The sequence below is a fragment of the Zeugodacus cucurbitae genome, chromosome 2, assembly GCF_028554725.1.
Source record: "Zeugodacus cucurbitae isolate PBARC_wt_2022May chromosome 2, idZeuCucr1.2, whole genome shotgun sequence".
NCBI lineage: Eukaryota > Metazoa > Arthropoda > Insecta > Diptera > Tephritidae > Zeugodacus > Zeugodacus cucurbitae.
The window spans coordinates 82860004-82932092 of record NC_071667.1 but is presented as its reverse complement, the minus strand read 5'-3'; the positions used below and the strand labels follow the sequence as shown (position 1 = coordinate 82932092).

At 35.3% G+C, this 72089-nt stretch overlaps 2 protein-coding genes and 2 long non-coding RNA genes across 6 annotated transcripts; 1 reads left to right on the top strand and 3 right to left on the bottom strand.

The window, feature by feature from the left end:
* The first annotated feature begins 11455 nt into the window (after window positions 1-11455).
* On the top strand, window positions 11456-70082 carry LOC105220733 (mucin-5AC). Of its 3 annotated transcripts, none has more exons than XR_003753184.2 (12): window positions 11456-13839; window positions 36521-36681; window positions 47315-47534; window positions 47606-48321; window positions 53974-54092; window positions 54233-54435; window positions 54506-54966; window positions 55221-55595; window positions 55675-58779; window positions 58843-59001; window positions 61044-61241; window positions 64137-64277. XR_003753184.2 is itself a non-coding variant. In XM_029045567.2 (12 exons), exons 2-12 carry the CDS (start codon window positions 36664-36666, stop codon window positions 64384-64386), a joined length of 5958 nt encoding a protein of 1985 aa, XP_028901400.2. In that variant the 5' UTR covers window positions 11456-13839; window positions 36521-36663; the 3' UTR covers window positions 64387-70082. The 3 variants fall into 3 exon arrangements, 2 of the variants coding, with proteins under 2 accessions (XP_028901400.2, XP_028901416.2); XM_029045567.2 differs by lacking the exon at window positions 61044-61241 and adding an exon at window positions 59294-59625 and having other exon boundaries at window positions 64137-70082; XM_029045583.2 differs by lacking the exon at window positions 61044-61241 and having other exon boundaries at window positions 64137-64279.
* On the bottom strand, window positions 24386-33411 carry LOC128922355 (uncharacterized). Its single transcript, XR_008471594.1, has 3 exons — window positions 32344-33411; window positions 25686-25854; window positions 24386-25385 (listed from the first exon to the last, which is right to left on the bottom strand). It is a non-coding gene; the product is annotated as an uncharacterized LOC128922355 (long non-coding RNA).
* On the bottom strand, window positions 38440-41399 carry Far2_1 (fatty acyl-CoA reductase wat). The gene is made up of 8 exons (XM_011195627.3): window positions 41047-41399; window positions 40334-40446; window positions 40018-40266; window positions 39693-39954; window positions 39406-39619; window positions 38979-39212; window positions 38664-38921; window positions 38440-38596 (listed from the first exon to the last, which is right to left on the bottom strand). Exons 1-8 carry the CDS (start codon window positions 41108-41110, stop codon window positions 38455-38457), a joined length of 1536 nt encoding a protein of 511 aa, XP_011193929.2. The 5' UTR covers window positions 41111-41399; the 3' UTR covers window positions 38440-38454.
* LOC128922356 (uncharacterized) lies at window positions 49785-50635 on the bottom strand. Its single transcript, XR_008471595.1, has 3 exons — window positions 50469-50635; window positions 50242-50365; window positions 49785-50138 (listed from the first exon to the last, which is right to left on the bottom strand). It is a non-coding gene; the product is annotated as an uncharacterized LOC128922356 (long non-coding RNA).
* Window positions 70083-72089: the final 2007 nt, after the last annotated feature.

Sequence of the window (72089 nt, the reverse complement as noted above, 5' to 3'; positions counted from 1 at the left end):
CGCCGGCACCGTTTTCTAACACTTGTGAAAATGAAAACTCGAGAAAACGCGCTTTAAATTCTGCCTGAGCATTCGCACCTGCTCGACGCTCGGCCACTAAAACTGCTCTAGCTTTGGAAATATGTCGAATTGGCCTCTGGAATTTTAAAGACACATTCTTGGTTAGTTTTGGAAGAGATTTAAAACAAAACAAAAAAGTCGATTTTTTGAAACCTGTAAAGCAGACTACTGATTTACATATTGTAAATCCTGATTTCCTGATTTACATATTGTAATGTGAACGAATCAAAATGAATTCAAAATTGAGTTATATGAGAATTAGGCGTGGTTGTGAACCGATTTTCACCATTTTTAGCTCGTAACCTCAAGGTATTATGTACAAAATTTCATTCAAATTTGTCGAGTAGTTCCTGATATAAGATTTTTAACCGAAAAATTGGCGACGCCAACCCCATTTTTAATTTTTCATACCTATCAAAGTGTAACCCTTCTATCTATACTACTGTTATAAAGAGGAAAGATTTGTATGTATGTTTGTATTGAATAAACTCGAAAACTACTGTGCCGATTTCAAAACTTCTTTCACCATTGGAAAGCTACATTCACCCCGAGTAACATAGGCTGTATTTATTGCTAGAAACTCAACTTTCTGGAAATAGGTGAGGGTATCGAAAAGACTTCGTGATGGAGAATCTTAATCTGAAACTGAAAACCGTCTTGCAAGTCATTCTCTTCGCATCGCAATCGCGTGCCAGAGAGTCTAGTAACGAGTGTTAGCAGCTGCTGGCGTTTTTCACTAGTGAATTAACACACTTTTAGTAGATCCAACATGATCTTTATATGAGTGATGGTCGTGGTTATTATTCGATTTTACCCATTTTCTGTGTAAAACTGAAGTCCTTTCATAAATACTTGCCTCGCAGTTGCGGTTAAGTGAGTGCATTACTAAAATTAAATTAATTCAGATAGGTGGCAACCCTTGGCTTTAATTACCACTTTGCAGAATTTGTAATGTAATGAATCCACAATCAATCCGCAGCGAAAGTGCCATCTCTGTCGTGCGACTAATTACTTAATTAAACGAAATATACTTTTGATAACGAAGTGAAAATGTACAACAACTAAATAAAGCTTTTGTTGCGATATACGAGCAAAAGCGAGTGCAACAAAAACTGTGTACAGTGAGTGCATCTCGTAAATAAGGGACTTAGGCTGAACATATGTATATGTAAATATGTATGCATTGAAATGTGCGCGCGTGTGTAAATTAGAAAACAAAAATTATTTCCGAGCGCTGCCATCAATTAGAGGAAAATGGCGTCGACGTCGCTTTTGCAAATTTCTGTGAAAAATGTTGCAAATTTTCCTAAAAGCGACATATGCTCGTGATGACAAGCACAACAACAACAACAACAATAAACTAGCATAAAACGCAAAAGCAATGAATGGAAATTGCTGGGCTTGACTCGAAATTCGTGATGTTTATCAGCCACTATTCAATTAATAGTTGTTGCGCTGTTATTGCTGTTGTTGGCGACTGCACTCAACGCAATTTGCATGAATATTTTAGCGGAAATTGGGTCACTTAGCGCAGCTTACAGCTTTCAGCCTCGATGCGATTATTTATAGCCAAATGACGTTTAAATCCCCAGCGCAAGTGCACACATCGCTCAGATTGCGTGGTGTGGAGGGGGGGGGGGGGGGGAGAAGCTGACACACTGTTGTGCCTCCAGCTATTTAATTGCCTTCCTTGGCACGGCTTGCTCGCGGCGCACAAAACCATCCATTGATAACGAAAAATCCGACAAGAGTAACTACAACTATTCATATGCAATTTGTTTCGGCGCTGCGCCCTTCGCGGCAAAATTTGTTCCTCCTCATCTCAAACTCGTCGCGAACGACATTGCATGAGTGCATTACATTGTTTAGGCCTTTAGATATGCAACTGTGTATGTATGTTGCGTAGTTAGCTGAATGAGCTGGTACACATCCAGTAGGAACTCTGAAGCTTTATTCATATTTCTAAGTGTACGTAAAAATAAATATCGTTCCCCATTCGCCATTAACTAAACCAGCTCTATATATGACCTTTTAACCTAATAACATAATAAGAAATAAACTGAGATGCTTGAATTTCCTACTCTTAAGTATCACATTTCCTCGAAGGAAGTTTAACGCTTTTGCAACTGTAACTAGATACATCGGTACATGTATGTATGTTTGTGTTCTTGGAAATTTGTTTGAGCAGAAATTTTCTCCAATGCCAGCATTAGTAGGCAATTAGTAAAAAGTTGAAAGAGTTTACGTAATCCTTCTTTGTTGGAAATCAATTTAGTCAAATAGCTGCTGATTTCAAGGAATTTTTATTTACAGACAGATTTATTTCGTTGTAATAGTTTTGTGGAAAACTATTAAAATGGTTTTGATCTAACTGCGGTTACATCTCTGCATAAAGCTCGCAAGTCTTCTTGAAAACACCTGCAATTGTATTATATTTCATACTGCTTCGTAATTACAGTTAATTGCAAATATAGCGGTTTAATTTTAAAATCTTTATATATAAAATTCTTCAGTACGTGTGTATGTCACTGAATTCTTCTTAAACGGTTGGACCGATTTGAATGAAATTTTGTGTCTGTTTTCAGCAGAGAGAGGTTTTTTGTAACCATTCGGTCCAATTTAAATAGTGGATTTCTAACTAAATTAACTAATTAACTAAAGTCTATAAATGGTTGAAATCAGATTATAACCACGCGTACCTCTCATGCAAAGCTTATGTTGAAAACCAATAAAAGTTCTTTAACTCAAAAACCATATCTCAAGAAATACTCGTCCAATTTCAACGAAATTCGGTTCATAACATATTTTTGACATCCCAATAGTACAGTTTCAGTATTGGCGTAATCGGTTAACAACCACGCCTACTTCCCATATAACACAATTTTGAATTCCAATTGTTTAGTTCGCTTTATAATGTATACATCAAGAACCAGTGAAGATATCGGAACAAAACTTTGTACAAATATTGCATTTGAGGTGTGGTATGGTTTTATTGTCGAAATTGAGCCTTCAGATATCGAACATGAAGGCCTCAATGATTTTGGCTGATTTTTCACCAAAAAAGGCCGGTAAATCTCTCTATTCTACGATACAAAAATACCAGCTGATACAAAGATACATTCTACGATACAAAGAGATGGAGATAAAATGATCGATTACTTCCGAACTTAACCTTTTTTCAGTAAAAAGTCCAAAAAAATGAGGAATTCGGCAGAGTTGGCAATTCTTAGTCGGGTGTAAGTCTGGGTTGTTGTACCCGACCGATAGACCCGTCGGCTTACCAGAAATATAATCGTCCTCACGGGTGTCTGGTGTAAGTAGGACCCTACACTGAGATTCTTAACAATACAGTTAATGAAGAGTCTTCACATGCTATTTATGAACTATTTTCTCATGATTGAGGTTTATAAATAGCAAATTATATCACCTTCAATCTTCAAGGTAATCGATTTGTTTAGTTTTTAACGGAAATTGGTCCTCAATAAATAAATGAAAAATTTGTCTATGCCACATAAATCACATACAAAGTAATGTGTAATTTGCTTGAAATTCTATGGGTCACCCATTGTCGATAAAACAAAAACATACTTACATAAATATCGTTCGAGACTTTCATCAATTTATCGATGTTCGTAGGTGATGAAAAATCAGATTATTTACATTTAGCTAATCTTTATTGGTGCTCAACAATATATTCTGATAATTAAGTTTTCATCAAAATTCACACGCCATTATTTTCGGCCTACACATCGCCTGCAGACATTTCCCGTACTACAAATATTTACTAAATTTATTCTACGCATTTGTTTATAGTAATAGCATACAATGTACTACTAGCTATTGTATGTAATAGAGATTTGCTCTGCACACCATATGCTCGGCAAGCCGCACAAATTTATTAATGATCGAATAAATTCCAATTTGATCGTTTAAGAATACTTCATTGATTTGGATTACAAGTACATACTGCCGCCATAAATATGGTTAAAAATAAGAGCAGATCAATATATGTGTAAGATTATAGAATAATACAAGTATAATATTTTTCATACGCAACCGACGTTACTCATACGCACTGGTGCACCTGCTGTTCCACGCCTAAAGCAGCAATGCTTAATATTCAGTGTTGTTGCTAATCTTAAAAATTTGATATTAATATACATACTACATACACTTTCGATTGATATGAGGCAATAAATTGCTGCAAACATTTCTAATATGAATTTGTACAAATTAATTATTTCCTTTGAACTTTTAATTCCTATGAAAGGTCGACGCAAAAATTTTGAAGTCCCGCTGTTTTATGATAAATATATTTACTTTCTTTCTTAATATTATTAATTTTTATTAAATTAAAATTAGATATCGTTTTTTTTTTTAATATATTTTTATAAGTCAACCAATGAAGAGTTGAAATCCTGATGTATGCCCGTCTGGGATGGGCAAAACCGGAGCATTACAAAATGGCATTCATCGAAAAGAATATAACTAAGCCAGAACTAAAGCTATGTGAAATTTGGTACAGAAGATCAGTACAAGGAGGTGCATATTTGTGCGAAAGTATTTTGTGAAAATGGGCATAGTCCCGCCTAAAAATATTTTGTATATACATATCTCGCTAACTACTAAAGCTATATAAGCCAAAAGTCCCACATACATTTCTCTTTAGTATCAAATTATACACAAAGAAAATGAGTGAAATAGAATAAAAACCACGCCCACCTCCCATACAAAGTTTATTTTGAATAATAACAAAAGTATGTTAACTCACTAAGGAAATCGTTGCAAACACTAAATTTTACAGAAATGATGGTATATAAAAATTTTCGAAATCGGACTACAACTTTTCAAGACTAAGGTCGCACATGAAGACTACAGTGTCAATGTATAATTATACTCTCGCAACAAAGTTGCTACGAGAGTATTATAGTTTTGTCCACATAACGGTTGGTTGTAAGTCCTAAAACTTCATATTATATATATCAAAATGATCAGGGGGATGAGTAAAGTTTAAATCCGTCCGTCTGTCCGTCCGTCCGTGCAAGCTGTAACTTAAGTAAAAATTGAGATATCTTGATGAAACTTGGAAGACATATTTCTTGGCACCATAAGAAGGTTAAGTTCGTAATCGCACCACTGCCACGGATTATAACCACGCCCATAAATTCGGTTCATAATATCTTCCTACCTTCCCAATGATATGTTGTGAAAATAGGCCAAATCAGATCACAACCACGCCTACTTCTTATATACCAGACCTTTGAAGTCCATCTGAATAGTTTACTTTACAATATATAAAGTTAGTACTAGTGAAGATATCGGAACAGAACTTTGCTGAAATACTGTATTTAAAGGGTGCCATTACCCTTCGTCGAAATCGATCAAAAAGTTTTCAAGACCCTATATATCGAATATGAGGACCTTAGTACTTTTAAAAAATTTTTTACCAAAATTATAGTTAAGTCTTTCAGATATTTTGAAGAAATTCATCATCTATCTCCTATATACCTAATACTAGGGTTTTCAAACTTTCAATGGACTTTATACCATATATATGCCGAATACGTGAGTCAAATTGTTTGTTATATTAATAAATTTAAATAAAAAAATTGCGAGAGTATAAAATGTTCGGTGACACCCGAACTTAGCCCTTCCTTACTTGTTTTTTATAGAAAATATTGGTAAATTTCTCAGATATTTAATGGAAATTCAGAGGGAATCGTTTTCTTCTAATGATATGCTTCTTATGCTTAAAATGGGTAAAATCGTTTCACAACTCCTACTAGGATTTTAAAAGTTCCGTTGGATTTTATACCGTATATATCGATTACTATGTGAAATATAGTAAAAATAAGCGAACGTAAAATCTTGGATATAATGTAGCACGGTGACTAAAACTGTTGAAATCGATCCAGTAATTACACAGCTTCCATATACTATATACTTGGTCTACAGATTCGCCAGATATGACTTTGGGTGATTTTTGCTATTTATAAAAATTAAGAGAACCTTATAGAGCCGTCGTTCTACAAGCATGCCTACGAGAAATCGCTTAAAGAGCCAAATGATATCCCAAATGGTTTCGACGATTGGAAGAAGCGCTGAAGTAAGCGCATAATATCGAATGGAAACTGTTTTGAAGGCGAGAGTATTAATGTAGACGAATGAATAAATATTGTTTCGAAAAACAAAAAATTCCCGTTATTTTTTGAACATACCTCGCATTGTGTTTCAATGCGCATTTGAGGTTATGTTAACCCATAAGAAATGATTTTCATAATATCAGCATAAGCAATAACCTTCTGCACAACACTCTAAACAAATAAACAACTACAATGCTACAATTTTCGACAACACGCCGTGAAATTTGCTTGAATACAGAATTATTTCGAAAGTTGTGCAAATTCGTTTACGACATAAAATTGTGCAACGCGTTAAGAAACGCCGTTTTGTGAATAGTCTAGCTTACAAGAAATACCGCTGCTATAACACTGCTGCTATCATTACCACAGCACAGCTTGGCGGGAGCGATGCTGCCTTGTTGGAAGCTAACTTTTTAATTGCTTTTTCCCTAAAAACCCAAAAATGCGTGAGATTGCCAGTGTGGGAGAGGGGTGTGTGTGTGTGTGCTTGTGCGATGTTTAGTGGAAAAATTAAATTTACTTAAATGATTTAATGAACGAAAATTGTAGAAAGCAAGTGGAGTAACAGCAGCAGCAGTCGAAATAAAATACGTTTTTTTCGCAACTGAAAAACTGCTGAGCAATAGCAAATGTAATACGAAGGATAAGCAAACTCAACTTACAAATAATTCTATATGTATACACACACACGCACACTAGCGCGCAAAAGATAAGCATGCAGAGCGCTTACATTGCGTATCTTTGTAGTTTTGTGCCTTTACTTGTACTCATACATACACAGACACACATACATACAAACGCTCATAAACGAACGAAAGTTGTGTGCGCTCGAGTGCCTATCGGCGCACAGTTATAACGGCAACACACAGCGCCTGTGATATTGGAGTTTCACGCAAAGCTGGCGGTGGTTGGGGAGGCGGAGTAGGCCTTAAGCACATGATTGTGTGTTGAGTGAGTGTTCGGCGCGTGCGTGTGTGTGTGAGTGTGCGATATAATAGCTGTTCTTGTTGTTTTCATTTGTTAAGCTGTGCTTTGGGAGTAATTTGAGCAGAGGCGGGCGCTGTTGTGTCTAGGCCATTTGGGTTGGGGCAGCTGCTACACACATACATAGACACACACACACAAGCAAGCAAGCACTTGCGCATACATATAAATAATATAAGTGAAATGTTAGCATACATTTGTGCGTTTGTATGTATGTGTGTGTGTGTGTTGGTGTGTGTGATATAGTATATTTTATCGATTGCTTTGCTAGCCTTCGGCTTTTAGCGCAATTAAATGTGTACGCTGTAAACGCGTTGAAGTACAGTTTTTTGCGCTGAGCTGAGGGATGCTGTGAACACACGCGCACACACACACACACACACACACAAATCAATATACATACATATATATATATATTTAGAGCTGAAATTGCGTGCGTTTGCACAAACAAAAACCAGCTGCCACAGTTAGAAATTCTTTGGCAACAATGAAACTTCAAGTACGAACAACTGGTAACGAAAAACAAAAAAAAACGGTAGTTAGTAACAACAAAAACAATAAACAAGAATCATGTGGAAATCAAATGTAAACATATACACACGCAAGAAAGTTTTTTTAAGCTCTTTCGAAGCCAGGCAGCTGTTACAACAGCCGTAGCTTTTGTTGTTGTACATGTGTTGTTGTTTTCGCAGTAAAAAAATATGTGTAAAATTGTGCTGTTAATTGAAGAACAGTTGATGAGGAGAAACCATAAATAGTTGATTGGATTAAAAACGTTTCCGACAAACGCGAAAATATTATGTTGAAAGCTGTAAATGCTCATCAAAAAGAACAAAAAAAAATTAAAACAAATGTTTCGCGCAAAGAAATGTTTGTGAGAAAAAAAGCTAATTCAATCTTTCGCATTTCCTCCTCTTTCTAAATAGCTCGTTAGAAACGAAAACGCGCTATGCGCAAAAATAAAAAAAATATTGCATACCTTAAGGCGCCTGGCAGTCTTGTTACTGCTGCTGCTTTTCGTTTAATAAAATAATAATACGATAATAGCAAAGCAGCACCATAAATTTTCCGTATTTGGTTTTCTTCCTTATGTTTCGCCTGCTTTATTGTTGCTATAACGGCATCAATATATCAGCTGCTTTAAGCTATGACTCTTCTCATATGGGGTGTCCAATATTAGAGTTTTTCTGTGTTTTGTACGTAAGAGATATTGAAATGTAGATATAAAAGGCTCAAGCTTGCGAAAAACTACTTTCAAAAGTAGTTGAGTCGGTCTTAGGTTAGCATATAATTTTGAGGAAATGCTGTTGAGTTGATAGCGCTTGGTAGGATAAAAATCTGGATCCGTTACTGTCACGTAAAATGAACTGTTGAAGAAATAGAATGTTCTAACTCAATAAGTTATTGATCGATTTGTCGAAAACTTTGTGAGGCCACATTACCACATTTCCATAATACTATCGGAAGGATAAACCTACAATTTCAGATAAGAATGTCAAAAAATAGCCTTAAATTCTGAATATTTTCAAAGGCTTATTTTTGTACTCTCGCAACATGTTGCACAGAGTATTACAGTTTTGTTCACATAACGGCTGTTTGTATCACCCAGAAATAAAAGAGTTAGATTTGGGGTTATATATATATAAATGATCGGGATGACGAGTGAAGTTGAAATCCGTATGTCTGTCCGTCCGTGCAAGCAATAATTTGATTAAAAATTGAGATATTTTAATGAAACTTGGAACACATATTCCTAGGCTTTCGAAGATGGATAAAAAATCGGTCCACTGCCACGCCTACAAAATGGCGAAAACCAAAAACCTATAACTAAGCCATAAATAAAGTTATAAAAGTAAAATGTGGAATAAAGGATCGCACTAGGAAGGGGCATATTTGGATGTAATGAAAGTGGGCGTGGCCCCGCCCCCACATCGGTTATTTGTATATATCTCGCAAACCAATGAAGCAGTCGATTCTCTTACGTACCCCACCACACAACATGAAAATAGTTGAAATCGATATAATAACCACGCCCACCTCCCATACAAAAGTTAGGTTGAAAATTACTAAAATTGGGTTAACTCACTAACGAAAAACGTCAGAAATTCTAAATTTCACAAAAAAATGGCAGATGGAAGCTGCACTCAGATTTTTTTTTACAAAATGGCAAATGGGCGTGCGTCGCCCACTTATGGGTCAAAAACCATATCTCTGGAACTACTCGACCGATTCGAATGAAATTCGGTATATAATATTTTCTTGACACCCTGATGACACATGTGGAAAACGGATGAAATCGGTTCACAACCACGACAACTTTTCATATAACTCAATTTTGAAGTCCATCTGATTCCTTCACTTTATCATGTATACATACGAAATCAATGAAGATAGTTAAATAAAACTTTACACAAATACTGTATATGATCTGTGGCATCACTTGTGGAAAAATTGTCGAAATCGGACTACAACTTTTCACTGCCTCGGATATCGAATATGAAGAACTCAGTGGCACATGGTAACTTTTCACCCAAAATTTCGGCAAATCCCTCAGGTATCAGTGTGTTTTCTGAATAAAAATATAGCGATAAATTGCGAGAGTATAAAATGTTCGGTTGCACCCGAACTTAGCATTTCCTTACTTGTTAATATTATGCTTTTTAAATTTCTCGAGTTGTATTTAACTCAAGAAGTTATTGATCCATTTGTCTGAAATTTGGTGGGGCCTATATCCACAACACTATCAACCCTTTTCATAAAAAGCTTTTTTTGGGATCAATAATGTCAAATAATAGTCCTAAATTCTGACTTTTTTCAAAGGCTTATTTATATTTTTTGTAAATTTCATATTCTTATTCTTTCAGTTAATATGTCCTAAAAACAGTTTGGGGTTTTTTGTTTGAAATCAATGGTTGATGAGTGATAAATAGAGCAGTTTGGGTTCTCGCGTCGAACAAAAATTTATACTGGGCCGCCATTTTGAAAGGAAAAGAAAAAAAAAACTATTATACTCTAGAAAGATTCAATAGAATTGCCTTAAAGTTTAGAAACAATAAACTTTTTTTAAATGGATGTCGCCCTTTAGGACTTGATGGGCACTAAATAAATGTCTTTTTTCAATATTTCCCGTGTTGCAGCTGCCATTATTCGATTCTTAGACATGTTCCATATTGTTTTGAGTACTTTACTGATACTTTTCCTCTGTATGTACATATGTATGTGTAGATGGTGCTTGAGTTGCCGTTAAAAATTCAAATAAAGCAATAAAATCAGTGAAATATCAATTAGAAATATAAATATCATTAAAAAATCAAACCAAATACTTATTATATATTACATAGCTTTAGTGCAATCATTTAGGCTGAGTACATAGTGCAACGAAGAACAGAGAACGAAATGAAAAATTACACAATCGTTGTAAGCTAGAATAGTATAATTTAAATTAGAGATATTAATATTAAAGACATTTAATAAGTGAATTCGGATCGATTAAACTAACTATTTTACAACGAAATTGAGATGCTATTGGCCAACACTTTGCTCTTTGTTTCACTATGAACTCTGGATGACACAAGTGGCGCACTAAGTTTAGAATTGTGTATTTTGATTTATTAAATATTAAATAGAAGTATTTCTAAGAAATTTCTTAATTAATTTATTGCTAAACTCACACAGTAGCTGAAAACGTGCAACTAATAATAATAATAAAGTGAACGCGGCACTACTGTCAAATCAAAGAAAATCAATTTGTTCAAGACAATACCAATTTGCATATTCAACTCGGTTGTAACAACACACAAATTTAACAATTTAACCAAAAAAAAAATACGATTATAATGCAACATATATACTCGTATGTATGTATGTATATTAAAACCTAACAACAACGAAGGCAAACTGATGAAAATGTCCGCAAGGCCGGAAAACTAACAAAAAACACGCAGTGATAATATGAGAATTACAACAAAAATACACTGGAAAAATATGCATACAACAACAACAACAAAAACGTTAAAGTTGCAAAAGTAAACAGAAAGTCGAGTGCAGCGGCAGCGCACCAGCGACAGCGCTGGCAAAAAACCAACCAACTATTCGTACGCCAAATCCTCCCCTACCCGAGTACTCACTAAGTCGTGTGGTTGTGAAATTTTAGGTGTGACTTAAAGTTTAAAATTAAATTCAAATAAATAAACACTACAATACATACAAACCTAACTGTTACACAAAGTAAATGAAAATAAAATTAAATTAAAATAAAATTAAAATAAAATAAAAAAATAATGAAAATATAGATTATTATGGAAGCGTGCATTAATTGAAAATTTTAATTAATATTAAGCAGAATAATAATAAAAGCAAAACTAACAACAACATTAAGCCAGCAGCAACAGCAGTATGTGTGGGTGTGTGTGTGCTGCTGCTGCTGCATAAAAGCATATTGTGCAATAATAATAATATTCATTGCTGCCATAAAGCAGTTGGAAATGAAATAATAACGGTAAAAAATTGTAATTAATTGCAGTTTTTTTTGGTGTGCGTGTGTACGATTTTACAGGCGAATTATTACACAAAATAATATAAAAATAACTAATAATTAATATATAGTAATTAATAGGCGTTGAGCTGCTCACACAACAACTTACATGCTTACAACAACAATATAATATTAAATTATGAAATTCAAAATCTAACCAAATCTAAACTAACTCTCGCAACAGTTGTACGCGTGCGCCTTGTAATTGAATGTGAAGGAATCTAACGAACTTAACGCACTGTGGACTGTGTTTGGTCTCGAAGCGGCAGCGGAAGTAGTAGACTTTTAGCTAAACTTTAGTATACGGCGCGTTGTGGGGCGCTTTGCCGCAGGGTATATATAGAGCAATGGAGTGTGTCTAATTTTTAAACTTTTTATTGTACATTTTAAGCCTAGACTAACGTAATTTTACTCGAAATAAACGACCGTCCTCTTTACATTACAAACAAGTAAATTGAAAAAAATACAAATAATTATAATTATAATATAAGCAAAAAAAAAAAAAATTAAAACTAAAACTATCAAATGTTGCAAGCAAAGGCCGCAGCCAAGTATTTCAACTAACTTTTAAAATAGCTATATATATATATATAAATGTATGTGTATTTTTAAAGTAAATGAATCAGAAAAACCATAAAAATACCATAAAAAATAAACAAATCAATCAAAAAACAACAGAGTGCGTGGAAACCAAAATTAAAAGATAAAAAAAAATAAATAAATAAAAAACAGACTGAATGCCAGAAGACCAAAAGTAAATAGTACAGCAGCGCAAAAGAAAAACGAAAAATCGAAAAACAAAAAATAATTCAAACAACACTTACAAAAAAGACATAAACTACCGAAAAAGCCAATAAAATTATTAAACAACAGCAGCAAGTGACAAATGAACGAGCGTTTAATTGCCGCAAAGTGTTGAAATGCAATGCGGCAACACATAGCAGAGCAGAGTAGAGCCGAGTCATTAGTGGCCAAACAAAAAAGAAGCACATTATATTATAAACAATGTTGAAACAATTGTATAGTAACAAAAGTGTGTATAGCAGCTACAAAAACAACAACAACAATAATAATAATATAGACACAAAACAACTGTAAGGATATAAAACAAAAAAAAAGCAAAACGAGAAAACCAAAACAAAACTAAACAACGCCACGGATATAGGCAGACAGTCATATAGACAAGCAGTCAGTCAGTCAGTAAGGCAGGCGGTCAGACGGTCAAGTAGGCGGAGCGGCAGATATATTTCAAACCAAAGAAGGCACTCAATTGGTTGGCTGAGAGAAGATACGCTGAACGTACCTAATTAAAACGCACAGGCCCTGAAAGACAAACAAGCACACAAGCAACAACAAAGGAAAGAAATAAAGAAGAAGAAGAAGAAGACACAGAGTAAACAACAGCTTAATTAAGACAACAGCGAAGCAGAGGCGACAAAGCGCACTAGGCCCACCCACACTTCATACAGAAGTCAGAATCCTGCTCCACTGTAGAAAGGCGCGTGGCAGCCAAAGGGGTTCAACAGTGGCTGTGATACAAACTGTTGTGAGAGCTGTCAGCTGCAGCAGGGTCCGCGTACAGCTATAATTAGTAACAATTAACAACAACAACAACAACAAGGCAGGCTGTGTGTGGCAAGCAATTAAAACATTGGCCAAGTTGAAGTGAAGGAGCAGCGAAAATAATTACAAAAATAATAACAATAACAAATAATAAATAAATAATAAAAGCGCAAGGCAGACTGCCGGCCAGCAAGCGGTGGAGAGATGTAGCCAAGTGGTAGTGAAGCGGAAGCAGCTGAGCATTAAATAAATATTAAAACATCGATTAATACGAAATTGTATTAACAGCGAAGAGGCGCAAATAAAATCACATAAACACACACACACACACACAAACAAAGGAATACACACGAGAGCAGAGCAGAGCAACGTCAGCATTGACGTCAGCGGCAGGCAGCAGCAGCAGCGTTCTGCCAATAGCGTTCAATAGATGCTGCAGACGCTGCTCGTGTAGGCGTTAGCGCAGCAGAGCGCAGTGTAGCGGTAGAGTGGCGGTGACAGTGACAGCCGTCGCGCCGTTCGCTGCAGCAGCAGCCAATGCATCAGAAATCGAAGGTAAGTCGAGCGCGCCTTTTATTTTCTATTCTTTTTTTCTATTGTACAACAACAACAAACAGCAATGCCGCTCGCTTCTTCTTACTCATTGTTGGCGTTTCATAGCGTTTGTTTTTGTTTACACATTTTGCGTCAATTTATTATTGTTGCTGCTGCTGTTGTTGTTGTTGTTCGTTTTTCGTTTACGTTTTTCGCTATTTATTTTCGCATTGTCTGTTTTACATCCAATTTTATTGCTATTCAAAAATTTATTAAGCATAATTCAGTTTTTAATGACAAATTTCACACTCACGCCCGCTCAACCGCACACCCCCGCCACCCGCCACCCACCGTCGCACTTGTGGTTGTTTTGCCAAGCAACGCATTCCTTTTGCGCCACGGCAGCTTAAAAATGTATGTGTGTGTGTGTAGCTGTTGGTGTGCTGTGGACGTCGGGGCGTATGCGCGACTTTTATGTCGCCAAGTACTATTTTTATGCGCGTGTTGTATATATGTACATATGTATAAGCAAGAGCGAAAAAAAGAAAAGAAAACGAAATGAAACAAATAAGAAGGCGGCAAGTGTGACAAAAATGTGATTTTTTTATTTTTATTTCGCGTCAATTGTTGTTGCTGCAAGTCGCATGCTGTAAATATCTACCGAACAGGTATATTTGGACATTAAGGTGGTTGTGTACTACTCGCGAGTAAATATAAACTATTGTTTATGCTTTTTAGTGTAAATAAATAAATTATTTTTTTGTAATTATTTTAGAGGTTTTCTGTACATTAGGGTGGTCGGGAAAACGTTTAACGAGGAAATTGATTTTTTTGAATTATTATTATTTTTATTTTTTAGGCAAAATAAAGATACACATTTTGAAGCTTTTCAGCACAATTTTTTTTTTCTATAAACATTTTTGTAGCATATCTGTTCATTAGGGTGGTCGTGTAATTCTCGCGAGAAAATTCAAAATATTTTATTTTATTTTTGCTTTTTAGTTAAAATAAATTCATTTTTTTTATGTTATAAACATTTTGGTTATCTCGTTAACATAAGTTTTTTCGAGATTTCAAGATTTCTACCAATAAATGTTCACCCTAACAATATATACTATATATTCTATACATTGTCACATTCTATACACTGTGTATCTCTGTGTGCTCGAAATTGTTCCCTCTTCAATCTCTACATTCGATTTGTTTATTTATCTGCATTCAGCACGACGATTGATTGGAAGCGCCCCAAAGGCGAAATGAGTGGGCTCGTTTGCTAATTTGCACTACTCATTGATTTGTTTGGATTTCACTTTGATTGCCATGAGCGAATGTCACGTTACTTTGTTTCGATTGTTTTTTTTTTTTGTTGAGCTTTCTTTTCTTTCGGCACTTTGTTGGCAAATTAATTTCGCTGATTTGCATGCAGCGCAACGTGCATTGCTGCCGAGCGCGCTCATTGTAATGACTTTTTTTTGCGTTTGGCGCAATTAAGGGCGTCGACAGGCTCTATGTTTTCCAATAATTACTTAGTTCATTTGGGCAAAAAGTATGATTCATTGAAGTTGAAGAAATTTTATTTGTTATATACTTGGTTATATATTAGATTTTTGACTGAATTTTTAGTGATACTTGTGGAGTGTGTCCTTTTATTATTTACGACAAATTGAGGGTTCCTTAATTTTTATGGGGGTCTTTTATGGCATATACATATACATATCTTCACAGGTTCTATCTTGCTGGACGAAAACGGAACAAATTACAAAATATATAAAAAGATTTTTTAAAACATATAAGACATTTTTTTCATTATTGTATGGTCTGTAAATAATATACATATCTAGTCGAAAAGATTAAATTTCATTAAATTTGTTATTTTTTTATTATAATAGCATAGGAATGCGAAACTAATGCTTCTCGTTTTTTTATTCATAACATTTTTCTACCCTCGCAAAATATTGTATGGGGTATAATTGTTTTGTTCACCTAAAAGTTTGTAACACCTAATACTAAGCGAGATAGATGTATATATATATATATATTTAAGATCGAAAAGACGAATTGATTTTTGCATGTCAGTATGTTCCTTTGTCTAAAAAATTTAAAAAATTTGGTAGAGAAAAATGGCTTGAAAAGTAGACATAGCCCCGCCCTTTAATAGGCATATTTCAACTATCACTCAAATCACCAAAGCTATGTCAACCGGTCTTAGTTGAAACTTGTCTTTCTTTTGAACAGCGAAAATGGGTGAAATCGAATAGTAACCACGCCCAGCCCGAAAAACATTCAAGTGGATGTAGATTTTCAAGTAAATCGGAGTTCAAATATCGTACGGTCTAATGGGCGAAATCGGACAGCAGCCAATTCTGCTTTGCACTTTTTACAATATATAAACCAAATACCTATAAAAATATCGGACATATATAACTTATCTAAACATGGTCGAAATCGGTCCTTCCTTTTCGAGATGTGTTCAAAAATTAATGGGAATTTCGATAGTTCAATTGCCTTGTTTGTATTATGTGTATATACGTGCCTCTAAAGTAAGTAAATTGTAAACTGTATTCACTGCTCACTTATGAATAAATCATGTTTTCGAAAAACTAGAATTCCCGTTATTTTTTGAACACAATCGTAAATCTTCAAAATGTCGTATATGAGAAGGTCCCGAACGGTGGTTTCGGTTATACCGAAAACCCTTTAAAAAAAATTACTTTAATGCTAAATATTATTCAATCGCTTCAGAACCGCCTATAGCCTCAATACTATCAATCAAGTAATTTTCGACCAGCCGGTCGATTTTATACCGGTCAGGATTGTTCGGCTAGAATTTAACTCTACCTTACTTGCGTTATTTAAATATTTAAATTAATTTTCTCACATTGATAAACAAATTTATCATTAGTTTATGTTCCTTCCTTTTTCTTCCATTTTTATTGTTATTATTTTTTACAAATATGTGTGGATGAGCATAATAAAATACACAATTCATAATATTTGGCGCGTGCATCAGTTTTATTATTTTTTTATTTATTTGCACATTTTTTCAACTCAATTATAGCGTTGAATAACTGTGTGGATGTGGTTTTTTTAATGAAATGTGTTTTCAGCGCATAAAAAAATTCTGAAATTAATTGATTTTTTTTTGCTTTGTTTATTTCTTTTTATTCATAATACTCGTACCTTTGCACAAATTCGAAATGAAAAAACAAAAACTTTGTGTTGTTGTAGTTATTAATGTGCTCGTCTCACACGAAAATGTTGTCGATGATGATGATGATGATGTTATTTTATTGATGATTGAGTGTATAAATGTTGAATGTTAGCAATTGAAGTGTGTCCATTAGATATTCGTGTTCGCACATTCACACTCGTTAATATTTCGGAGCATTCATAAATAAATCAATATAAACAACTATAACTACAATTCAGGTGAAACGAATAATGAGGCGCATTGATGGCGGTAGTGCGTCGAGTCGGTGTAAAGTCATATTGGCGCGATTCGTGATCAAAATGTATTTTTCGACACTTTCCGAGAAAGTGCCATTGGACGTATGTAGTTCTAGAAGCTTGAAAATCGAGGGAGAGGACTTCAGTTGTAGGCATAAACATAAGTAAAGTGTATGCAATATATTTACTTGAATATATCGTACGAATCAATCTGTGATTAGAGTAGAGTCTGTAAGAGCTGCAGAGCTAAACAGAGAAGGTACAATCTTCTACAAGAGTGTACAGCTACTGGCGTACGCCGATGATATTGATATCATTGGAAACAACACCCGCGCCGTTAGTTCTGCTTTTTCCAGACTGGATAAGGAAGCGAAGCGTATGGGTCTGGTGGTGAACGAGGACAAGACGAAATATCTCCTGTCATCAAACAAACAGTCAGCGCATTCGCGTCTTGGCTCCCGCGTCACTGTTGACAGTCATAACTTTGAAGTTGTAGATAATTTCGTCTACCTGGGAACCAGCATTAACAGCAACAACAATGTCAGCCTGGAAATCCAACGCAGAATCACTCTTGCCAACAGGTGCTACTATGGACTAAGTAGGCAATTGAAAAGTAAAGTCCTCTCTCGACGAACAAAAACCAAACTCTACAAGTCCCTCATCATTCCCGTCCTACTTTACGGTGCAGAAGCGTGGACGATGTCAACATCCGATGAGACGGTACTAGGAGTTTTCGAGAGAAAGGCTTTGCGGAAGATTTATGGTCCCTTAAGAATTGGCAACGGCGAATACCGCAGACGATGGAACGATGAGCTGTATGTGTTATTCGACGACATAGACATAGTCCAGCGAATAAAAAAACAGCGGCTACGCTGGCTAGGTCATGTTGTTCGAATGGATGAAAGTGCTCCAGCTCTGAAAGTATTCGATGCAGTACCCGGTGGTGGAAGCCGAGGAAGAGGGAGACCTCCACTCCGATGGAAGGACCAGGTGGAGAGGGACCTGGCTTCGCTTGGTATAACCAATTGGCGCCAAACTGCCAGAAGGATACGTGGCGCGCTGTTTTGGACTCGGCTATAACCGCGTAAGCGGTGTCTACGCCAGTCAAGAAGAAGAATCTATCTGTGGAGAGTTTGAAATTTTTTGGAGAATTTGAAAAACTATGGAGACTTTGAAACTTTTGAACATTTATATGCAAATTCACCGTTATACTTGCTGTTCACCTTGTTTTTGCTGCTGCTATTGCTACGACAGCCCGATGTTGATAACGCTGCGACTGTCGCACAGCGGAAACAGACAACGACAGGTGGCCGGCTCGCGAACTGACCGCTTCTTTCGCTTTGATGATCACTTAAGTGGTGTCATTGTATACCTTTTTTACGTTGTTGTAATTGTTGCTGTTTCTGCCGACGCCTCGACTGCGATCTCGACAGCGAATGCATTGCGACGCGGTCGCCAAATCTTGTAAACGCTGAAATAGGTTAAAGAGTGCAGTCTCGTATGTCTGTGTGCCATGCAGTTGTGTAAATACATAGACGACAGATAGTATTTGCAAATATTTTGCGCTAAATAATGATGGCATCGCCTGCTGTTGCTATTTTGTGTCGCTCTAATGAGCAGCCGCAACCAAATTGAAGAATTCAAAATTTAAAAATAAAATGCGCGCGGCAAAAGAGTTAATAATGAAATAACAAAAACAAAAAGAAAATTAATATTGTGTTTAGGAAAAAAATCAACACGAAACTAATTTGCAATCAGCTTAGTAATTAGTTTTAGTCGGAAAAATAATAAATATTTATAAATACACAAAATGAATATGCACTTAAGTAACTAATGATATGCATGTGTTCGCGATCTTCACAACTAGATATACGCAAATTTATTCGTTTAAAGTACAATAGTGCTAAATAATTATAAAATTTTATAGATAAATTTAAACAACTTTGTATCGCAATAGAAGCGACTGCTAGTTACAGAGTTCTATTATTGTTCCATCAATACTGATGCTATGAGCGAGTGCGAGAGTCCGTTTTGCGGCATTCAAAGTGATTCTAAGTTGATTTGGAATATTATTTAGCACAAGAAAGTAAGGTTAAGTTCGAGTATATAATTTGACCCATAAATTCGGTATCAAGTCGTCTAGAGTATCGAAAATTATTATGTACTGTATATGAAGGTTGAGATAATTCCTGAACTGATTTCACTATGTGTTCACTTAATTTTGCGAAAATATCTCACATATTAACCGATATATATGGTAGAAAGCTCACTGGATGTTTGAAAACCCAAATATTGGGTATATAGGAGCTAGGGATGTTATGATTCGATTATACAAATTTTTGGAACAGAGGCACACTATTAGAAGAAAAAGATTCCCCCTGCCCCTGAATTAAATTAAAATATATGAGAGTTTTACCGATATTTACCGTAAATAATTGTACTTAGGCACTGAGTTCTTCTTGTTCGATATCTAGAGCTTTGAAAATGTATAGTCCGATTTCGACAATTGTGAAATGAGTGATGGCTACGCCTCAAATGCAGTATTTGTGGAAGGTGTGATTCCGCTATCTTCATTAGTTCTTGATGTATATATTATAAAGTGAACGAATCAGTTGGAATTCAAAATTGTGTTTTATGGGAAGTAGGCGTGATTTTGAACCAATTTCACCAATTTCCGTCTGTTAGGTATTAAGAGAATTCTATGCATCTACCAAATTGTGTTGAAATTAGTCGAGTTCCTTCGATATGGGTTTTGACCCAAAAGTGGGCGACATCACGCCTATTTATACTCTCGCAACAGAGTTGCTACGAGAGTATTATAGTTCTGTCCACAAAATGGTTGGTTGTAAGTCCTAAAACTAAACGAGTTAGATATGGGATTATATATATCAAAATGATCAGGGTGACGAGTAAAGTGCAAATCCGCATGTCTGTCTGTCCGTCCGTCCGTCCGTGCAAGCTGTAACTTGAGTAAAAATTGAGATATCTTGATGAAACTTGGAAGACGTATCCCTTGGTACCATGAGAAGGTTAAGTTCGAAGATGGGCGTAATCGGACTACTGCCACGCCCACAAAATGGCAATAACCGAAAACATATAAAAAGCTATAACTCAGCCATAAATTAAACTATTGAAGTAAAATTTGGTATGAAGGATCGCACTATGAAGGGGCATATGTGGATGTAATTTTTTTTTGGGAAGTGGCCCCGCCCCCTACTAAGTTTTTTGTACATATCTCGCAAACTACTAAAGCTATATCAAGGAAACTTTCTAGAGTCGTTTCTTTTAGGTACTACCTTATACAGTCCAAAAATGGAGGAAATCGGATTATAATCACGCCCACCACCCATACAAACGTTATGTTGAAAACTACTAAAAATGCTTTTATTCAGTAAGGAAAACCATCAGAAGACTAAAATTGCATTATAAAGATGGTACATTATAAAGATGGTTAGAAGAAGTACAAGTTGAAATGGTCGTGGCTCCACCCAGTTATGGGTTAAAAACCATATCTCCGAAACTACTCGACCAATATCAATGAAACTTGGTTGGTAATATTTTCTTTACATACCAATGATATGTTGTGAAAATAGGCCAAATCGGTTTACAACAACGCCTACTTCCTATATACTAGAACTTTGAAGTCGACCTAAATCGTTTACTTTACAATACATAAAGTAAGCGCTGGTGAAGATATCGGAACATAACTTTGGATAAATACTGCATTTATAGTGTGGCAGCCCCTTTAAAAAAATCGCCGAATTCGGATCATAGGTTTTTAAGGCCCCATATATCGAACATGAGGACCTCGGTACTTCTAATATTAGGGTTTCCAACTTTCAATGGACCATATATATGACGAATATGTGGGTCAAATTGCGAGAGTATAAAATGTTCGGTCACAACCGAACTGAGCCCTTCCTTACTTGTATCTATTTATTTTTTCATCTGAGTGGGCGTGGCAAAGATCCGAATTCCCCCATCTGCAATATCAACTAGTGATTCCAACTCACTAGTCCTAACATTTGATTGCAATCCAACCTAAAGTTGATCTCAATGTTTGTTTTAATTTGCTGAAATAGTTCTTAAATTTTTTAACAAAAAAAGTATAATAGATGTCCGTTAGTATACACTTTAAATTTACAAATTATATGCAATTTTACGCAATTTTAAACTTTATACATATCAAAAGGCTGTCTGTTGTGTTTTTCTGGTTGACTATGGCCAGCGCATCCCTCCGTACATCACAGCTTGTTTGTGCCCTAACTAAATATTGGACGAACAGCAAGGCGAGCCAAATGAAATCTGCGTTGATGCTTAATAGGAAGATACATATGCACATATATATGTATATGTATATACATGCAAATAAACCGTTGAAGCAATATGCATTTGTTGATGCATAACTTTATATATGCATATGCCATACCAACATATACATATGTATGAATGTATGTATGAATGTATGTATGCAAATGTATCTGCGTGGTTGTGTTTTGCATATTGAGGGCAGGAAATGTATGAAATATTTTCTTGTTCCTCATTTATTTGCCACAAGCAATTGAAATGCAAGCGAATTGCAAATGGGGCAACAGGGAATCTGTCAAAGATCTTTGAATTTTCCATTTATTGCTGTTGTTGTTTATATGCTTGTAGGTAAATACGCCACTATAGAGTTGTGTGTACATATATATGTACATAAATGGTATGTATTCTTGGCATATGTTGCATATGCAGCCGTGTGTTGCTGAAAGGTCAACTGTGTAGAAAGAATTGTGTTGCAACTTAATTAAGTTCCGCCCTGCGGTTGTGCATTTTATTACTTTCGTTGTGTGTAAATGTGTAGTTTATCATGCTAACGGCTATTTAATTTCAAGTATATTAAACTGTCAACTCGTCTTGGTTGTTGGAGAATTTACATCGTCAGAGATTTTATTTCACTTTTCAGCATATGATTTGTTGTTTTTGTAATAATTGCATTTTATTTGAATTGTGTAAAGATTGTGATTTTTCGAAAGCTATTACCTTGCCATTTTTATATAGCAATATCAACATATATGTATATACTTGTTGCTGACTCTCTTCAATCACTTTTGAATTTCGAGTATTATTTGTAACCAAAATCCATGCCGACACACATACAATGTATATTTACATTTATTGTTGTTGTTTATCATTATTTTTGTCTTGCGGCACGAAGATCGTGTTCATTGTGGCCCTAATTGCTTTCAAAAGTGCGCCTATTATTACCAATTTTTGGCAACAAAATTGTAGCAATTCTTCTGCTATTGTGGTTGCACACACTTAGATTGTTGTTGTTGTTGCTGCTTTTATTGTGTTTTTGGGATAGTTGGCGGTTTTTCGTCGTAGTGTGCCGCCGTCTGGCATTGTGAGCTGGCGTGTGTGATGGCATGAAAATTACTCTGCCGAGCAGTTACACCAAGCGTGTGTTTGTATGTTTGCCTGTTTCTATGCACCTAAGCATTTACATATGTTTGCACTTTAGTTCTTCATGCTAGGGCTGTTTTGTGCGCTTGCATGTTACTCATACGCCGTGTCGTGCGCTCACGCCAATCAAGTTTTTGTAGGACGTAGTAGTGTCTGTGTCTGGCGATTGATGTGCTTATGAAATGTGTGCATACAACATTTGTTCTTCCTTCTTCACTTTGGCGATACAGTTGTCCGTTTTTATTTTATATGTATGAAATCTATTTTTTTTGGCACAATGTACTGTGGGGCAGCATTTTTGGAAAAATTTATTGCATTATTTAAGAGAAATGATTAGATATAAAATTGAAGAGCGTGTTAGAGTTGCCACTTAATTTTTATTTCTACAAATTTTTCAATTATTTAAAAAAAATATTCACTTTTTTCCAAAAGTCTATTCATAATTTTCTGTGTCGGCTAATTGCTGTTTTTTTTAGAGTTGCCGGATAATTTTTACAAAAATTTTCAAAATGAATTATAACAGAAAGATGTTTCAATGAATTTATACAGTTGTTTAGTATTATTATTAGAGTTGCCAATTAATTTTTATTCTATTGTTTTCCTTAGAGTTCATTTATGGCATATTTTTATACTCTCGCAACCTGGTGCACAGAGTATTATAGTTTTGTTCACATAACGGTTGTTTGCGTCGCCAAGAAATAAAAGAGCTAGATAGATAGTTATATATATATGAAAGATCAGGATGACGGGTGGATTTGAAATCCGGATGTCTGTCCGTCTGTCCGTCTGTCCGTCTGTCCGTGCAAGCGATAACATGAGTAAAAATTAAGATATCTTAATGAAACTTGGAACACATATTCCTTGGCACCCTGAGGAGGTTGCTTTCGAAAATGAGCAAAATCGGTCCACAGCCACGCCCACAAAATGGCGGAAACCGAAAACCTATACAGTGTCATAACTAAGCCATAAATAAAGTTATGAAAATAAAATTTGGAACATAGGATCACATTAGGAAGGGACACATTTGAATGTAATTGTTTTTGAAAAATGGGCGTGGAATCGCCCACTTATGGGTCAAAAACCATATCTCAGGAACTACTCGACCGATTCTAATGAAATTCGGTATATAATATTTTCTTGACACCCTGACAACACGGTTAAAAAATGAGCGAAATCGGTTCACAACCACGACTACTTTCCTTATAACTCAATTTTGAATTCCATCTGAATCCTTCACTTTATAATATATACATTAGGAACCAATGATGATAGTGAAATAAAATTTTACACAAATACTGTATATGATCTGTGGCATTACTTGTGAAAAAATTGTCGAAAACGAACTATAACTTTTCAAGGCACCAGATATCGAACATGTTGAACTCAGCGCCTAAGGTTAAATTTTAACCGAAAATATGGGTAAATCTCTCAGATAATTTAATGTAATTCAGGGGAAATTGTTTTCTTCCAATAGTGTGTCTCTGTTCCAAAAATTATTAAAATCGGGTCACAACATCTCCTAGCTCCCATATACATAATTATAGGTTTTTCAAAAATTCGTTGGGCTTGAAAATTTATTTTATCTCAACAGGTTTGCCAATTCCGAATGTAAAATAATTAAATAATTTCGATAAATTTTAGAAAAAACTTTAAATGCGATGATTATGGGAAAATAAAATTTTTATTTGGCTAATTTGGGTGTGAAAAAAATGAAAAGTAATAATTTCAAAAGTACAGTTGAGCCGTCAACAGCTAGTTGGAAAAGCTATTAAATTGAATAATTTGCGAGAATTAAAATTTAATTGGTGTTCAGTAATTTTTCTGCGCTTAATATTCATATTTCCGCGGCCATATGTGATTTTAAAATCGTTCGTGTGTGGACTAAATATAATGCTTTTGTTATTAGTTTCCAAAATTGTTTATAATTAACATAATTTTTTTGTTTAAAAATTGCTTTAATCTATTATTTTTTTTACGCGCTTTCAATCAGTGTGCCACAGCGTAAGTGTGTATATATAAATTTCAGTATCTATGAGTGCACTTGCAATATTAATGAGTTTTTGCTGATTAAAAATGTGTGTGAGTGTGTGCATTGACTTACAATAGAATTTCTTTTTTAATTAAAATTGAATTCACATTTGTATTGTTGCATTGTTGGGCTGTCGTTTGGCATTTCTGGCTGCCGAGCTGCATGGCCATTGGCTGGGCGGCTCTTACTTTCCCGAATGATCTATCTGAAACATATTTGTACGCATTGCTGTGTGTCACACGTTGAGTGACTTTTCGTCGCAGTCATATTGTTCTATGCATATACTTAAAACAACAACAACAACAACAAAACTGTATATAAAATTCAATAAAACGCCGCATAAAATTGCAACAACTCTGCTTCGCTTTGCTGTGGCTTCGCATATTCTTGTGGCACTTGCAATCGCCATTGTTCTCGCGCTGTTGTTGTAGTTGCTGTTTCTTTACTTATAATTAATGATATGTTATGGCGACGGGAATGACAGTTTTCGTATTGCTTTCAAAATCGCCTGCCAACCAATAAAATGCGCGACTTCTGCTATCAACCAACAACGACAGGAACTGCAGTGACTAATCAGCGAATCAGCGATTGCCGCCACACTGTGACAAATACAAATGAGCGCTGCGAGCGGCTGCGGCTGCGGCTGCACGAAAACGAGAAAAACAAATAATAATTTAAATTTATTTATTTTTTCGGTTTTCTGTAATAAAAGCGTGCCTAAAAATAAATGCATACTCGAAAATACATAAATGCAGTATTTTCGTTTTTCACATTTAATTCTGTTATTTATAAAAATTCATTAGAAATTCAGTGGGCGCATTCATGAAAAATTGCCGTTTATAATAATAATTTTTTCCTCTAATTTCAAAGCACAAAATTTGCATTAGAAAATCTGCATAAATTCGCTTTAATTTTATTATTTTTCATATACTCTCATACATACTTGCATACAAATGCGAGTGATCACTCAGCAATTCCAAAAGCGAGTTTTGTAAATTATTTAAAATAATCAGGTATTTTTTTTTTATTTTTTCCTGACATGTATGTACAGTGTTGCTAATTGAAACTGATGTTATTAGTTGGCAAAGTTGTCAACATTAATTGCGCTCAAGCTGAAAAGAAAAACCAGAAACATTACAATAAATACATAATTAATTATACAGTTACTTGTATTTATATTTATATTTTGTATTTATATTTGAAATTACTTGATTATTAAATATTCATATTACTTCAGCAGTCGTCATTAAGTGCTGCCGTTTTGGAAAGACGATAGGTGACTTTTGGTTCTCTTGTCGATACGAAAAGTTGTTGCCCAGAGGAGCAAAAATTAGTGGAACAAAATCACCATAATCGACACAAAAAACTTCGAGTTAGAGAGACATCGAGTTATAGAAATTTTCATTAAAACATAAATTTTTCAGAAAGCTGTAAAATATAGCTTTACCCACAGTTTTAGTTATTTACTACGCAAAATGTTTTAAAAAGAAAAAAAGAAAAGTTCGATTTATGGAAGGAAGTTTATATGAAATTTGACTTCTATTGCCGATTCCAGAGTTCGAGTTGTGGAGAACTTCGAGTTATAGCAATTTGAGTTATGGAATCAAATTTGTATTAAATGTGATTTCCAAACGCTATTGCCAATTCAAAAGTTCGAATTATGGAGATCTTCGAGTTATGGAAGTTCCACTGTATATATGTATGTACATATATCCTTCCAGATCACCTCTAATAATAGAAATATATTGTCGTTCCTCCGAATACCTTTAAACCAAATACTAGTACCGAACAGTATATAATATATACGAGGTGTGTTAATCATTCGTCCACATTAATGTTGTCGCCTTCAAAACAGTCCCCATTCAATATTATGCCCTTTTGATAGTGTTTCTTCCAATTGTCGAAAAACTTTTTAAACCCGATTTTGGGGATAGCCTTTGGCTCTTTTGGATATTTCTTGGGTGTCACACGTCACACGTCGAAGTCATCGTTACATTATTGTTTTTGGCCGAGAATTCACGAACAAGCAACGAAGTGTGAGCTTTAGCAAACAAAAATTGACAAGTTCATGAAAACCGTCTAACTATAAGAAGCAACTATAGACAAAGAAGCAATAAAAATTGTAAAGTAATTCAGGGTATTGAAAGTGTATTGACATAATAAAAAATATAAAAAAATGTTGACAATTGGACTCTCCAAACCCGTGTAATTTTTAATTTTACAATTCCCGTTATTTTTTTAACACAACACGTGCATCAGAAACTTCATTTCATTTGACTTTTTGAATACTAAATAATCGCAGTTTGACAAGTTACACAATGTTAGTTATATACAATACTTGGTGCTGGTCACACCAGGTCTTACTCTCATCTCACCACCCAACAATTTCTAATAATTCATATTTATAATCGACTCTAATACACGATTAAATTTGTGTTACATACATACATCTGCTTTACAGGCTTCAAAAAATCGATTTTTTTGTTTTGTTATAAATCTCTTCCAAAACTATCCAAGAATATGTCTTTAAAATTGCAGAGGCCAATTCGACATATTTTCAAAGCTAGAGCATTAAAAATTAAAAAAAAAAAATTTGTTCGACTGTTTCAGATACATCGCACGACCTCCATCACCGGCACCGATTTACAAGTGCATAAAATCGCATCATTACTTTCCATAGCTTCCATCTATGGTTTTCAAAGTTTTTTTTTCCGGTGGACTTTATACCACTAATACTATACTAATAGGTGAGAAGTAACAGCAATTAATGAAGTGAAAATGATTCGCTTTGTGATGAAAAATTATAAAATCTCTCCAAGAATTATCCTTTGCTCATATAGTACTGTATATAATACTTTCCTTTATTTAAGTGGACTTTATGTGGTCCAATATAATTGTAATTAAATTTAGTGTAAACAAGTTGTTGAGTATAGATCTTCCCAATATTGTGTTGAAATCGGTCTCGTTTTAGGTCTAGTTCCCATACTTCGATTATATAAAAAATTCACTAATATCAGAAAATTTTTCCACTCTTTTGAGCCTTGGAATAGCTCTCCCTTACTTGCTTTTAACAAACAAAGGCACTCATAAAATAATCAATATAGTTTTTATAATTTTTTATTAGAAATTTTCTTTTAATTTTAGAGGCTGTTACAAATGAAACCGTAAATCGAATTAAAAAACTTTTGCTTTCGGCAGGAGGGAGTTTCAACGCATGCTAAACGAATAACACTCGTCTACATAAACGTCATATTGAAAACTTTCAATTAACTGTCAAAAACATTGGTAAAAGTTCGGACATATTTCGCACATCTTTTCAAACGAAATTTAAGTCAAAACACAAATAAAGGAGAATAAAAAAAATTCAAGAAAAAACCAAAAAAAAAATAAATAAAGCAAATAGTACTCCCGACAAAGTGTGTCTCTTAGTAGGCTAGGCGCGTTGTGTGCGACTTCCGTTAGTCCGTTAGTCCTTGTGTGTCCGTTATTGCTTTGTGTTCGGAGCAAACAAATATGCGCAAATATACACGAGTAAAGCACGCTACTCGATCGATTATTTGCTCCCTTCGTTGGCAATTCAACTTTTATTGCTACCAATATGCTGCTTAAGTTTGTTGTTGTGCATGTTGTTGTTGTTGAAGTTGCTTCGTTATTACTTTCTTGCCGCCTTTTTATGGCACATGGCACAACAGACTCCCACTGTGGACGCCGACGGCTTTCATTCCCCTGCCTATTTCTCTCTTGGTGTCTGGTGTGTTTGTGTGCCTTTAGTATATCGAGTTCAATTTGTTTTTCTTCATTGGTGATTTTATGTTGTTGCTGCTGCGTCCACTTAAGTTTTACGATTATGTTCAGGCATTCGAAAGTCCAGCGAAAAGAAAATACCAAAAATATATTCAAAGACCATAAAACTCGAGTGCCAAACGTACAAATCTTCATTTCTACAAAGACAGCCACTCACAACACACGCCACATACACACACACTCATGCGCTATAACTGTGGGTGCGCGGGGGTGTGCGCTGGCAGCACTGAAGGAATTAATAGTTGAGCAACTCGAATGCAAACATATTGTTTATTTATTGTTTTTTTTCTTGTTGTTTTTGCTGGCGAATTTTATTGTGAGGCCAGTCTGCAAATGAACCGCTCTTTCATTTTGTTGATTCTATGGCATTTCTCTGTGTTCTCCTACATCTCTTAACTTAATTATATTCCATTTAAAAATTGTTTTCTTAAGACGATTGTTGTTGGTGTTGTTTGCGTTGTTGGCGTTGTTGTAGCTTGTTAGTGATTTGCTTTGCCATTGTTACACGCAGCGATTAATTCAAATTATGTCGAAATTTATCATTATGTTCGCCATGGCATTGTTGTTGGCCGGAGCAATACACATGGCTAATGAGCTTGCTGAAGCGGTCAAGTACCCTTAGCTTACGGAAGCTTCAAAGAAGCAATCTATTTTTAGTACATTCATGGTGTTGTTCTTGGAAAATGTCGCAAATTGACTTTGAATGTTGTTTATATTTGGAAAGACCTTTAAATTTGATTTATGTTTAAACAATGAGTTTAAAAGCTCAAGCGTATTTAATGGAAGTATATTGGGAAACTTCTAATGTATGATATCATTGAGGTTAATGGATGGTTTCAGCCTTATGTTTCTGTCCGATATTTCCATAATCCATCCTTACCTTCAGCCCTTCTATCGATCTTCCCTTTCAGTCAACTAACCAATCAAACTTTTATTTCCATCTGTCCATCCTATCAATTCAGATCTTTTAAAACTGACAAGTTGTTCATATCTTTGTTAGGCTCTGATGTAGTTACGACTTTCTTGAGTTGATAAGGTACTTGGAGCATTCGAGAGAACTGTACTCCACAAGATCGATGGAGTCGGTCGCGTGTGCGAGGAGTACCGAAGAAAATGGACTGTATGAGGTCCACGGCGAAGGGATTCCGTCATAAGGCCTTAAAATCCAATGAATGCGCTGGTTGGGTAATGTCGTACATTTTGAAGCCGATGTCCCAGTGAAGGTTTTGTGTTTTCTGCCCGACCCACGGTTGTAGTGTGAAACATAATAAAGAATCTCCAAACTTATTTAAACTAATTGCAATGCTTTTCTACACACATTCTCCAGTTTAACAGTTATACTCAGAGTTGTAGTTCTCTAGTTTTAGATTAAAGATTTCATTCGCTTTTTATTATTTCCTGAACATCTGTTCGTCTGTTGTCTGCATTTTTATTGATTTCTTTGTGCTCGTGCGAATTTTATATTGTCATAAAAGTTATGACCAAATTATTTAATATAAACTAGCTTTAAAACCCATACCCAAGAGAATCAATTAATATTATTGTCTACAAATAAGCAAACTAGTTCTTTGGGGCATACGATTTTTTATTTTTGTTAGAATCATTAAAACACCCAAAGTGCAAAATATTTATTATGAACTTTTTATTACTTATCCACGTGGCAAACTAATTTGTCGATTTTAATATTAATGCTTCTAATGGGGTCTTTTGCTTTTAAAATTCATATTTTAGAGATTTCATGTTTGTTTATTCAATATTGAGTTTAGACTTTGACGCTGGGACTGACCATAGTTTTGAGAACGAACACTCCAGTTGTTTTTTTAACACTTCTCACTGAGCGCTAAAGTTACGTCATAACATCCAATTCACGGGCTTGAGTTTATGACCAACTGTGAAGTTGAATTTGATGTCTGTTAACACCTTGTTATATATGTATGCGAAAGAAAATTGGTAAGAACATTAGATATTAGATATTTTCCTTGCAGAATAGAATTCTACATTCATAAAGTCAGTAAATTTGTATCTCCATAAAAGAATTATAGGAGTTTATTCCTGTTAGAGGGTTGCCTAGTATGGAACGATCTATTGGTGACAAACTAGTCAGATTGATAATCGAGAAATCCAAAAAAAGTATTTATAAATATATACCGCCGAACAATACCAGGGTAAGATCGTTTATCAACGCTCTGAATCATTCACTCTGAAGTCAGTCCCTTCCTTAGCTTACTTAAAGTTATAAGTATAGTGCCACTGAAACAACATAATCTGACCTAACCTATAAATCTTCGTGTTATTTTCAAAACACCAAAAATTATTGGCACTTTCAAAACAATACAGAGTTGTTTGTAAGTGCATACAAACCGCAAGTCGCCAAATAATCGCCAAAATACGACTTAGTGACACACTCCTCGTGGCAACAGCAGCAGCACTTGTTTAGTTGAACAAGGATGAACCGCAGAATGGCGGTCGGCTGCGTTGCGGCTCCACATCGTGTGCATCTGTCGCCTCTACTCATCCTTATGATTTGAGTTTTACTATTTTTCATGCTGTTTTTGGTTTTGTTTTTGCTTTTTTTTGTTGTTTTGGTTTTGTTTTGCATTTCATAGCTGCTGTGGTTAGTTTAGCTTTGCGGCTGTCGTTATCGCAGCGGTTGAGGTGTTGCTGTTGTTGTAAAAGTTTTACGCTGTTGTTTTTACTATCGCACATAGCCAAATAGTTGCCGCCGTCGTTGTTGTTGTTGTTATTGTTGTCATTGTTGAGGGTTTTGTTCGTTGCGTTTTGTTACTGCTGCAGTTGGTGGTGTTGTTGTTGTTGTTGTTTCTGTTACCATTGCTTGGCTGCTGTTGCTAATGCCTGTACTGCTGCTGGTGCTTGTGGTTATGTGGTGTTGTGTGGTTGTGTGGTTGTGCGGCGATGCTTGTGCCTGTGCCTGCCGTTGGTTCACTGGGCGTGTTGCCAAACATTTCTGAAACAAATTGTCGTCGCGCTCGACAACATTCTTCTTCTTTGTGGCGTGTACACACGTTGGGCGACAGCAAAGCCAACAACAACAACAACGCGAACGACAGCATTCATATCTCACATGTACTTAGTACTGCAAGCAGCTGCCGTTATATATATGTGTGTGTGTGTTTGTGCTTGCATTTTGCGCCATAAAATATGTTGGTTAGTATGTATGCGCATGCATGCCATCACAATAACAATTCACTATCAGCCGTCAGCCATCGTCAGTCGTCACAATTGCATCCTGTATCGCCGCTGCGGCATAACGTTTGTGCGGCGGGGCGTATGGGAGGGCGTGTCAGTGGCAGACAGTGTAAGCAAGAGCAAAGTGATGGCGCTGAGGCGTGACGCCTTCATTGCTTAGATCTGTGAATAATTTTAATTAAGCAGCAACAAATATACTAGGTTCACATGTGTGTAAGTGTGTGTGTGTGAGAGTGGTACTTGCTTTTAATATTACGCGCTTTGTCAAAGATATTGCAAAATCGAAATCGAGAAATAACGCGGCGGCCCATTGGTTGCTTTAGAATAGCAAATTTTGGCATTTTTTAAACCTTTGCTAACTGATTTCTCATCAAACTTGGATCTGTAGATGGGACAACTTTTATGTTATAATTATGTTATGTTTTAGATGGGCCTCGGCCCTACCAAGGTGGCATAAGTGTGTCCATACCACACGCCAATTGGTACTGGAAGGTGCATAGCAAAAATCAGGGCGCTGATCAACGCATTGTATTGATCCGTTGTGTTTTTGAATACACGTGTGGTTAGGCCTTACATAGGCTGGTACTCACGTTAAAACAAATCCACATCATACTGCTCTGACGTATCGTTAGATAAGATCAGTGAGGTATGTTCCTGATCTCAACTTCATTTGGAGTCTTCAATAAGGAATTTCGATATTGCGTAGCGGTTAGAAATGTACATATATGCATGTATTGTTGGACGCAGAAATCGGGTTCATCTCACTTGTCGAAGAATGTTTTTTGTTATTCCCAGTTAAGTTAAATCTTATCATAAATTTCATCAGCTGTTTAGATACAACTTAAAACTTATAGAATTCTTCACAGTTAAACATTTTTGGTATTACGTGGGAGATATTCATATGTTTATAAAATTGAAAGGGGAAATTGAAGTATTTTTGTCATTTTTAAATTTTCCAATTTGAAGTTCATTGTTATATTGAAGGTTTCCATTTAAATAGTCAATTATAAAATATTTATTTTGGAGCGAAAATAGTTTTATTTTTTTTTTTTTTGAATTCCTTGTTGACACCACTATACCGACCTGTCTGCTTATAGGATATATTATGCTGACTATTTTGCTGCTAAGATTTGCAATAATTCATCTGTACAAACATACATACATCTCACATGTGTATTTAAATATAAAACAAATTCTAAGTTGTTTTTAAAATAAAATATAAACTTATAATAAGTGGATGTAAGAATGTGTGTATTTGTGCGATTTTCGCAATAGTTTCGTATACGAGCAAAGCAAAGCAGCAGTTTGTGGCACAAGTGGCAAATGTCTGCAAAAACTTTTCGCCTCATTCTTCTTAGGTTGACAAACGCGCACAATAGTTTTGAATTTTATTTATTTTCTAATCTGCAGTACCGCTATTTTAACAACCAACTGTCTACGTACCGACGGACACACGAGTTGCTATATTTGCATATACATATGTCTGTGTGATTAGGTATGCCTGCAGCACAATGACAAAACGCGCAGAACATAAAAATAAGACAACAATAGCGGCGACCAAAAATAAAACAGATCAAAATAAGACAAACAAATCGAATTTAGAAAACCACAATGTATTAAACGCAAGAGCGACAAGCGGCAATAGCAAAGTAGCAGCCGTAACGGCGCATAGGGAGCACTACTGAAATATGCGAAGCGTTTCATGCTTGTCAAAAACAATCAAAAAACAACAAAAAATTAAAAAAAAAATATTATAAAAAAGGAGAAAAAATAAAATAAACGAAAAACAGAAAAATTTAATAAACTTTTACATTTGCAACGTTGCCATCCCGTCACAGCGCCGAGCATCCCTTTGCCCGTCACTTTCGTTGGCAACACCTTGAGCCAACCGCCAACGCCTTTCGTAGTGCCTAACGTGGATTCGTCGTCATTTGAAAAACCTCTTACGTATTTGCTTAGGAATTTCGTTGAAAATGCCGACTTTTCACTTACCGGCCACACACACATGCGCACCCATGGAGGGCGTGTTGGTGGGTTTTGGACTTTGTGTGGGTGCACTTCAAAAGCCAAAAACCTCAAAAATAAACTACTCACATTTGTATATATACAATGCATGTTAGTAAAAGCGTGTGTGTGTGTAAGACAAACGGCTGGCGAAATGTACTTCAATGTCAACACCTCTGATTTGAATAAGACATTAAAACGGCGACGCCGTCATTTGTAATCATCATTAGCTTCATATTCTCGCTCGTATATTTCAATATCACCAGCATCATTCATCATTTCCACACACGAGCGTGAGGAATTTATAATTCCTCCGAGTACTCTCGTATAATGCGAAGCGAAATTGTAGTATATTGCCAGTTATAGCTTTTCATTTTTTTCTTTGGCAGCGCTAGACGTCTGCTTATATTAATTTGTGGTCGGTGAATTTAATTTTTTTTATACCCAGCGCTCAACTCGAGAGATGAAATTTTTGGCAGTTTCTGCGTTTTGGTAATCGATAAAGTGGCTTGTGTGAAGCTATCACGAGTTTCACAACCGCAGTGTTGTATTTTGCAAGCTGTCCCAATAAAAAATTTGATGAAATCATTCAATGTAGAAAAATTAGTTCTTTCACAACCATGAGAACCGTGTTTTTATGAGCTTGGCGATTTTCGTTTGTTAAAAGTTCACACTTCGTTGCTTGTTCATGAATTCTTGGGCAAAAACAATACCGTAACGAGGCCACAGTCTCCAAATTCGCCAGACTTGATTCCGTGTGGCTTTTTCCAATTTTCAAAAATAGAGAGAACCTTAAAGGGGCCATCAGAAATCGCTGAAAGAGCTAAAGGCTATCCCCAGAACTGAGTTTGAGAAGTATATCGACGGTTGAAAGAAGCACTGGCATAAATGCTAACATCGAATGAAGACTATTTGAAAGAGAGAATAATTTTTTTTTTTCAAAAAACGAAAATTTCCTCAATTTTTTTAACAAATCTTGTATTATTTAATTATTTATTTTTTTGTTCTCCCATTTTTTCCACTCATTGTTGTCATCATTTTAAATATTATGAGATAATTGAAACAATATTTATGTGCGTGGGTATAAACAGCTGACCACAGCTTCCATTCGTGAACATAAATCGGAAAACGTAAGTGCTGACGTCATCATTAGTCAAAGTGACATTATTAATATTTAAATGTAGATTTGTTTTTTCGCACACATTATATTTATGATTGCCTTGCAGTAAATCGGTGGCTTACAGGTTTTAGTGAAATGCCCAAGCTATTTACATATTTATATACGATATACCCAGTAGAGTCACTTAATATTTTTTTCTACGGCAACGTAGTGTATATAGGCTTGATTCATGCGTCAATTTTCTTTCATTTGTTTAAAAAAAAAGTTTTTGTCGCCAAAATCACTATTACCATTTTGGGTCTTCCAACATAAATTATTGGACCTCGCCTTTAAAGATGCGTTATATTATTTAAATAGAAGAGTGGCGAATCGAACAAGCAGGTGACAAGTCTTTTGACGGAGAAATAGTGCTCAAATAGTGCTCTCACTGGTTTCCAGAAAGATGACAATTTACCAATTTTTTGTTCTAATGGCAATATTTAATGGAGATGCTTGACTAAATAAGTGAGGTAAGGGATATGAATAGTAACGGAGTGTATCATAAAAGAAAAAACTGTCAAGTCCTAAGTGTTGCATCACGCAATGGAGACGTAATATTAGAGTATTAAATATCGGGTGAAAATAGTGCAAACAGTTCTGAGTACTATATTCGTAATGAAATAAAATAATTATATGGTACTTATAACAAGTGTTTTTTAGACGTATGGTTTTCAATCAGGCAATACCCTTTTCGGAGTTGGTCTTTTTGACAGCTGTTACTGTATTTATACTCAGTTTGGCTTATCATTTCATAATGTACCTACCCATCCTACAGCGGAACAACTTTTATTAGCAGACATACGGCCCCGATTGCTGCAAAAAATTGTGGCAAATTAGGGCTCTAGGTTGGAATTTATGCGAGTCAGTCACGGCGCTCAATTGCCCCAAATAATTTTTAAAATTTGATGGCAACCCCTTATCTTTATAATAAAGCTAAATTCTTGGCAATAACACTAAAGTATATCCATTTTATTACTTCTTGAAAACCACCACTTCCAATATGTATGGCTATGGGTAGACTACATACCTAGCTGTACTTAAACCATAAGGAAGTCAACTTATATGAACGTATGTTTCCCTAAGCTTTCAAGCATGTGAATTTTGAAAGAAGAAGGGAATAATTATGTTGTAATAAACTAATTTTTGATGATAAATAAACATTCAAAATTGTAATAAAACTGTTAAATGCCTGCATTCAAAGGAAAAAATTCAATTAAAATAAAATATTCAAATTAATAATATCCTCATAAATAAATATGTATATACAGATTTAAGACTTTTATTTATTCATACATACATACATATATGAATGTGTAATAATTTCATCAACGCAAATTTATTGCCATTTTAATAGATCATATACAGCCAGGATTACTCGCCGCATTAATGCTTCTTTTTTCTTAAGCTTTTTATAAACATCAAAAATTATTGTAAATAAATAAAGCGCACACATGCATATATTTATAATCTATGTTGAAATGTGTACATACATATGTACACCATTAAAAATATATTTGTAGTTTTATTGTATATATATTTTGCACCATTTTGACTCATCAATGAATTCTTTTTTCATCTTTATGTTTCTTGTTTCTTTTTTGCAGATTTTTGATTTTGTTCCTCTCCACCATCACCACAACCACAACCAATACCACCACCAAAACCACCAATACAACCATTACAACCACAAATACCACCAACAAAATAATTATAACAACCATCGCCACCACCAACACCATTCACCACGATGGCTACCATAAATTCGGTAAGTAGACATATGAATCATTTTTATCACTCATCCGTGGAAAACTTGTTGCATAAGCAACAGCAATAGCAAAAATTCAAATATTCAAAAAAAAAAAAATAAAAAAACATGCAAATAAATCATAAATATATGTACGCGTGTACATATGTAAGTGTTGTGTTGGCTGTGGATTATTAGGAGCCATATGCGCGCACTTAATTTATAAAATGAGCGGGTGTCCTCATGCGTTCAGCAGACATACACACACACACTTCTACATATGGTTTGCTGTGTGTAGGTGTGTGTGTGTGTGCCGCTGAGGTGGGTGTTCTTACGTATGCGGTGTAGTTGTACTTTGAGTACTTCATTAATTTTTGGCAAACCATTCATAGCTGTGACGAATCGAATGGCGTCAGTATTGGAGAGTTTATACGTATGCAAACATGTGTTATACATCTATTTATGGAAAAAATAAGCATTTGTCAGAATTGCGCCAAATTTTGTTTCCAAAAAATCAACAAAAAAAATTAAAGAAAAAGCTTCTATTCAGTGACATAACAGGCGTGACATGAAGAGGCTGAAAATTATGAAGACCAGTGTCAAATAATATCAAAATGTCAAGACGGTTTTATTTAACGAAAAAGCTTCTGATAAAAGACATAACAAGCTTGAGAAGGAGACTAAACATTCTTGAGACCTTGCCGAATACTGTGGTAAAGTCAAGATCACAACATTTTTGTATTCTTGAATGAAAAAATTTTCTACTAAGTGATTGATGTAACATTTATAAGGAAGCGGTTACCTGGCGTGTGTCAATTAATGTCGAAAGTTTAAGATCCCAAAGACAAGCGGATGTTTCCGGAATCAGTTGTTGGCTTTCTACCCTCTTTCATCAGCAATTTCCCCTTTATATTACTTTTATTGTAGTTATCAAATGTGAAAATGAAGTATGGTTAGATCGGATATCAAAGTGGACTCAGTCCCCGTTGGTATATGTACTCTAGTTTTCTTAGATCCTTCGAAGAATTTGAAAATTGAAGGTTTTTTTCAGAAGAAGAATACGAGGTGAGGTTATCAGAAGACTTAAATCACTTTATTATATACCGTTCAGTTACAATCAGTGGTGAGTTTCAAAAGTAATCCTGATTAATTTCTTCGAAGTATTGAGACTAGGACTCTTAAGTGACGCATATTTTCCCTCATACTGTATCAAGCTGGAATATAGCAAGTTTTCAAACACTTTGAATGTCTCATTCCCTTATCAATTCTACCGATATTTCGCATTGTAGATAATACGTGGTGTGTAAAAAAACAACGGTACGGAACGGCTTCGTGCTTCATGCCTTCATACTTGACTCATTTATCCCATTTCCAAGAAAAGAATAGACAACCTTAATGGACCGTCGTATTACAAACTTACGAGAAATCACTGAAAGAGCTAACGGCCATTCCAAGAATTGAGTTTAAGAAGTGTTTCGACGATTGGATGAAGTGCTGACAAAGTGCGTAATATCGAATGGCAACTGTTTGGAAGCTGATAGCTATAATGTAGACGAACGAATAAATATTTTTTAGAAAACGAAAGTTCCTGTTATTTTTTGAACACATCCAGTAAAATACGATCCCAGTTACTCTTACAATACAGTATGAGTAAGATCCACTCTATTCTTAACTACTATATATGAGTAATTTAGTACGATTCTGTTTAAATACAAAATTTAGCTTAAAATTTCTTTCTTTATTTATTTCTTATTTGACAAATATGAAGTTCCATAATTTATGGAATAAAATCTATTAATTTGCAATAGTTTTTATAGTTCTAAAATAGCTGGTATCTAAGTAACGTTTCTCTAGGAAATAAAATGCCACAAAAAATACGAACATCGTAAGACCCGTTACTATTAAAGCCACAATTGATCGGTGCATAAATTGAAACCTGTAAAAAATACAAATTTGAATCTTAGCTTAGCTTAAAGCTTATTTCTCGCTACGCCCACACTTACTTTTTGAAACGCTTCACCGCCTTCGGTATAGTGTCCTCATCTTCGCCAGCCAAATACCGACGAATTCCGCACAAGATGTCATTGCAGTATTGTTTCCAACATACACCAGACATGTTGAAATTGAAATTTGACTGCTCGTCAGGCGTGAGAGATTGCCACAAGTTTTTCGTATTTGTTGTGTTGTGCGTCCACAAATTGGTTTTGAAATAGTTCAGGACTTGCAGGCACTGATCTTGCTTTTGATACATATGCACCATTCTGAAAGTGAGTAAGTTTAAATAAAATCTTCACTGAATTTTTATGCAATAGTCGCACCTTGTCTTTTCGCCACGTAGACGCAGCAGCATATCTTGCAAGTAGCCTGGAAGAATGTGTAAGAAGAACGACAGAATTGTCTCGAGTCTCAACGATTGAACTTTTACAGTGAAGGGATACCATAGGATGTTCGAGAAGGGATACTTCCTTGCATAGTGTTGAGTGGTGTCCGCCAAAGTGCCCCAAGTAATGACGTTACTTGCGTCCGGCACATAATTGTAAATCAAGGGTTCACTGAAAATATAGAGACAGTTGACAGGGTTTTATAAGATAAAGAGTTAGATGTAAGTGAGAGACTCGCTCGCCATTTATTTAGCCATAAAAATATCTCTTCATCAATCTAACGAAAACAGCCGCTTCCAAAAGATACGATCGAAGGAGTAAGAAGAATATGTGATCAATTCAAACTTCTCCCAAAAATACTAACCTTTTAACATTTTCGACCTTTTCTTGTTGCCCCGTTTTATAGCCACAAGCCAAAATCGTGTTTGCACAAAAGTCCACTGGGACCACCAATGCCGGATTATTGACGTGTATATAGAGAACACGCAACATACCCTGAGCCATAGCAAATAGAGAACCCGTTGCACCAGCGTAATTGTCCACCCAACCGGGTATAGGCTCTGCATAAGTGGAAGTAACTGTAAAATAAATAAAACCAACAACAACCATCACTTATTGCACACCAATGTTGGTTTTTGAGGTTATAATTACTGATGGCAGGACGGAAGATGCAAATCGGCAGTGTGGAGGCTTCACTTAAAATTAGCTCTTCGGCAAGCGTTTTCGTGAAGGTATAAGTGTTTGGGAAGTCACGTAACAATTCCTTAGCCAAATTGTTGGTTAGCTCCGGTCCCAAGTGTTCGGCCATTTTGAGAGCTTTATTAGCGGTGATGCCAAGAATTTCCGGATAGAATTTTTCCTCTATGTGTGGCAAAATGCAATTGGAGAAGGCAGTGGAGACGTGCACAAAGGACTAAAATGATTGAAAATCGTTATGCATTTAGCTTTGTACGGTCCATTTTATATTCCGACTCACCTGTAGTTTCGGCATTTCTTTGGCTAAATCCAACATGTATTTGATGGCACCGACATTCAGTATGAGTGCATTATATAGTGGCTCATTGAAACGTATTGTGGCTGCGCAGTGGATGACCACGTCCACATTTGTCTTTAGGAGTTCGCGGTCCTCAACTGAGATGCCCAAATTGGGTTGTGCGCAATCGCCATTAATCGGTGTGATGAGTGTGTGCAACTGCGGTTTCAACTCTCTGACTTTGTCGAATAGCTGTTGAGTAAAGGATCGGTTTTGTATTTCATGTTAGATTTGAAATACTCTAAGAATTCGTACTCACCGGTCCGGAGAGTATTTTCTTGATGCGCTCCTCACTTTTGGTGCCATGCTTAGCGCGGATCAGCATATATATGCATTTCACATCTGTTTTCCGCAACAACTTCTCGATGATTACTGTAAAATAGATTAAAAACAGTTATGTGAGTATGTTGTATGAGAGCGTAGGTTACGAAAGATGCTGTGGGATATGGGAAAAACGAGAAAATGGAACGGATCGATGAAATTAATAGATATGATAATAAATTCCAATTATATAAATGTCGTTTCCACCGCGGAGCTGTTTCTCTATCAGATAATTATAGCATTCAACATTCTTTAAGCTGTCTACTAAGTTTGAGTGAAAAAAACCTGTTTCTGCTTCAGTGATTGCGGCATGATTTTCCAAACTTGCTGTCGCTGTTATTGCCGTTGCAAGTCTTCTTTTCCTTCACTACCTTGCTTGGAAGTCTCGAACTAGGTATCTGTAGAGATGTATGAATCCATAGGTATTCCATGGTTTGAGAACAATTATTGTTGTTTTGTAGCCTATCTGAAGGAAGTTATGAATCTCGCGGTGTTCCAGCTTATGAGAAGTATCGTTGTATTTGATCAACCGTAAATTTATTGATTGAAATTTAGTTCTCGTCTTTCCGCACTCAACTGAACTTAATTGATTCGTAAAAATTTTCACTTATTTAATTGCAAACACTTTCATCCCAAACACAAATATTTTACCTCTTCCCAGGAAACCACTTCCGCCGGTAATGAATACGTGTTTGTTTTCATAGAAACTTTGCATTTTTGGTTTGACTTCGTCACAAAACGATACTAAAATCTTAAATTACAACTACACATGTATTGCCTTTGGGTTCCGACAAATTAACGTTTTGTATGTAACACCTGTTGCCTTAAAGTCTGGAAGTACTGTGTGGCAAATTGAGAAGAGCGCTGCAGTTTTATACTACAAAATCCAAATTACGGGGATTCGCATACTTTAATTCGACGTTTGTTGGTTCACTGGGTCACCTATTAATGGCGCGATAATTGTGTACGCGTGCTCACTGAGACAACGTATGAATGTGCTTTTAATTGGTAGAATGCTCATGCACTTAGCTCTAATGAGGTGAAAAGTAGTCAGTAACTACGTTATAAAACACTTACAATACCAGGCAGCCTTCAAATGCGCTGTCTAAAATCATATATATTAGAACTTGTTTTATTCTTTTTGCAACTACAAAACAAATTGATACCCCCTTAGGCGGGCAACAAAATTAAAATATTGTCACATCGAAACTTGCTTTAACACTAGGGATGTCTGATAAGTCTGTGCAATTTTTTGTAGATTTATTTTTGATATAAAACGAATGTCATAAATTTCAACTTTCATAGCCTCTCTGCATTGTCAGACCTTCACTGTAGCTACTCAGATTAAAAAATGTATTTTTTGACTGAGGGCAAAGACGTATTTACAGTTCCAAGGGGTAAGTGTTCAGCATTGACGACAATTTTAAAGAACACTACACTAGTTAACAAATTTTGATTCTAAAAAATTGCAGTTAGGTTGTAGATCAAATCTAATGTTTGGAGAGAATTGAAAATATTTCGATTTTTTTTTGAAAATCTCAGCTTGTTTCAATTTTTCATTGGTGGTTTAGAATGTGCTCTTTTAGCAGGACGAAAAAACAAACCAAGAAATTTCAAATGCATCGAATTTTCCCAAATCTTTAAGGAGTGTTCTTATACATTTATCCGGTAATTATTGGTTAGTCAGTCTTTTGAGCATTTTTTGAATGAATTTTAAACTTATAATTTCAACATGGGTTAGTATTGTTTCGAAAATATCGGATAGCCTTATGAGATCCCATACTAATTCAATTAAATCTGTTAGCAAGTGTAATCGTTTGTTTAGACACGATTCAATTACAGCATTTAACTTGAACTAATTCACATGTCTAATAGATTATAATTATTTTATCTTTTGTAAGTTCATTGTAGCTTGAACAAAGTTCGTCATGAAATGCGACAGTCTCCAACTCTTCAAATAAAAAAACATCTTATAGCTGCTACACAATTTTTATTACGGTAATAAATAAATACATTGCCATGTTCACAAGGTATATTTTCTAGGTTGTGTTAGGTCAAAATCTATAACTTTTGTCAAAAAAGGAAATATAGTAGATTGTTATCGAAGCATTAGATGATCAGGAAAGTTGCTTTGACGACGTCAGTACATAGGGAAAGTGTTTGATAAATAGAGTTATTATGTAAAGAAGCGATTAGTCGGGAACTCTTTCCATGCTGGACTGATCTTAAGTTTGTTAGGGTCTCCAAAATATCATAACAGAATCCGTTTGAATAGAGATTTTCTCTATGGATCTTACGGATGGATAGCATGCGGATCTCATTGTGGATATGCTCTCGAGTAGACGACGAAATGCAGTTAGTTATTGTAATTGTCTGGAGAGCGGAGCTCTGAGTACCAGTCACGAGTATTTGTATGGAGCCAACAACGGATGATTCGAAATGTATTAATAAAACAGAAGTTGGCAGATGTCACCACAGATCGTTGCTCGGAAGACAAACATTATTTTGTACAATGACAAAAGCAAACAAAGCATTTAGTTCTTCAATTCTACCCCTCGGATATGAGCTCTTTCAATCTAAAAAATGCATCGGAAAAATAATTTAGTAAAGCTAGTGAACATTTTCAGGGTAGACTAGCGGTTATGAGTGAGAGTAATATTCACTTAAAGTTCGAGGTTGGACGGATCGGGTTAAAACCTTAATGGAACATCGATATATAATTGAATTACTGAGTCTTCTATCCTCTATGTTCCATGTGGTAATCAGCGAAACGATTTTCCACTGTATCGTCCATTAAAATTTAGGGGAGCTTAAAAAAATATTTCTATTAAACTTGTTGGAGAATACGCTAGAAATTTATTTCGTTGTTTTTTTTGGAATCCGTATGGAAATTATGTGTAGTTCCATCATACATACATACATATGCACCTCATGTGCTGTCTTAAATAGTTGTTTCGTCTATTTCTTTGCGGCTAAACATATTCTTGTCGGCGTCATAATCATCACCGTTCACCGATCCCATTCATTGCCGCTTTCACCGTGCCTGTCATCGTCGCCGTTGTTTAGCTGCGTGACATTGACATTTGATTGACATATGAATCATGTTGGAAAAGGCACGCAAAATACTTGCACACACACACACATTCGCACACGTATAACTGTATGTGTGTGTACATATCTGTTTCATATTCATTAAAAAGCAACACTAGGGAAATTATGTGCGTGTTTTTTTTTATAATATTATATTTAACTATGAAAAATGCGAAGCGAAAAAAAAACGAAGAAGAAGAGAAAGAAAATCATCCGCCTACACATTTCTGCGCGTTGGATGAGAGTTTTATATTCGTAAATATGTATATTGAAATGGAAAGTGTGTGCACATGTGTTTGGCATTTGAAATGAAAGGAAATTTTTATGTTATTTTTCACACATTTGCACGCTACATTTGATAGTTTCCCTGTCTTTATTAGCCGAGGCTTTTTTATTCCTCAAGTGGACGTAGTATTGATGCCGCCTTATTGTCTGTTAGATTTTATTACTTTTTACATATTTCTCTATGTTATGTATGTGCGTTCATATATTTATTATAATATCTGCGTCTACGAAACATAGCAGACGGAAAAGTTTGAAGTTTTATTTGAGTTCGGGATAGAAAAGCATATTTTATGACTTCGGTGTAACTTTAAGGGCGCATTTATACCCACCCAAACTTTTTGACAAATTGTTTAAGAATTATTAATCTCTCGATGAATCATCAATTTTTTACTTAAACTTTTGTATTGAGAACTTAATTCAAGACTTTTGTATAACAAGTTGATGAAAATGTAATACCGTGACTTGGTCTTGGTTGCTACGTGTGGATTTCCCACATCTGGACTAAAAGCTCAAGATCTGCCAATTTAGTATGCCTCCACAACTTCTTTCTTTACACATAATTTGCCCGGAATTGAGAACCTGTCTCAAGATCAGTAAACAAATAAACACTCTCTGATTTTACGCAAACTAACGAAACATAGAAAATATCCATGGATCCTGGTGGAACTACACTGAAAAATAACTTTTTTGGGTAAATTTTGATTTTATAATTCACCATTGTTGCTATCACGCCTATCGCTATAATTACGATTTTTCATTATCTTCTTTTATTACGATCTACCCTTAACTTTCAAATGGTCATCAGACTCCGCTAACATTGCAGGTCTGAGATCTGTCAGGATCATAGTAAACCACTTATAAATAATGACTTCGAATAGCACATAACCGGATCTTCCTCTCAATAAGGAAAATCTTGTTATACATATGTCTGAAATAATTGCATGAGGTCCCTCATTTTAGATTATGAAATTATCAGGCGATATCGAAGGCAAAGCATGTATTATTTAGTTTAATTTAATCTGGTCTCTAACTATCTTAACGTAATGTTTAATGTTTCTTGGCCTGTTCTGGGCCAAGTTAGTTAAACGGAACTAGCGCTTAGCTCGACTTTCCTCAACGACGCATTTTTACTGCTGGGTTAGATATATGTACACCAACTATTGAAGTGTGAGGATTAGGGTCCGATTATTTTAGAAAAAATCTTTCATTCTATTTCTTTTTTTGGTTTGCATAAAATTTTTCGCAGTTGATTGCGGTTAATCATACTCTACAACCACAAAATGAATATCTGTCCTTCATATAGTGGAACACTTTTCTGCTTTTGACATTAAATTTCTAAAAAACAAAATAAATGGAAATTTTTAAAATGCGCCTAATGATACAAAAGTATCAAGTATTTATAGTTAGTTGCGGTGTTGTTGTCGATTTAAAAGTGACGGCACAATGTCGCACGCGTCACAAATTGTGCTGTTTTTTTCGTTAAAGATTTTGAAATGTTCTCAAGGTATTATGTTTCCACCGGAGAAAGAGGTTTCATGCACACATGAAAACCTAGCATTATTAGTTATAAATTAAATTAAGTTCTCAGCGTTTTTTTTCCTCTACCCACACAGCGCACCTCGCTGAATGATTTATTTATTTTTTCTTATTCTTTTATATTTTCCACTTCTATCACCGAAAATTCATTTCAAGCGCCTTTTGACATTTTTTTGTGCGCTCTTCATGCTTGCAGTTCTTCTGTAAGCACTTACTCGAGCCCGCATGATGTATTTGCAATGCATAAAATTTTGCTTTTTGGGAAATTCCTCGAATTCTCCGCGTATTCACATTGGCGCTGCATTTTCTCTGTTTTTATGTGCTGCGAATTTCGGCAAAACGCTGTGGTTGTTATGGCAGCACTCGCGCCCAATGGACCGTTCGGCCCCCAATAAAAGTGAGTGCGAGATGACAGACACTGGCCAAATTGATGCTCTCTAAATGCTTTTCTATGTGCATTCCTACATACCTATGTATGGATCTATATATTTTTGAGTTTGCAGGGAACAATGCGGAACTGTCAAATTTACAATGCAATAAAATTATTAAAAATCAAATTATCAAAAAAAATATATTTTATCTTACAATTCAATGATAGTCACCTTGCTGTTTGAAAGCCTCTGTATTTGTCGTTTGATTCCAAAAAACTAATTATATTCCGGAATATGATACATATATATATGGAAGAGGTTTAAACCAAGGAACGAGACTCGAAACTGTTGGGTCAACGTAACCGAAACGAACCCAGATCTTGATTTGATCAAGAACTGTCAACACGGCAGCAGTCCTCAAATTATTGGGGTTTATTTCGGTTATTACAACAACAAAAAAGATTCAGTATATACATATTTCATTTAAAGCAAGGAAAGAGACATAAACGGAATGGGCTCTAATTTATATCCCACAATCTGTATCTGTCAAGCATTTCTCATATCAATGGGGTTTCTTTCGGTTATTACAACAATAACAGTAATATTTGAAACTTTCTCACAACTTCAGTGTCTTTGCTTTAAACGTTCAGAACCTCAAAACAGACGGTCGTTTTCAAAAACCTAGGAAGATATTTCTAAGCGAATATAGCCTGTTTATATATAAGATAAGATCGGGTAAAATATTTGTTCAGACCTTTTACCTGTTGTCGAAAATCATTATAAATATTATTGAACAGATCAATTCCATATATTCTATATTGTATATCATATTATGATTTTTAAAATTCATAAAATATTAAAGTATTAAAAACTGTCCAACTTAAATTTGCTAGTAAAAAGTTGATTTGTCAATTCTGCACGATAAGTGAAAATTTTCAAAAAATAAGAACAAAGAAGAAATGCCATTGCCATTAGACGATATTTAAATTAGCATTAAAATGTCAAAAATATACCGTTCATTTATTAGCTGTTCGCAGTATTTTTCGTACTTTTGTATTTCTGTTATTTTTTCTGTAGCTTCACCAAATCTGCTTGCCAATTTGTGATAGGACAAATGCGCACTTTGCTCTCTCACATAATTATATTTCTAACTTCCGTCATTACTATGGCCCACAAACTTAAATTTTGGCCATAGTCGAGTCATAGTGCCCATGGCGCGACAACGCCGGCACTCGTTGGACCTGAAGAGTGAATGCATGCACATTTAATTAATTATCTTGTAGTCAGGCGCATTAGCGGGCGCTGCTGGCAGTCGCTGTGAATATGGGCCGCTGTGCTGATCGTGGGATATGTGAAGGCCCTGCGGACATAAGGGAGGCTAGTGGGAGGTAGGCTAAAGTCCGCAAATAATATTGAATAATTCATTTTAAGTGACTAGCGCAGGCGGGCCACCAAACTTTGCAAATAAAATTTAAAATACTTATTCACTTGCGAAGCATTTACTTGCATTTTAATGTGAATTTTTCGAAAATTTCACATTTTATTTTTAATTTTAGATTTTGAAAATGTAATTTGTGCATTCATTACTTATTTATGTCTTGCTTTGTTTTCTTTGTGTGTGCTTGGCCACATTATAGGTACAGAAGAGTATACATTTGCCATTAACGAGCTTGTCGTCGCCGCGTGTTTTGATGTGCAGCGCCTCTGTCGGCACCGAGGGTTCCGTTACGCTACAATTGAGAGACTCGTCCGATTCCAATCAGTCGCCGACGCAAACGTCTTTGGAAAATGCCTTGACCATCGGCTATCCCGATCCGGAGATGCTGGCCGACGTATTCGGTTCACTGCAGACAGCCTGTAAGTATGCTACAAAATGTTACTCCCCCTCGATTAACATTTTCCTCAATTTTGTTCTCAATAATTTGCAGCATTCAAAAATCACAGCAGTGCGCTGGTGTCTACAACGCCGACAACAACAATAACAAATCATAATAATAATCCGATTAGCAGCAATAGTAGCAGCAGCTGCAACAACAATAAGACCACAAAATCCACGAACCACACGAGCACGAGCAGTGCGTCGAACACCTCCACTTCCACCTGCACCTCCGCACCTGCCAACAAAGTCACCATCAGTCGCAGTCGCAATCAGAGCGCTGCGGCAACAGCAACAACAGCTGCGCACACAGCAGCAGCAACAACAACGACGGCGCATACGTCGGGCAAGTCATCAGCCGTGCAAACGGTGTCCACCGCAACAAACACCACCAACAAGACGACCAGCAGCTACGTCAAGAATTGCCTGATACGCAGCAGCAGTTGCAGCAACACCAACAACGTCACGTCGCTGGCACAGATAATGAGCAACAGCAGCACGAGCAGTCACAGCTCATCGTCGCTATTGAACCATAGCAACACGAACAGCAACAGCAATTGCAGCAGCAATAGCAATTTCAGTTCGTCGAGCAGCAGCAACGACAGCATCGTCAGTGTCAACAGCAACAACAGTGGTGGCGGTGGCGGTGTGCTGAAGAGCGGCGGCAGCAGCAAAGGTGCCACAGCGGGGGGTGCGACGGGTGCGACGCTAAAGAAGAACCGTACGAAATTATCTTCACCAACGCGTCATGGACCACAGCAGTGTCAGGTGAGTTGTAGTGAATGATTGCGTAGGGCACGGGGCCGAGGTGACCAGTTCAATTGTATTTTGTCGATATGGCGGGTGTCACACAATGCGTGGTTGATTTATTTGTCTCGATAGAATTTTCTCTAAATTGGCTAAGGCGCGTGTCAGCGGTTGGTTGAGTGGTAATTTGCTGTGTATTGTTGTGGCGCATTGGCACTGTCGGTTTGATTGCGTCAAATACAATTGTTTGTTGTAATTTGCTGAAACATCGCTAATAAGTGGAAGCGCCACGTTACAGTGTACCGGGTTACAAAGGCAATAATAAAATAATAATTCAAAATATGATTTGAAATTGCTCACGCGGTTTAATAGAGAAGAATAAAGTGACCGCTCTTTAAGATTTAAAATTAATCCAAACTCCGTTAACCTTGATCTTTGAATTTGATTTCATATAAGTTTGAATTCCGTCCTTTCATGAATCCTTGTTATTTTGGGTGGGATCTTCAGGAAGCTTTATAGGTCAAGGTAATAATGTAACGCAAGGAATCGTTCGAAGGAAAGTATCGGGTTGGTCAACTATAACATTTCGATCACTACGGAGATTGTTTAGACTTCTAGGATATGATTCACAAGGACTGAGTTGATGAAGGGTTTAACACTACCTCTTAGTCGAGGGCCGTTGAGGATATTTTACTAAAGTTGTCCGCAGTCGTCAGTGTAAATGAAGGAACAATTCTTAATCTTCTTAATGTACCTGAGTGCCGGGTTTCCTTCCAGGATGTGTCTGTAGGAGTGATTCTGATGCAAATTTTAAAGTTTTAGATATTGATTGAAGATTGATAGATGAGAATTTTATGATTCTTGTACAAATGCTATTTAGGAAACACTCATAGGTATCCTATCATACTCCTAAGCTCGGTCAGTATTGCAGCTGTCATTCGAGGTGTGCGTCTTCAAAATAGTCCCCAATCGATATTATGCCATTATGCGAGCGCTTCTCCTAAACGTCGAAACACAACTCAAACTCGATTTTTGGGGTAGCCTTTGGCTCTTTCAGCGATTTCTCGTATGCTTGTAAAACGACGACTCTTTAAGGTTATCTTTATTTTTGGAAATAGGAAAAAGCCACACAGAGTATTGAGACTGGGCAATTGTTAGAGTTACAGAAAATTTGTAAATTGAACTCTTCATACCCGTGAAATTCTGAGATTTTACAATTTCCGTTAATTTTTGAACATGCCACATATGTTGCTTTGTCATTTGATGTTGCCACATCCTCGTTTTGAAATCGGTTATCAAAGTCAAATGTGTTATTAAACTCATGCTGGACGATTTGAGACAGATGCATATCTATACTTAATTGACGAAGAAGTAAAAATCCATTTCCTTCGCATTTTTTGTTTTTTTTTTTTTACAAAAATTTTACGGAAAAAATTACTCATTAAAATAATAGTAAATAAATAAACGATAATATTAAGGTGAACGCCTCAACATATTCCATTAGTTTATTTGTTCAAAAAGTAAATCATGGCATTTCTGAGTTCTCTTGTTTTAGCAATAATAAATAATAATTTTGTAATAAACATATTCACTTTTCACATTTCACATTTCGCACGGAGATTCACGGCTCATTTAGTGATTTTACTACTGTACTATAATACATGCATGCATTAGTAAATTATCTAAACAAATAAACATTTGACCAAATTTTTCCAACGCCTCCACACGTTTACGATACCGTTGTATACATGGTTATTGCATTCAAATAGATAAATGTGGAGAGCAGCCGATAAGAAGAAGAAAGAGCTCACACTCGCTCATTTCATGTTTGCTTATGCCTGAGGTAAATTTGTCGCATTTTAGATTATTGTTATTTTTTTATTTTTGTAATAAAAAAACCAATTAAGTCTGTAATCTGAAACAAACAAGTTGGTCACTGACCTTTTGAATAGAAAACCATTTTTTTAGTCAAGTTACACAGCACAGCTCAGAGATCGGCGACATAAGTTAACGGGTTGTTTAGGTCTACTCAGGTCTCTCTTAACTCTTCGATGTAGTAAATGTACTACTTGTAAAGTGAACAAAAAAAAATTTACAATAATAATAACAATAAAGGTGGTAAAACAAAACATAAAGGTCACTTCAGTGTATATATGTACAATACATACTTGGGTTGTAAATTCAAAATCGCAAATTTTCGCCTAAAGGTTATTCAATTCGCCGCAAGTACATGGAAATTTTCAAAATATGACTAATTCTCTATTTATATTTAGTTTAATTTTTTTTTTCGTTTAAACAAATTAGACATTGTAGTCAGTGCTATGGTTGAGGAACTACCGCCTAATGACTGTCTCGTCGCTCAAACTTATGACTATTTAGATAGACATTTTCATAAATATAAACGAAGTCTACTTAAGTGCCTGTCCATTAGTTGAGAGTCGTTAAATTTTATTTTGTTGCATTTACTTGTCAATTAAAATATTTATTTAGAATAAAATGTTGTCCGCATGTGTGTATGTATGTATTTGTGTAGGTTTTGCTCCAGGGAAGTACTACAGTATTGACCTTTAAGTTGGAGGCAAAAGTCTTTTAATGTTTGTTCGCAATTCATTAAAGCCTCGTGGACGTAATGACGTACTAAATTTGTTTATATAGCAAGTTAAAAAAAAAAAATAAAAATTGAATAAAATAAAAGTAATTATTTTGTCTATAAATCTTTAGAATTTTGTGATAGTTTCAAACATATAAAATACATACGAAAGTTTCAATCATTAAATGCGCTCGCATATCAAAAGTACTTAGGGAGTCTGGAAATCTTGAGACTGTCTGAAAACTGTAGAAATTTAAATGAAAAGTCCAATATTCTACTTTGTGTATTCCATTAGTTTGGGTTAAATATTTATCGTTGTATTCTTGTTGGGTCTAACTAAAGATATGAAAGAACATTATTGACATATACTAGGGGTACTGTCTATATTTTCTTTTGTTTCGAGGATTCTAATGATTGAGGGTGGGGGGTATTTTGGTGTAGAGAAATGCATTTCAAAAAATAAAATAAATAACTCCAACCCTCTTAACAATCTGAACAAAAACAAGAAAAAACGTTAACTTCGGCTGTACTGAAGCTAATATACCCTTCACAGGTGCATTTCTTTTAGTAACTATCTGTTTAAGCAAATCTAAAGACGTAAGAAAAAGTAAGTAAAAAAAAAGATAACATTTTACTAATCCATGTCAAATTTCGTGAAGATACCACGTCAAATGCTAAAATTTTCCATACAAGCCCTTGATTCCGATCGTTCAGTTTGTATGGCAGCTATATGATATAGTGGTCCGATATCGGCAGTTCCGACAAATGAGCAGCTTCTTGAAGAGAAAATAACATCTGCAAAATTTCAAAACGATATCTTAAAAACTGACTAGGACTGGTTCGTATATATACAGACAAACGGACAGACAAACGGACAGACAGACGGACATGGCTAAATCGACTCAGCTCAACATACTGATCATTTATATATATGCTTTATAGGGTCTCCGACGCTTCCTTCTGGGTGTTACAAACATTGTGACAAACTTAATATACCCTGTCTGTTCAGGGTATAAAAATATTGTTAATCTAGAAAAACGTTGAAAACATTTTTTTTCCACGAAATTTCAACTGACTAAAAAAATAAAAAAGATTTTTCTGGCACTTTTTTTACTTTTAGAATTTTTTAAAAATGGTAAAAATTAAAATTTTAGGATGGTGGTAGTTCCAGCGCTAATTTCAGGTAAATCGGTCCAGTATTTGCGAGAAAACCACGTTGAAAGTTTTGCGTCAAGACGAGCCAGTTTGGAAGCCGCCCCAGGAAAATACGAAAAAATAATTTGATTTTTGAAAAATTCTCTGGTAGAAATATTTGCAAATAGTTAAACGAAAGATTGAAAATGGAGATATATAACTTTCGAAAGAAATGGGCACGAACAGAAACTCATTATAACTGAATTTTTAAAAATGGTTTTCAGAAATAACTCCATATCAGTTATTGGTGTAATTACTACCGGATTTAAGATAGAAAAAATATGTATAATTTGGTTTATATACTGAAGATGTCTGTATCTATTTCTTTTTCAAGCTTTTGCATTACTCTACTGTAATCGCTTTCTAGCCAAACTTGTCTGGTCAGTAGTCAATATTTTATTTTCTACAGTGGCAATCTGTACTAAGTAAGTTTCATTCACCCTCTAACGGTCGAAAAATATTCCATTTGAGACAATTTGGCACAAACCCAAGGTAGAAAAACAAAGTATTTTTTAAATGAAAATATTGTCTTTCTCTCTAGCTTTCTGCTCTTAGTTACAACAATTTATGTGTATGTGTAACAACAAATTCCTGCACGTGTCTGACAGTTTAGCCTATTTTTGGTGATTCAAAACTCATAATTTGGAGAAAAATAGGTCACGCGCGGAAACCGAATACCCAATGGAAAAAAAATCGTGTAGATTAGATTCAGCTAATGAGTATTTGAAATGTGTTTTTATTCGAAAATATTATCTGAACTTATAGTTGTTGTTTTATAATTTCTTATCTAAGATAATTTAATACGCTTCAGAGTCGTTTATTTAGAGTTACAAAGAGTGTGTCTATTTACAGTATTAAACTTTTTTTTTTATTTTGGAATATTTCCAAAATATCGTTTAATCGCCTGTTCCACGATTATCGAGCTTATGAATAGCTCAAATACACAATTTTAAAGTCAGAAATTAGTCTGAAAGATCTACCGTTTTAGTGTTTGGAATTAGATTTTTTGAAATTTTTTGAAACATACGTTCAATTCAGCCCTGGATTAACGTATTTCAGCGATTATAATTATGTAGAATATGGGCATGTAAAAATTTTCCGCCAGGGTTCTAGCTTTGACTATATCTATATAACCTCTACATATATCTCTACCCCTGTCTGCATATGAAAGAGGCGAAGTATGATTTTCGAAGTGAAAATATTTATGCATATAATTTATTTAAAATCAAAACTCGCTGATTGATATCCACATGGTGGTTACGTATTTACACATAACCACACAAATCAACACCCACCATGTTTGCTAAACACGCCAGATTACACAGGTAAATAAACAAAGTACTCTAATGGGATTTCTCATCAAATAATTAGTACAGAACCATATGTGAGTGAATGTGTAAGGTAAGCGGTAGACCAAACATTTACATATCAGACCCACTAAACGCCCATCAATTAGAATGAATGACTTAACAATTAAAAGCATTTCCCCAAGTTAATTTTCTTCATTATCTCTAATTGTCTTCGCACTAATTGGAGCGCTGTTTTGGTTTATTGGGTGGGTGCTGACTGCTGTCGGCCAGCGCACACTTCCGCAGATTTACTTGGCCAGCATAGTACTTGTGCGGTGGAAGCACGCGAGTTCGGCGTGATCTTAATGATGCTCATATATTTTCCGATACTTGTCATTTTCTGGTTCTGGTGTGTTTTTGTTGCTGTTTTCTCTACGTTTTTGTAGCACGTTTATGGTGTTTTGAAAATTGTTTTTCAATTTTCAATTTCCTACCCGCCGAGCCAAGTGTGTCTGTATGTATGTATGGCTGGCGCAAACCGCATATATTTGAATAATTATTGAACGTTTTGTTGTTGTTCTTGTTCTTTGATATTTGTAGATCTGTAGTAAAATCTTTGGAAATGCGTCAGCGCTGGCAAAGCACAAACTGACGCACAGCGACGAGCGGAAATACGTTTGTGCGATGTGCTCGAAGGCATTTAAGCGACAAGATCACTTGTAAGTTAATTACTGCTTTTGTATTTGCAAAACACTTTGAACGATGCATTTGTTTTTGTGACAAATTACAATAATAAACATCATTTTTCGCATTCGCGCATTTCGGCACCTTCCTTCCGTTTTGGCGTTCATCGTTGCAGAAATGGCCACATGATGACACATCGCAACAAGAAACCGTACGAATGCAAAGCTGAGGGTTGCGGCAAATCATACTGTGATGCACGTTCGCTGCGACGTCACACCGAGAACCATCATTCGGGCATAATAACACCACAAAATCAAACACTCTCACCAACCTCGAGCACACCGAACGGACTAAGTCTTTCACCGGCCACAGCAAGCGGTAAGTAGAATAGCAAAAACCGTTCGCTTACATGACAGCATGTCTTATGCGCTCCTTTTTTGGTTTGCAGGGGATGCCAGTTCACCGGATGGTGCCACATGCATACGTACATACATCTCTACAGGTGGCAGTATTGTGGATGCGGCCACCGGAGTTGCGCTAACCGAAGAGCAAATAAAAGCCATCAATTTGCCCATTAAGACTGGTGTCACTCTGCTTTCACCCACGTCAACGTCTTCAGCGTCATCTGTGAGTGGCGTCTCCTTGCCCGCCTCTTCACCTACAATTTCGCTAGCCGAGACGAGTCTCGTGGACGCCGGCGAAGGTTTGACGCGCGAGCAATTGGACTTGATCAGCAAGATTATGCAACAGACGAAGCAGACCAGCGCACAGGTGACGGTCTCCTCGCCGACCAGCGTCAATTCGTACAAAGTGGACACAAATCCATCTTCGTCGGCGCTTGGCGCGACGAGCTCACATCATGCGGTGAGCGGTTCGTCAAGTCGACCGCGTACATGGAATATGCAACTGGTAAGGTTAAAGGGTTGAACGGGCAATATATGTAGTCCATTGTGAGTTGCTTAATTTTGTCATAGTCCATCCAGTATTTATTGTAACAATGATTCTGAGGCTTTTTCAAGACCCTTTTAAGCGGATAAAACTAGACACTTTTCTAAGAGCTCGCTTTCTTCCAGCTGATGCGCTTTCATTTTATAATTCTTATAGTCCTTAATTATAATATATTGAGTACTATATTTATTTCCCTATTCCAATTCTCATTTCAGTTAAACACCCAAAATGTGTCCATCGCCGTCGATGAGTCCAATTCCGATGCGACGTCCAGCACCGCAACATCACCCATCGAAGTCAAAGAGGAGGAAGTAAACCAACAATTTGTGGCAGCCATTAATCCGCATCTGCTGAATATTGTCAAGATGGATCAGAAACAAGTTGAATGCAATTTGTGTCATCGCAAGTTCAAGAATATACCAGCACTTAACGGACATATGCGACTACATGGTGGTTATTTCAAAAAAGATCCAGAGACTAAAAAGACGGAAAAGAAAGAGCCCAGCGGTCCGCCGCTGCAGACAGCCAGTATTGGCGTGCGTGCGCTGATTGAAGAGAAGATCATCAGCAAACGCAAAGATATGAACAAGGTGAGTAGAGAGAGAGAGAGAGAGAGTGAAGCAAATTGTGTAACTAAGTGCATTATGTTTATTACTTTACTTATGACAGGGTGCCTTCGTAGTTCCTGCACCACCCAGTAGCGTATCCAGCACTTCCACAATCCGACGATCGATTAGCGATCTAGAAAGTTTCCTTAGTCCCAAATCACACAGCCATAATGGCAATATCGGCGGCGGTAATGGTAACACGTCTAGTCAGAATTCGCCCACCGCCACCACAACGACTATGCTACCTGCCGCAACAACAATCAAAAACTTTACTGGTGGCACATTGGGTTTGCACCAAATCGGCATGTCCCAAGGTATCGAAATCTTCAGCACGAAGCAACAGAAGACAGTTGGTAATGTGGGCCATAGTTTGGGTATGGGCCTGAGTGCGGCTCTCCAAGCGAACAATGCAACGATGAATCCGTCAACGATGAAATCTGCAGCAACGACAAATACAACGACTACAAAGGGAACTTCGACCGATCCGAAAGATTCTACACTCATTGAGTTATTGAAGCGCGGCACGCGTATCGCCGTCACTGCCAAGAAGCCACTGAACAGTACAAACCCACTAGCAAATATGGGCGCAAGTAGCAGTAATAACGGCAATGGCGGTTCGCGTCAAATAATCACGAATAACAACCGCACTGTGATTATACCGTCCGACGTGCAGGTTCTACCCACCCGTATGGCCAAATCGAGCGCTAACGCCTTGCGTTCATCCACCCCCGCCAGCCTAGCGCTGACCGATACGACGCCACTATCACTCACCATATCGCAGAGCGGCGACGGTAGTATGGGTGGTGATTTGTATACGGTCACATACAGCAGTGACACGTCTGGATTTTTCGATGATGCCGAGGTCTATAATGTCGCTGATACGGATATGTTGCTGCAGACGGTGGATTCAATGCAGTTACTCAACGAAGACTCGCAACAAATAAAAAGCGAACATTCCGAACAATTTGGCACTGTGACTGGCGTGGGAATCACGGACGGTGATCAAACTGACAATAGCGCCAATTGCATTCAAGCCGAATACTTGAAGTTAGAGGCCGACGGTAGTGTCAATGCTATGCCCACCACTTTACCCACTTTCCAACAATTTCATTCCAAAGAGTTAATTATGCAGAATAGTGCCCAGATACAGGCTGTGACTAGCATGCGTGCCAACGCGCATCAACTGGGCGTATTATCCTCACCCATAAATTCGCCGCTTGCATATCCAACGCCACCCTCCAGTCATGAAAATATGGCGCAATCGTCGCCTTTCGTGGATGATGGTCACCAGTATTCCGAAGTGACAAACACTTTCTTCAACGAGAAGTGCAGCGCAGATTTTCTCACGCAGTCCGCAACCGAAGTGACTTTCTTCAAAAGCAACGACAATCAGCAAGAGCTCACCGACACCGAGAAGATTTTGAAGTTGAAGACCGTGTTGGAGGAGAGCGCCTTCGATGGTTCCATTAAGGTGGAAGATTTACTGAATGGTACACAGGATGATGACACGGAATGTGATCTGCGCGACTTTGCCGAAAGTAATCTGGCATTCTTGGATGAGGATCAGGAGTTTCTGAATGATTCACGAAATGCAACGTCGCCTTTGCCCGAATCATTTTTCACCGGCAGCATTGGTACGGCCGAAGAAGTGAAAGAGGTTTTGCGCGATGTGCTACCTGACGAAAACATCAATCTAAATTGCGAAGAGCAATCAGATGAGAATATCATTGACTTGTATTATTTGCCGGGATTGGGTTTGCAATCGCAAATGATGCCCAATTCGGACGACCCGCTCTTATCATCATCGCCTAGAGATTTTGGTCAGCAGCGTGGGCAAATTATCCAAACGACCCAGCAGATGCAAGTCCAGCAGCAGCAGCAGCAACAACAAAATCAATCAATAACACAATCACAGCAGTTGCAGCAGTCTACACAGCAATTGCTGTACGCCCAACAAATAGAACATCAAATGCAGCAACAACAACAGCAGCAACAGACGTCTACCGCCGGTGACTATGTTGGCAATCAGTTAGCAATGGCAATGCAACAAACAGCCGGCGAGGGCAATGAGACACCTGCGACGCTACAGTACAATCTACAAAACCTACCGCAAGTACAAAACCAGCAACAATACATTGACGTGAATACACCGATTCAGCATGTGTCCAGCCTTGATGGTGGTATACTGCACCAGCAGCTAGTCTTCACCGGTTCGACCGATAAGCAGGAGATACATATAACGGAACAACAGGGGGATATGGGAATGCTGTCCGCCGGTAGCAGCATTAATACGGACACCAACATCTATTTCGCCAGCAACTCTAGTAATTCCAATAACTCAATGTCCACTTTGCAACAGCTCGGCAGTCAGTCGAGCGCTTGCAATCTGCCCATCTCCTCCTCATCGGCATGTCAACCACCAGCGGCTGCCACTGTGATTGCCACGCTGCAACCGCTCTCCAATCAAACAAATTCCATACTTAAGCGTCGTCTGCGGCCGCACAATTCCAGTGACTCCAGCAATTCACAAAGCTTCGCCAAATATCATCCGCTCTCACCGTATCGTTCTAAATTGCGCAAACCTTCGCGTACGCATTACACACCTGCGCCCATTCTGAATCCCGACCGTAAGGGTGTCGGACTGTACTGCAGTGTACGTAAGCAACTCAACACGGGTCTGCTGGGTTTCGACAGTTTCGATGATGATTTCGACGATCCAGTCGGTTTGGTCGATTTCTCAGACGAGTCAAAGGTGAATCTCGGCTCGGCGTATCAAGCACAACTGCCGCCGTGTCGAGAACGCATTCACAGTGCGGGTAGCGATGCCGCAACAGATGGTGAATTGTGCAAAACCAACTCTTGTTTCGACGTTGAGGAGCCGGTAGGTGCTGAGCAATTGTGGGACCCCACCGTACAAACAGACGAGAAGATTTTGATGCGCTACATTGACCTGAGCAAATCATCGGCTGTGCCTTTGGGCAGCCACACCGAAGAAGTGGCGTTGCACACACTACTCAAAGCACAAGGAAATATGGCTGCGGCAGTGCTAACACTGCTGCAGACACAGTCGAATGCATTCCAGATGAAATGGTCTGCCACCGAATTGGAGGTATTCCTCAAAGGCCTGGAACGACATGGCAAAGATTTTGGACGCATTTCGTTGGAGGTAAGTGGTTGGAGGTGCTGACAATACCGTTCTCATTTTAAACTCATTTTATTTGACATTTAGTTGGGTTCGAAGACAACGGGCGAATGTGTGCACATGTACTACTTTTGGAAGAAACTTTGCGTTGACTATAAAGTCTCACATCTTAAAACGGAAACGCCACCACCTCCACCGGTGAACGATCCGAAGCCGTATGTCTGCGAAGTGCCGGATTGCTCTGCGGTAAGTAAATCGCCCGGAATCAGATAATTGTATAACACAGATGTCATTCTTTAAGCGCTGCGGCGAAGTGTCGGTTGTCTGCCGAAACTGTACGCCTAGTCTAACGGAACATTAACTAAAATTTTCACAGCTAAATTTAAGAGCAAAAATAACTATTTTTAAGCGCAAACAACCCTCATTTCCCACACCAAATCACCATTAATAGCAAATTAATACTATCTCTCACTTTCCCTTCCATGAAAAAAATGCAAATTTACACATTCCGCCCTGCCGCTGCCGCTGCAATCCACAGAGCTTTACTTCAAAAGCTGCGCTGCATGGCCACACACGCATACATACCTACGGTAGAAATGCTAATAGCCATCATAACAACAATAACAATAATAATCACAACAATAACGCTACAAGCAACACTACTAATCCGAACGGTGCCACAATGGGCGGCTCAGCAAGCGTCGTCCAGCAGTCTCATAACAGCGCTGCGTTACAGACACAATCACAAGCGGGTGTCGTTGGCACCAGTGCCACCGGTACATTACTCAAAGACGCCAGTCAAAGTGGCGTGCCCGGTGCTGCGGGCATCGTCAATAAGGACACCGACTTTCCCTGCAAGGTGTGCGGCAAGTAAGACTCCCCCTCCACTCTCTCTCAATTTCTCAACTCCGTTCTGTCATTCTGTATTCGTAAATTAAAACGTATAAACGTAAACGCTACCGTTACCGTTACCGTGAAAATATGCTACAATGTTCCTCACATTCACGTACACACACACACATACTCGTATATATACTTTGAATTCACTCAATCTTAATTCGATTTAATTTGTTCTATTATTTTGAAATATGTTAGGTTATGTTTATAAGGAAAGTGAAAACTCGAAACTTTTTATTTTCTTCTTTACCAATAAAAATGAATTGGAAAAGGGGTCCAAATTATTCTCCCGGACTTTAGTTACTTTACGATTCCATTAGGCTGGTAAGTCAGTTCTTCAAGTCTAAAATTTAGTATAAGGATAAAGAAAACATTTTGATTTCTACTGAAAGAGAGAAAATATGACCCCTAAAAGTATTTGGGATATTTTAAAAAGTAAGGAAAAAATTTTAATTTCAGATGAAGAGCGAGGTTTGGTCTCTTTCAAAGCATAAACTCTAAAATTATTCGGGATCCTTTAAAAAGTAAAGAAAATAATTTTAGAATATAAAGAAAAATTTGAATATTAAATGAAACAGAGAAATTAGGTTTCTTTCAGAAATAAGGTTAACCTCTAAAAATATTCGGGATATTTAAAAAAAAAAATGTTGTTTTTAAGAAGTTAAAACAGTTGAACTTCCATAACTCGAACGTCTATAACTCCAAGTTTTCCATAACTCGAACTCTTGAATTGGCAATAGAAGTCAAATTTCATACAAATTACTTTCCGAAACTCAGAAGCCTCTCTAACTAGAAGGTTTTTTTTGGATTATGGTGATTCGAGTTAGGGAAGTTCAACTGTATGTAAAACATTTAAAAGAGAGAAATTATAATAGGTCTCCTTCAAAATATAACCTCTAAATTAAAGCTGTAAAATGTATTGTTATTGTTTTTTAAGTTGTCTTCTAGTTCAACTTCTTACACGATATTTGTTCATACAGATCCATACATACATATATTTCATACAAACATACATGCATATATATTGAAGTGATTTATTTTGATGATATATAAGATAATATTAATTGTTGTTATTGTTGTTGTATTGTATTGTTCCATGTTTTAAAATGATATAACATCAAATATATACTATAAAAAATAAAAATAAATAACAACAATAATTTAAAATATATAATAATTATCAAATGACAATGAATCTACGTTTACATAAATTAACAAACGATAACTTTGTGTATTACATAACATGCATAACATAACTTCAACTAACCGTGAACTGCAATTACTAAAACTAATGAAATGAAATGAAAATAATAATAATTTGCAAATAAAACTATATAAAAACTGAAATAACAAACTATTTTACCGTACATACATATATATGAATCGCGCAGAGTCAAAAGTCACAAGTTGAATTGCGAGCTGTCGCTCCACCTCCCCACCAACAACACCACCACCACAACGCTGTTGTATAGCGACGCGCACGCGCAAGCGCGCCCATGTTGAAAGTGCTAGCTCGCTCACTGAAGCAGCAGCCGCCACTGCAACCGGCATGTGTCTTTCAGCGCCACACTCAGCCAAAGCGTAAAATTGTAAGTGGTGTTCAAATCAAATCATTGCTCTTAATAATTTACTCTTTCATTTCCATTTGAATTTTCGATAAACAATTACAATTACAATTACAATTTCAATACAAAATTATGCAATTCATTTCAAACTCCTCTAACTCTCTCACTCTCTCTCTCTTTGTCTGTATATCTCTCTCTCTCTCTCTCACACACATGCCGATAATAAATATATATATTATATTACTCAAGAATTACTCCATTTTTTAATACCATTATCCCATTAATTAACACATCCCCCTCCAGCCAAATTACACTCGTATGAGAACGTTGTGTACACTTGTAAAGAAACCCATTCCCGTTACCTCAAGTTCTCAAATTGTTTGAATTTATACTATGTATATTAACTTACTTACACGCTGCGCTAGTCTTGCTCCTTTCATTTTTAAATCGTTGAGTTTTTTGATTAAATTATCCCCATGCGTTTGTAAATAAACTCTTAGGTTAAATTGAAAATATTAAAAACTAATTTTAACCCACTTGCACTCGTAGAACTTATAGTATATAGGCTACTAACACAACTCTACTAATTATGTTCATAAAAATGTAGTTCGATTGAGGCTACGTCGAATTTGATTCCAGACTCCATTGTCAATGATTTAAGACACATGGTTTTCTATATACCTTCAATTCGAAAGGAAAGGCATATCAGTCATGATCTCAACCTTTTGAAACCCCTTTTAATTTAGTTTATTTTCCATAATTTGTAATATAGCCGTCGGCTCCCAAGTTGTTTCCACGGAGAGCATGCGATTTATAACATTGTAAAGAGGTCTTCTAAACCATCAACACCAACATTCCCTGACAAGTTATCCCAAAATTTATACGCTCAAATCGGTCTCGGACCAAGTGTCTCTTTAGATATTAACAATTAAATTTGTGAGTCATAAAAGTATTCTAAAATCCGTTTTAGACCGAGCGAGATCCAATGCCACAATTTTCAGGCACGTTACCCCAATTATCTTGATCGTCAGCCAAATCTGCGTAAAGTTTCATTAGAATTCCATTGTTCAACAAATAACTGGAATTTTCGTACTTCGAAAAAAAAAAAATTCTTCGTCTACATCAAAGTGTATTCAATAAAGTGAACTAAGTATTTGACACACCCGTTTTTGACAATAAAATTGTTAACAATTCATGTATTTGTTTACATTAACCCGTCTTTTTTATCTTGAACAATATAATATATATTGATTAAATTGTTTGCAATTTCTCAGTTGGAGCACAAAACATTAGTAAATTGCTTCCATGAGTTCTTTTGCATAAGCAGAAAATATTTGGCATTTTCTTTTATTCATTTAAAAAATATTTTTTTTGGTTTGAAATTTGTTTACTTTTGAATTTCAAAATTTGAATTTTTGAATAAATGTAAGGGTTAAATCAATGGCAACAAACATCTTATATTCGGGTAAAAAAAAATGAAATGTCATATACTTAGTTCACTTTGTTGAATACACTTTGGTCTACATTAATGTTGTTGCCTTCAAAATAGTCCGCATTCGATATTATGCAGTTATTTCACCGCTTCTTCCAATCGTCGAAACACTTACCAAACTCGATTTTTGTATAACGACGGCCCTGTAAGGTTCTCTTTAGTTTTGGAAATAGGAAAAAGTCACATACGGAGTCATGTCTGGCGTATATTGGGACTGTTGCATCTTTACAGTATTGTTTTTGGCCAAGAATTCACGAACATTCAACAAAGCTTTTAACAAACGAGAATCGCCGAGCTTTCAAAAACACGTCTAACCTTAGCGTAATTTTTTTTGCAATTGAACTTTTGGACAGTTGAAATATTGAAATTCCCGTTATTTTTTGAACGTGTTATTGTTTTGAACCTTGTACCTCGTACATGTTGCCGTCTAAGCAAACTCTATTAGAAAATATGACCTCATTAATACGAAATTTTGAAAATTCTTCAAATCACTCACGGAGTTAACACTCATAGACAGTTTGGTCTTAGTTATTATCAGGTCAACAGTTACTTAGTTTAACAGGTCCCATAGTGGTCCTTTGAGAACGGGGCTCTGTTATACCCTGCCTTTTATGCAACGTCGTTTCACACATTTCCAAATTTTTTTAACCATTTTATACATTCGCTTTTGTATATATTTTAAACGCTTTTTTTCGTTTTGCCAATTGGACCTATACAAATGGTCCAAAAATATAATATATTTTTATATAATTTTTAATATCAAATTAAATACCTTTAAAGTCCTTTCAAAGCCCATTGTTTAACTGATTCAAAATAAACAATTTCTAACAGATCTGTTGAGCATATACTCTATGCACTCGCTTATGAGTATGAGAGCGGCGTTCCTATGAGCAAAGCGAAAAATGAGAAAAAAAATAACAAAACTAACCAAATAATTTACTCTTCTAACAACCAAAATGCTTTCCGAGTACCAATAGTGCATGTCAAGTACGATATTTAGGTTTGAAATATACGATATATATATGTGTAGCTCTGTATATAGATGACAATGTTTTTGCTAATGTTATATGTAACGCTGTGTCTCGTCCTACTCATACTCATTTATACTGTGCATACATACCGTTATATTTGTATTTTATTTGAATTTTGCAACCTGTAGTTCCTCATCTACACAAAATTTTGTTGTTGCTTGTGTTCCTCTTAAGTTGTTGTTTCATTTTCGTTCCACAACGCTTTTCTAGCCATATCTTAGCCATGTAGTCTTGCCCGAATAACTCATATCCAACATTTCGATTTTGCTTCTTTGTGTATTATATTTAGTTGTTTCTGTGTGTATTTTTTGCATCGTCTCTAGCTGTTCCTAGAAGACTAACGTTGTATTTTGCATTTCTCTTTTCTTTCTGAAATTTCACCTTTTCTGCGCGCAGAGTTTTTAATAAGGTGAAGAGTAGAAGTGCGCATATGAAGACGCATCGCGTGCAGGAGCAACAGCAGCAGCAGCAACAACAGCAACAGCAGCTGCAACAACAACAACTACAATTATCCGCTGAGTCAACCACCAGCAGTGGCAATGCAATTGCGTCTGCGAAAAGCCAACAGCAGAGCGCAAATCAAAGTCAAAGTAACCACCACCAACAACAACAGCAACAACAAACGTCGATTGAGCAAAAATCCTGAATTTAGACTAACCTAAAATCCCGTAGCGACTACCCATGAACCTTGAAGACACACCAGCCCTACAACCCAAGTACCCAATCAAATGGTCACCAAGTGACCAAATGCCAAATTGCAACGTGAATCCCGTGAATCGCCGTACGTAGTATACCAAACTCACTACCGAAGTGCTAAAATGCAAACATGCAATGTAAACACAAAAACAAAAGCAAACAAAAACAAAAAGTGAGCACAAGAAAACTGTAAATGCAAATGACAAGTGAGAGCAACCATTTGAAAATTTTGAAATTTGAAACTGACAATCGCAGAGTTATTGTACTAACGTAACGTAATCTTAAAGTTAATTACAATTACAATTTAATTAAATACTTAATCATATTAAAAAAAAAATCATTATCAAACACAAAAACAAAAACTAGAAACAGTCTGCTAAAATAAATGTGTATTAAACATTGTGAATATATATATATAATATACATACATACATACAAAGACATTTTGTATGCAACGCAATGTATGTAACTGTATTTAGAAGAATACTCTTTTATTAGAACAAAAAAAGATAACTTTAGAAAGAAGAAGCAGGAGCAGTTGAGTGATTACGCTACAAATGCGAAATATGCTTCTTCAAAAGTCGCGTCTTGTATTGTTCTGGTAACTTGTAGTTGTGTTGTTCTTGTAAGGCAATTACACCTGAATGTATGTAGTTCGTAATTGAATTTGTTTTACTTTCGAAAAGTGTGAAGATTTTATTCTAGATTTACAACTTAATTAATGTCTATAATTAAGTGATTAAAAGTAGTATAGATGTGAAGTTATTAGCCATAAGCCATGAGCAAAATGATTAATGTTGTTGAAATGTTTAAAAATGAAGCAAAGAAACATTTAGGAAATTCGAAACAGTTTGAAAGCCACTGGCATTTTATGATAGTGGCTGTCAAGGGTGTCGCGTAAACGCTGAAACGATGGCAATTGAAAGCATTTCCTAACAAAGCAAAACCAAACCGCCGATGAAAATAAAATTAGCAGTAAATTACACACAAAAAAAATAATTATAAATGCAATTTGTAATTTGATTAACTCACAGACACACATACATTTAGCAACAAATATGTACAACTATGCCTTCTTTCTAAAGATTATTAACTAATAATTTCATCTGTAATACTAAATACTCGCTAGAAGTGTTTTTGCGTAGTGTACTACAACAACAACAAGTTGACTTGGAAGAATTGTTTTTTAAAAGGGCAAAATGGGGAAAGTGCTATTATCCTTTGAGTCGGAAGTTGATTTAAAAAAATATTTCTTCTAAATTCTATTAAATTAATTCGAATCTTTTTTGATGTTGAAGTATGTAATTTAAATAGAATTAGTAAAGTTCTCTAAAATTTGTTAGGTTATAAAGTCATTAAAGCTCTTCGTTTACAAAATCTCAGTTTTTCGAGCATTCAAGTTGAAATATTAAAATATATATTTAAAAAATACAATATATTTACATGAAATCACAGTAAAGCTTTCACAGCTTTTATTTAAAAAATGTATTTTGATTTTAAAATTTTTAAAGCCTTCACAGATTTCACTAAAAAATATTTATTTTGAACAAAAATGTTAAAGCTTTCACAACTTTTAATTAAAAAAAATATTTATTGTTGAAGCACTTCGGTTTAAAAATCTGAGTTTATTATTAATGAAAGTAAAGAGTAAAAAAATAAAAAAAGATTGATTGAGATAGACTCTGAAAAATATTATCTGTATATTTATATGGATTTGCTGTTTTCTTTTATAAAACTATATGACATAAAACGCAGTGCAAAGTTCAACTTAAAAGCTCTACGCAAAATCATCTTTCGAATCAAAGTAAGCTTTCATAGTTTTTCAATTAAAAAAACTTTATTTGAGCTTAATATTTTTAAAGCTTAAAGTTTCCACAGTTTTAAATTATACACAATTTATGTTTGAAGCTTTCCATTAAAAAAAAAAAATCGTTTTTTGAATCAAAGTAAAAATATTAAAATAAAATTATTTGATTTACCTAAATTGTTGGCACTGGAAGAACAGTATATTTATATAAATTTGTTGTTTATTTTTCTATTTCGAAAAAAAAAAAACAGTACAAAGGTCAAGTTAAAAGCGCTACGCAAAAGCATATTTCGAATCAAAGTAAAGCTTTCACAGCTTTCATTTAAAAAACGTTTGCTTTGAACTTAATATTTTGAAAGCTTAGAACTTTTACAGCTTTCATGTTAAGAATCTTTATTCTCCCGTTCTCAAGTCTTACAGCATTTTTTATTTTGATTTTAAAATTTTTAAAGCTTAAAACTTCCACAGCTTTCAAATAAAAAATCTTTAATTTTTTTTTTAATTTTTTTTTTTTTTATTTAAAAAACACAAAATTTTCGATATTCTGCTAATCAATTTTCAAACACAGACATAAAACTATAAACTTTGCCACAACTAACTAAGTACTTCCATTACACTTTCAAGCTGATTACTTTTCAAACAGCGATCAATACTTGTGTAAAACCTAAAATAATTAGTGTATAAAAACGCATTAAAAAAGTGACGTTTATGCGTTAAAAAATATTTAAACCAAATATTATATGAAATATTAAAAAATTAAAAAAAAGGTGCAATGAGATAAATCGTTAAATTAAAATTATGATACATATACATACATAAATACATACTTACATATATGATTGTTGTTATAGTTGTTTAGATTATAAATTGAAAAATATGCATATTACATACATACATACATAGTACATATATAAATAATATATGATTTATACACTTGTCTTTCGCGCTCCAACAAAAACAAAAACAAAACAAAACCTTGATGCATTGAAAACACTAGTTATATACATGCATATGTTTGTCTGTACGCTAGTTTAAAACTATACATACTCACAAGCATACGTAGGTATTAGGTACTAAAATTTATTACTTACTAAGCTAATGTTTGAATTACAATACCAAATATATTAATAATTATAATAATATTGCATAAAACATAAATTTATGAAAATCAAGTGATAATGAGTGAGATTAAACACGATTTTAACCCGCACCCCACCCTTTTAGTTACCGACTATTTGTAAATAACGCTCGTGCACACTATGCCATGCTGTTGTATGCTATGTATACGAGTTCTCCCCGTCCCCTGTGTGTGTTTAGTATACGAAACGTACATATGTATGCATTTTGCGTATGAAAAATAGGAAACCAAAATGTTATTTCTATTAAGTAATATGTTCGCAGTTAAACATACATACATACATAATTACCATATATAAATTAGTAGCATAAATGTAGTTGAATTTGTTAGATTAACACAGAAGATTTGGCGCAAATGACGGTTGAGTGTGTACATGGTGTGTTCAAAAATTAACGGGAATCGTGCAAAATATCGCATGGTGACTATTTTAAAGGTGACAACATTAAATAAATTAAAAAATATTTTTTTTTTTTCAAAAAAAAAAATCCCGTTATTTTTTGAACACACCTTATATGTTCCAACCAACGTCAGTGCTGATAAAAATACCTACAATGCAGCACAAGCATATGGAAATAAATATAATTGAATTCAAAATGCATAAGAATATTATATTAGTTGTACATACACACATACATATATAGTTTTCTTTTTTCCAATAAGACATAAAAGACACTAATTCTAACGAATTAACTGAATTAAATTTACGATTACCTTAAACTACCTTAAATACTATACAGCTCTGTATGCTCAAACAAATTGTTTTTTTTTATTTTTTTTAAACTAACTCAAATCAATAATTATTATATACAATGAATGAAATGACAATGAGGCACAGTTACTACTTACAAATGCTAAATACTTAATTATATACGTAAAACTCTACTACCTACAAGCAAACAAACACACATAAATACAAACAGAAAACACATGCATTCAGCTGTGTAGTTATGTAAAGTAAGAAATAAACAATTTGATTTGCGTAAATTTGTATAAATGCTTGCGCAAATTTTTATAAGGGTTTGCGCTAATTATATAAAGGTTTGCACAAATATTTGGTTCAATACAATAAATTACAGATATTCACACATTCAGCTGTGTGAACTACAGAATTGGGTTTGCGCTAACTATATAAGTTTTGCGCAAACTGTTTGCACAAACATTTAGTTCAAATTCAAATTAATAAGCAAAAAAATAAAAATCAAATTTTGTTGTTGTCTGTGTTTTTTGCTGTATTCGTACACTAAACATATTTTGAGCGTTTTATACATACATACATATATACGAAACGACAAATGTATAAAAAATCAAGTAAAATAATAAAGAGTGAGCACAATTTACTGTATATCTGCCAAAATAAGAAAAAAATTTAATTAAAAATTAAATTACAGCTAACTATTGCTGCACACCACTGTGCTAAGACAAGTCATTTAAACATTAAACAGAAATCTACTAAAACAAAAAATCAAGAAAAGCAAGAATTAAAATTTAAAACAATTTTAAAAGACATAAGCATTGTCAATAACAATGAAAATAATTAATAAAAAATAGTATATAATAAAATAAATATCTAAAAAAAAATATAAAAAATAAATATTTTAAAAATATTAAATATTTAAAATTTAAATATTTAAAATTAAATTAAATATTTAAAATTTACACTTACATACATACACACACACATAAGTCTCTTTAAGTAGTAAAAGTCTCTAATTAAAATGCGATTATCCGTATGTGTAGCAGAGAAAGCATAAGTAATTAATTTACTTAACGCATAATTAGTATTATCTAATTACTACTAAGTTTACTACTTCTCATCTGAATACAAAATGAAAACTATTAGCAATTTATATGGTTGTATTGTAGACATACATATATATATTTATTATTCTATTATTAATTATATATACACATATTTAAAACACTCTACTCTACGCTACTCTAAACTACGAAAAACAAACAAAACAAAATAAATGAGAAAAAAAGCTATAGTAGAAACTCTATATTATTAGCAAGAAATTGTGCGACTCCGACTTGCCTACACTTAACTCTACATACAATACAATACATACATAATATAGAAGACAACAACAGAAAGGCTACTTACTTTATAAGTATATAGCGTTTACATAACATGTTATTAATAATAATATTAAATATAATATTGAATTTTAATTTATTTTTAAGTTTTTATTGAATAATGAATTTTTCGAAATTTCAATTTATGATTTTTTCAGAATTTTTTTTTGATAAAATTAATGAATATTTATAAAATCAAAGCAAAAAATTGAAATTTCATGTTAATTGTAACATTTCCATTTCAATTTCCACACTCTCTTTGTTATTTCATTAATTTTTTTCGCACTCTCCTACAAATCCAATTTCTTTATTTTCTTTAGTTACTCATACGCCGTGGCATTTTCTTTTATATGTGAACTATACAGCACACAAAGCTAATTGATTAAAATAACCAAAGTTGATATATACATATATAAATTAGCAATTAAGTAACACACACACACACACACACACATGCACATGTGCGCAAAAGCGAGAAACTGTAAAAACCAAAACAAAAAATACAAAAATAATATGTGCCAAAAACTTTCTTCTTTCTAAAGGCCTTCAAGTGTAGTATGTTAAGTATTAATTAGTGGAAGAAAATAAGAAAACGTTGTAAAGTGAGCTAAAGTTAAAATCTACTTAGGTAAAATTAAAATTATGTAATAATTAAATAAATAAGTGTAAGTTAAGAGGAAGAAGAAGAAGAAGAAGAAGAAGTTGAGCAAATTGCGATGTGTAGAAAAGTTACTACAAATATTAATACAAAAAAAGCAAGGAAATTTAATGCAATTGAGCGCGTTTTAGAAGCTAGCAGACAGTTGATATAATTTATTTTCTATAAATTTTAATTATTTATTTTCGTTCTCCGTGTCGCGGAAACTGTAAACATAAATTAGCTGTAAGCTGCATTAGAGCGTTCGTTATTGTATTTATATTATTAAACGAGTGTAAACTACAGTTTAGCTGTTAATTAATTTTAAAATGTTTAAATGAAGTATGACTTAATGTTTTTTGTTATTACTATTATTATTATTATTATTATTACTATTAAAAGTTTGTTTGTTTGTATGTTTTGTAAATTAAATTAAATGTTTTGAATAGAAGAAAATTTGGTGTTTTTTTAATCTATTTTTTTTACTTTCTCTATTTTATTTATTATTCTCTATTAACTATTTTGTGTGGTTATGTTTTGTAAATTATAATTGAAATAAAGCTAAAATAATATTCAAATTTAAAACATTATAATAATTTATTTTTTCTGCAGTTTGTTCTCATTGTTTTATTGTCTCATGATTTCATACATTTTTAAACTAAAAAATCGATTATAAAAAAGATATGTACCTGCATCACTAACTGAAGAAAATAATTCTCGCTTGCTATTTATTCATTTTTTATTTAGTTATTCAATTATTATTACTTGAAATATCGGTAATATTTGTTTAATATTATAAACTAAAGTTCTAATATATATTGGAGTTTCTAACAAAGTAACATTATTTATAGACCAGACTAATTATAATGAGAAACTTTTTTGAATTATTCTTAAGATCTCCATTTCTTGAGATACATTGTAATGTCCATAAATTTATTTAGTCTTGCGGAGATATTTTCAAACTGGTGGAACCCTCATGAGTCGAATAAACACAAGCTTTATAACCATGAGTGTAAGAAATAGATATTACGACAGTTTAGTCCCGTTACTTTTTCGAAGTTCGTTTGACAACAAAATACATAATTTCATGAAGAAGTAGAAAAGAAACATGGACAATTCATTTCGTTTATGACGTAGCGTGTCACTATCTCTATCATTATTGGTAGAAACCTTTGAAATATCAAGGTAAGTCGCAAGAAGTCTAGGAAACTCTACGCTCTCAGTAAGCTTAATCTCTCCTTGGTCAAAGGGGTTCTAACTGGCAATTATCCCATCGGTCAGCTACTTGGGGGAGAATGAGGATGAGGAATATCCGCCTTTGCGAGATCTAGGCAATCTTCGATCTCACTTTTTTGTACATCATCCCGCTTTGTCGATTCTTAAAAGTAAATTAGGGGGTAACATTTTTGGCAAAGAAATGTCATAAGTCTAAGTGTGTTTCCTCAGGTTGGGAACAGACATTGCACCTTACCAATTCTAATCCTATAACCTATGAAATATCTTAGCATAGGTATATTTCTCAGTGAAAGAGTCACCATTATTAATTTCATTTACCTTATTTACCGGGTTCATTGTTTGATTGATTTCTCTCATAAAATAGTTTAATTTTAGCTAGTAATATGTCCATGGCTTTGGCAAAAACAACAATCAGTGGTCTACAATACCTATTTAGTTCTCAACAAATAGATAGCTGCGTATGGAGATCTTCTTGAAGAGCAATCAACACTCCGCATTCTCACGACTGAGGTTGAATCATCACGGTTGCTATACTTTTGGCGAATTAAGCGAATTGTCTCGAAAAGACGTTAGCCTCCTTCATTGCGATTTAAATATAGGAGTCTTTTGGCATCAAAATGGATCAGCTGACCAAGTGCGATCGCTAAACAGTTTTCGATAATAATCATATTGGCATACTTTCTGGTATATCTGTTGGAATGATGTTCTACTGTCTCATCTTAGTGTTTGAACTTTCAATGTTACGAACTACCACGAAAC

Coding starts and splice junctions, on each gene's coding strand:
- LOC105220733 (XM_029045567.2), top strand. Junction 48,322..53,973: donor ATGGACCACAGCAGTGTCAG/GTGAGTTGTAGT, acceptor TGATATTTGTAG/ATCTGTAGTAAAATCTTTGG. Junction 54,967..55,220: donor GTACATGGAATATGCAACTG/GTAAGGTTAAAG, acceptor TTCTCATTTCAG/TTAAACACCCAAAATGTGTC.
- Far2_1 (XM_011195627.3), bottom strand. CDS start 41,110: ATGCAAAGTTTCTATGAAAACAAACACGTATTCATTACCGGCGGAAGT. Junction 40,267..40,333: donor AGAAAATACTCTCCGGACCG/GTGAGTACGAAT, acceptor TTTACTCAACAG/CTATTCGACAAAGTCAGAGA. Junction 39,213..39,405: donor AAGGTCGAAAATGTTAAAAG/GTTAGTATTTTT, acceptor CTATATTTTCAG/TGAACCCTTGATTTACAATT.